Source organism: Coptis chinensis, chromosome 1, assembly GCF_015680905.1.
Source record: "Coptis chinensis isolate HL-2020 chromosome 1, ASM1568090v1, whole genome shotgun sequence".
Taxonomy (NCBI): domain Eukaryota; kingdom Viridiplantae; phylum Streptophyta; class Magnoliopsida; order Ranunculales; family Ranunculaceae; genus Coptis; species Coptis chinensis.
The window spans coordinates 47104844-47176932 of NC_141456.1; the positions used below are offsets into that span (position 1 = coordinate 47104844).

Sequence of the window (72089 nt, forward strand, 5' to 3'; positions counted from 1 at the left end):
TTTTGGGTGCTTATCAATAGTCAAGACTTAAAGAAGCCTCATTTCATAAGTGAGGAGCAAATGGAGGATAATTCCTGATTACCTCACCTATATATGGTAATATTTATAATTTCCTGTTAGAGTCCGCTTACGTCCTAAGCAATATTTATTTTTTGTTATCTCCATAATGGATGGAACTCATATAGGAGTTGCATCTGCATTTTATTTCTTTATATTTGTATTGTTTAACTTTCTTTTATCGGTGCTCCCATTTCCAAGCACGTTTCTATAGTACCTTCTATTCTTTATTTTCATTCCATACTTTGGGGGTGGTATAGAAACATGCTGTAAATGTTTAAACACATATTAGGTTGTATATTATGTATTATTTGTTGTATAAAAATAGAAAAAAAAAACATAAAAGTAGTTTATATTATGCACTTAGGATAAGTATTATTTTCTTTTCCATGATGACATTGGTCTAGAAATCTCAAGTAACAATAAAATTAAGCGTAGTTCTTAGAAACTTAGGTTAATACGTAGGTAATAGTATTTGCATCTTTTCATTTACATCTTGCATGAGCATGCATGAGTGTACTTGGCAATATTTTTTTGAAACCTAGATTAGACTACTTAATTTTACATATCCTGTGAGATTCTAGCCTAAAAGCCTCATATGAGTGAGTATCTGAGTGATGACACAAAGGAGACATATAATCAGAGTATAGAAATCACACATCCACTTGCTTGATCACCATATCATATCCTAAGCGAGAATTTAGGCCCTCTTTGGAACGATATAGCTAAAAATTCATACCTCTAAGTAATTATCCGCTAGTCGCCCCTCTGAGCCTTTCATTTAGCTTTTTCGCAACCACAAATCCTTTACCCATCTTTTAAACCAATAAAAATAAAAATTAGCATACCCATCTTTGAATGAGTCTGAGAATAGGATAAGTAAAGAGAATAAAGAGAAAGACCTGTGGAAAACCAAAAAATTAGTTAGTTGCTTCAGAAAAGAAAAAGAAAAGAAGTTTCCATCCAAAGAAAATAAAAAAATAATAATAATAAATAAAAAAAACTCCAAAAATATAATAAAATGAGTCAAAAAGCCAAAATAAAAAGGCTAAGGATGGAAACTAAGTGTAGAAGCAAAGTAAGAACAAAGTTTTCTCTAGTTACATGTAATTGAAGACCCTATTATATTAGACTTGTTTATTTGAATATACATTCTATTTCTTCTTAAACCATCACCTCAGCCCCGTATCACCTAATAAAGACCTCTAGCTCAATTAAGATTAATTTTGTGTGATAGTAAGTGGTAGATGTGATTGATCGACCTCAGATCCGTTGGATGTCATTAAGATTGTGAGGAAACGTGTGCCCACTGCACACTGGAGTGAGCTAACTTAAATAGAAAAATCAGAATATTTTTGTCTTGACAAATTGTGAGGGCCTACTTAAGGACATTATTCTAAAAGTTTCAGAAGCGGACATGCCATTGCATTTCATAACATAGTTGATAGCATGCATGTGGATCTTTAGATGATTTGATTATTATGTGTGTATTAGCTTGGGTTTCAAAAGCATGTTCTTATTATATTGTTATTGAGATGTATAGATATATGAGATTAATTAGGAAATTTTATTTTTATCTCTTAGTCGTTGTAGTATAAATGAAGTTTATGAGTACATTCTCTGGAAAACTCTCACAAGCTTATAACTCGCCCACTAGGGAATTCCTAGTGGTTTAAGGTCTTATTGCATATGGTCAATGCAATCGCACTCTGCAAAACGAGATTAGTTAGGACCAAATTTTTGGCCACTTATATGTTTTTATTTCTCATCTTTGCTTGAGGGCAAGCAAAATGCTGTTTGGGGGTGGTGTGATAAGCACCCAAAAATGTATTTTAAACCCCTTAATAGTATTCTACTAAGGCCAATTATGTTTATAATAAATGAGAGTTAGTACTGTTTACGTGTTTTTGTGCATTTCAGGACTTGAAGTTGATTAGGTGACTAAAAGCACCACATTTGCATGGAAAATGAGTCAAGATAATTGTTGAGGAAGTTCTACATTAAAAGCCCAAGAATCATGGAGAAAAGTGTTTTTCAAGCCCAGTCAAAGCTGGGAAGTCAAATTCAATCTGGGTAGAAAAAGAACATAAAAATCAACATAATTTCAACAGGTCGTATCTTTGGACTCAAGCCTTGGAATTGGGCCGACTTTATGTCAAAACGACCGGATCAGAATCAGCTTTCTAATGGATCTAGCATTATCTCAATCAGAGTTTTAGAAGTGGATGAAAAGGGCATGGAAGTAATTTCTAGCAGCTGTGGCCTCCTTAGACTTAACCTAATGGACTTTGGGCTCACTTTAGAAACCCAAAGTCCCCCTTTTTGGCCCATGCACGAAAATGTAATCCTAACCCTCTCCTACATATAGAGGGATAAGGCAAAACTTATTCTCTTTTCTTCTGGCTTCTTCCCTTTAGTCTCTAATTAGTTTAGTTTAAATTAGGTTTACTTTCTTCAAGTTTATAATTAGGTTTAGCATTGTAGCCACCATTAAAACCAATTCAAATAAAAGCTTGTTTCATTCTCAATTCGATTTCTATAGTATTATGTCTTTATTTTACTGTTTTGATATTGTTCATCTGATGAATCACGGCTAAAACCTCCATTAGAGTGGGTTTATGAAGTGAGGATGGTTAGCATTTAGTTTCTTATTGTTTTGCAAAAAACTTCAAGTTCTTTGTTGTGAGTGTTTAGATATAGAGCTCACAACGTAGAACTAGAATTTTGAACCACCAGCAAAAAGATTTGTGGTGGAGCTAAACTCTCGTACTAGTGAAGTTTTGATCCGAGAGGACTTGGTATTCACTAGGGATCAAATAAGCGAATCGATGACTAACTAATAGCCAATCGAATCGCGTGGTGGAATTTCCCCTCTCTAATCCCTTTTATCATCATTACATCTACTGTTTTCACCCTTAAATCTATTATTTTGACTCCCACTAGTAAAGCATAATTCTAATTAATCTAAACTTGCATTCAAGTAGTGTACGACTAGAGTTTGGTGAACATGTACTCCTCATTATTTCTACGATATTGAGAGTATTATATTTACTATTTTTCCATCATATATCTACTATTCACGCATCTCTAATCTACTATTTTTTCTAATCTATTGTAACGTTTTCTTATCAGGAAGGATGTAGATCAGTTTTAGGCTTAGATGGTTGTTTTTTGAAAGGTTATGTTAATGGCATGTTGTTGATAGTAGTGAGGAGGGATGGGAACAACCAGATGTTTCCAGTTGCATGGGCTCAGGTAGAAAGTGAAAACAAAGATTCATGGATGTGGTTTCTGAATCTTTTGATTGATGATGTTGGTATCATAGATGGGCAGGGTTGGACAATAATATCTGACCAAAAAAATGGTCTTGTGGAAGCTATTAGTTTGATGTTGCCATTGGTTGAGCATAGATGTTGTAGTAGGAATGCTTATGCAAATTTCAGGAAAAGGCATAGTGGGGATGAGCTTAAAACATTGTTTTGGATGGCATGCAAGTGTGGAATACCTCAAGAGTTTTTCCTTGTCATGGATCAAATTAAGAAGATATATGATGAAGCATATGATTATCTACATAATGAACAGAATCCCAAGAATGGGCAAGGGCTTTTTACTCTACTAGTTCTTATTGTGAAGCTGTAGAGAATAATATGTGTGAATGTTTCAATTGACAGATAATTAATGGTAGAAAGATGCCTATTATAGGTATGTTTGAGTGTATAAGACATTACATGATCAAAACTATGAACAAGAGGAGAACATCAATGAGTAAGTGGACTGGGAAATTGTGTCCAAGGCCAAAAAAGAAATTAGAAGAGAATAAGAAAAGGTATAGGTATTGGGCTACACAATATATGGGTGCTGGGGAGTATGAGGTAAGAATTAGGAAATCAAGTGATGCTGATGCCTTCTCTGTAGACACAAACAAAAGGACTTGCTCATGTAGAATGTGGGATCTCAGTGGCATACCTTGCTGCCATGCAATAGCAGCCATTTATCATATGAAAGCTAACCCTGATGATTTTGTATCTACTTACTATCTAGTTTAAAACAACAAGAAAGCATACCAGTACTTCTTGAAACCTATGAATGGGCAGAAATTATGGAAAACAACCTGGTGAAATTTTCTTACCCCCAATAGCTAGAAGGATGGCTGGCAGGCCAAAAAAAATAGGAGAAAAGCTGCAACTGAGTCACCAAATAAAAGTCATCAAATAATTAGAAAAGGAAGATAAATGACATGTACAAGGTGCAAGGCAGTGGGTGATAAGAAGACTTGTACAGATGTTGAAGAATAAGGCAATGGTGGTATTGATACTTTAAAGAAAACTGTAAGTATTGATTTATATTTTCATAACAATTATATTTTTATATCAATGTAATTTATATTAATCTAAAGTCAATTTGAAAGGGTAAGAGGAAGTCCAAGGACAAGGAACCAGCAACTACGGTCAATGTTAATGTGCATGACAATAGTGCCAATGACACTACTATGAATGACATTGTTGTGAGAATTTATTCATTTATTTTCAAATTTATATAGTGTGATATTATGTGATATTAATTCTATTAGTTCATTTTTGTAACAGAGGAAACCACCATCAGGGGTGAGAGATAAACCATATGAGAAAGCACCAACTGGATTTCGGGTGTTCACATTTCCTAGTGGGAACACATGGACAAAGGTAAATGTTTATGCATATATTAGTTTATTAGATTTATTTGTTTATGTGTAATTGTTTATGCATTTCTAAATTGTTAATGGTTATGAATTTGAAGCTTCTCGGTTAAAAGAGAGGGAGATGGGCCAGGCCAAACAAGAGGCCAGTCACAGACCCATTTACAAACAATGAAGCTGTTGCAATAACTAGTGTACCACTTAATGATAGGCCAAGTGAAACTCCTCTTCCAAGAAATGAAGCTACTACAACAACTACTACACCACTTGATGCCAGACCACCTACAAGAAGTGCACCTCTCTTGAAAAATGCTTTCGTACCTCCAAGAAGTGCACCTACTAGGAAAAACTTTAGAACAACTCAACTATCCACATAGACATCCACACAAATATCTACTCAGACATCCACTCATTCAACAGCTACAACAAATGAAGCTCCATCCCAAGCTAGAAGATCAACTCATTCACCAATTACAAGGTCACAAGCTCAAGGTAACAGTCAGTCACTAGTTACAAGATCACAAGCTAGAAGCAACAACACTTCAGGTGGGAGAGCTAGAGGACTAGCTTTTTTGTTGGGAATGTAGGTCCCATGCAACTTTATTGTTGTTGGTGTTTTGTCTATGCCAGTACTTTGTTTGTTACTGGATCCTTTTCTTTTGTCTATGCAAGTACTTGGATTCTTTGTTATTTTTTGTCTATGTCAGGTTGTGTTTGTAAGACTATTGTTTTGCTGGTATTTCTAAAGGATATCCATTTAAGACATCTAAACATTTAAGACTATTGTGGTTTGTACAGGTTGAGTGCTACGACTCATACGAGTTGAGTATATGAGTGCTATGAGTTTATTGCTATGATCAGAGCATTATGTGCGTCTACAAAATGTAACAGAGTGCATTATAACAGAAGAAAAAATGCAGTCATATCGTTTAAATTCATCCAAGCTACCATTAATTCATTATGATAGAAAATTACATCATTTGTTCATCTAAATTCATCCAAGCTACAAAATTACATTATAGTTCAATTCAACAGAGTTTACATCGAGTTTGCAGTGCCCAACCACAACATCCATATCACAAATAATAGAAAGAGGATTGCCCAATTCTTCATTAAGTTTTTCTTCTGCAACCCCATGGTCTTTTTCTTCAGCGCCTCAATGCTCTTCTCCAGCCGTCCATTCCTCTGTTGCAGCTTCACATAATTGTCATTCAAGTCATCGACTTCAATCTTCAAATCCTCATGCGCGTAATACAATGTCGTTTATTAATTTCTTGCTTGGTGTGCTTGGTGGATCTATCCACTCAAAGAACATGCATTTTCCGTTTGGGTTTCTATAGTTGGTGCACCCATTAAACCTCTTTCCCGAGTTGTTGTTAGAAAATGACATTTGAATTGGTGAAAGAGAACCACAAAAACAAGATTTCGAACTATTTTCAGACCTAAGAGACATTATTAAATTGACGTGTTCTAGTCAAAAATGAAGATAGGAAGTTCAAGTATGTAGCTCTATGAAGAGATTCCAAACCTTGAGAGAGAGAATTTGAGAAATTGTAGAAAACCATAAAAGGGTGACTTTTAGTGAGGAAGATGACCATACTTGGCTTCTTATAGTTTGGGGATTTATCACTAAGAGAAGTTGTTAGGCATGTGATGTTGAGATGCCAATTATAATATCCTAGTCATCGGTTATGACCACGTGTGATTTTATGTGGCAACACGTCATGCACACGTGTGCTTCGAACTGCCTGAATTGGGCCGGAGTCAATGAGAAGGGTGAGACTGTTATGGACTTGAAAGTAGAATGTGTTTTAAGCTATTAATTTTGTACAAGGGGGAGAACGTTAGTTGACCAAGAGTACAAGGGTTAAAATAGTAGTTAATCCAACTTTTATTGCCTTGATTCCTAAAGTCTTTAATCCTGATCATGTGGCAAATTTTAGACTTATTAGTTTGTGCAATTTTAGCTATAAGATCATTTTCAAGATCCTAGCTAACAAATTGAAGAAGTATATCAATAAGATTGTTTCCCCTTTTCAAGGGACTTTTATTCAAGGTAGAAGTATAGGTGATAACATAGGGTTGGCATGTGAGGTGTTTCATAATATGAAAAATATGAGAGATAAGAAAGGAGGATGGATTGCCTTGAAACTGGATATGGCCAAAGCATATGATAGGGTAGAATGGTCCTTTTTGGATGAGTTATTTGGAAAGCTTAGGTTCAGTACAAAGTGGAGAGAGCCAATCTTTCAATGCCTCTCTACTGTGTCCTTCCAAATTCTTTTAAATTACTCCCCATTAGAGAAATTCTGCCCTAAGAGGGGACTGAGACAAGGGGATCCCCTCTCCCCTTACTTGTTCATTCTGGTCACTAAAGCCTTGTCTAGAATGATCACCTATGTTGAACATGATAATGAGTTACATGGTATCAAGATTAGAAGGAACTCCCCAGCTATTACTCACCTTTTATATGCTGATGATCTTATTTTGTTTACCCAAGCTAATTTGGAAGAGGGCAACAAGCTTAAGGGTATCTTGAATGACTTTTGTGAGGCCTCTTGCCAAAGTATTAGTTATAATAAATCAAGTATTTTCTTTAGTAGGAATGTTATTTTTAGGAATAAGCTGAAACTAAAACGGTTTTGGAAACTCAAACTTTTTTATCCTAAGGAGAAGTATTTGGGTGTGCCTATCATGCTCTCCAAAAAGAATTATGAGGATTTTGAGTTTTTAGTTGATAGAGTGAACAACAAGATTAAGGGGTGGAGGGCTAAGGTGTTGTCCCAAGCAGATAGGACCACCTTGATTCAATCAGTGGTACAAGCTACTCCTCTCTATGCTATCCCAACTTACCTCCTTCCTGTGGGCACTTGTGACAAAATTGATAGAGCTTGCAGGAAGTTTTGGTGGCATGGTTGTGATTCATCAAAAAGTGTCCACACCACTGGGTGGGACAAAATTTGTAAACCAAAAAGTATGGGTGGCCTGGGGTTCAGGAAGGCCAGAGATATGAACTAGGCTATGCTAGCCAAGTTGGCTTGGAAAGCTACTATTGACATTGAATCCTTGTTGACTAAATCTTTGTTTAGTATATATAGGAAACAATGGATAAGGATATTGATATCCCACCTGATAAATCCTCATACTTCTGGAAGGGGATTCATAAACCTTTCAATCTTATAAGTGCCCGCCTTATATGGAGTATAGGCAATGGAATCTTAACATCCATTCTGAAAGACCCTTGGATTTTGTGCAATGGAACACCAAGGACACTCACTAAGTTGGGGGTTGAGAGCCCTCAACTGGAACATTTGAATGTTGCTCATCTCTTCATGCCTGATGGCAATGGGTGGAATAGTAGCCTCCTGGATGAATACTTTCACCCGTTCATAAGCAAGGAGATTCAAAGGGGTATTGTACGGCCTCAAGGGGCTGGGAAGGATTCCATGAAGTGGTGTGAGGACAAGTTTGGTGTCATGACAGTGAAATATGCCTACAAATTCTTGCAAAACAAGAAGGGATTAGGCCAGAGCTCCTGTGTGAATTAAATCACCCTCAAACATATATGGAAAGCAAAGTTACCTACCAACCTACAACTTTTCATTTGGAAGGTTTATATGGGCTTACTCCCTATGGAAAATGTCCTCTCAGCTCGAAAAATGGTTGGGGATTTTGCTTGCCCCTTCTGTTACAAATGCCTGGAAACTGATATACAATTCATGACATGTGAATGGGTAATAATGCTCTAGTTCTCCTCACTAGATGGCATAAGATGGCCTGAGCAGGGGGACTCCATGAATTTTTTTTTGAGAGAGTGATGGACTGGTGTGCCAGCAAAGAGGAGGCTAAGGCCTACTCTGGGATTAAGGTTTGTGTTTATCATGCAAACCATTTGGGAGACTCGAAATAAAGTCAAATTTGAAAATGAGAAGGCCAACAGGGTGGGCATGTTGAGGAGAAGCATGGCTGCAGCCAAAAAATGCTTTGATGCATATAGAGAAGTTTCCTTATATCCTCTTACCCTGAATAATTCTGCACATGCTCATTTATCTCATTTGGATGTTCTATTCTCTGTAATACCGAATTATTGCATTATAATTAGATTTGATGCTGCCTTCTATAGTGACATTGGGTGGGTAGGAGCAGCCAGCATAGCTTCCAATAGTGATGGAGACATTGTAGGAGCTGGAGTCGGGAGGTTCAAAGCTACTAAACCTATGGAGGCAGAGATGCAGGTAGCTAAGGTGGCGACCAGACTGGCAGAAGTCATAGTAGGAGAACATTTTGTTTTTGAGGGGACTATTAGGAGGTGATTAATGCAATCAATGAACCTAGTTGCTGTTGGTCACTCCTTAGTCTGAAAAACTCTATTAATACTAGATGTAGCAGGTTTGCTTCTAGTTCTTTCAGCTGGATAAGTAGGAATCTCAATGGGGACGCTCACTTGCTGGCTAGGTGGATGTACCACCAACAAGCTAGGTAGAGGTGAACTTCGAATTGTATGTCTGTACTTGAACCAATGCTGCTTTGATTTTCAATATAAGTAGGGTGGTTATCAGGAAAAAAAAAATACCATGTCATTGGCAAAACTGGATGGAGTCGTTCCATGAGCTTAAGCTCCTTGAATTCGATCTTTAATTGCAATTAATTATATGTAGCTAGTAATTGGTTCAGTGAACAGATTAGGAAGAGTTTGAGATAATAGAAGTTAATGAGTAGCGGGAGCTTTGGCTTTGAAATCATACTTTGCAAATTGGAATTAAGAGGGAAAGAAAATGTTATACGGTAGTTAGGTGACTACCTTAGGTATTATATAAGAAAATATCAAAGGGAGATTAAAATTCATACCGGGCATGTCACTCTCTAACTCTCAACTGTCTCATGGCCGGCCGACAGAGGAAAATAATGTTTATTAACTTATATAGTAGGGGATTGGGTAGGAAAATATGAAACATCACAGGCAGAGGAAAAGTCTTAACCAGATATTGCTAAAAAATAAAAAAAAAAAATAAATAAATAAATAATAATAATTATAGTTTTTAAAGTAGTTTAGCGGAAGTGCCTTTGGTTGCGAAACCATAGAGATCGAAACTTCGCTACATGTTTATGGTTAAGTTCTGAGTGACAGATTGCTTACAAAGGAATGTGCATGGATGAGGGAGAGGAATTATCATATTTGTCATGTCACTCTCAAGGTCGGCCTGGCCCTGGGGTATATGAGAAAATGCAGGGCCAACTCACCCTTAAAGGCTGGTAAGGCTTCTGGTGAGGGCCTAACCAATGGGGGTTATTGCTTACAAAGGAATGTGCAATGAAGACCCCATCTTTGTTGTCTTTATGTTTGGTACCAATTTTTCTTTGTTGTCCTCTTAAAGCCTCTTAATTTGTTCATTAAATGGTCATTTAATACCATTAAAACACCTCATTTTTTTTTTTCACTACAGATGAATCATTTGGCATGGAATTAAAGTATTATTTAGGAAACATCATAGGGAGAGGTAGCCCAGGAGGCCAGGAAACATCCATGCCAAATGATTTTTCACTTCTTAATTGATAAGGTAGCCTAGCAATTAAGTGTTATTTAGGAAACTACATAGTGAGAGGAAAAACAAAATTCGGCATGCCACTGTGTTCATTTGTTGATGTTAGTATATGAGCTGAGCTTATACAAAGTTTATAAGGCGTGTTTCGAAAATTAGCCAAGTGAAGGCTTTAATACATCTTGTTGTAGCTGTGAAGTGTGAACTGACTAAGTTGGCTCAAGCAAGCTTGAATAGATTAGGGAGCTTGTTTAAAACCAAAATGTTGAATTAGTAATAGGAAGCTCCTATGATCTTTTCGTTAAGAATAAAATTGAAAAGGACTCATCGTACCTTCCTCCTAATGTTCTTCAGAAGATGCTTCTGACCTCTAAGAAATCCCTCATTTGCAAACGCCCACCGATCTGGATCCACCTTTCTAAATCTCTCCAGAAGATCAAATCCCACAATTGAGCCCCAAATCCAATCACACCACTAAGTCCTAACTCGGAGAACTGAACCTATATCGAATCCACGAACTTAAACAGCTTTAACAAAAATATTAAATAAATAAAACTCAACCAGCACCGCCACAGTTGCTAAAATCAATTTAAAAAATATAAGGGGGTGTTTGGATCCTATTTATTTATTGTCAAAAAGTGTTTATTAGTGAAAAAACATATTTTGAAAAAATAAATGTGTTTGGTTTCTATTTAAAAAAAAAAATAGTTTTTCATTCAAAAAACACTTTTTGGTCCCAAAAACTTGTTTTATGATAATTAGGTAAAATTTGTTTTTCAAGTTAAAAAACTATTTTTATTTGAAGGGAATACTTTGGGTGGTAAACGCAAATGAACTCCCCGATTGTTTTAGATTTTAGTGATTTATGCCACAATATGCCAAAATATATCGAGAAACATAATGCGAAATTTGATTTGATAAAATAGTTTTTAAGAAAAATCACAACCAAACATGTTTATTGAAAAACTGTTTTTAGAATAAATACTTTTTCATAAAAATGTTTTTTTAAGAAAAAATGATTTTTTGCAAAAATGAGAACCAAACACCCACTAATCCTCAAGTGATCGCGTAGAAACACGAACACCATAAAGAAAGTGACGCACTAAATCAGCACTATTGCAATTTATGTATCAGCATGAAAAATGACTTTCTAATCTAAAAATCATAGCAAGCTCCAGAGAAATATCTACAACTGAACTTTTATTCCATCAACTAATTTCCTACTAATAAAAGTCCAATAAGCGAACCTATCCACAGAGAAAAATTTCCATCCAAGCAATCCTATTATAAATGAACATAAACGTAAGTCACAGGCTCACAAGTCACAACTAACGAAGTAACAAACCATGTTAATAAGAAATATGTATAAATTGGTCTTCATTACGTGTAAATTATACCGACACAATAAAAATATCGTATAAATTGGTCAGATTTCGGTGGTACTTTTGCACTATAAATATAAGACGCCCTATTGGCGGCAATTTGAGGATTACACACGCAATGGAGAGCATAGCAGAGAGACTATCGGGAATGGACAATCTTTATTTCCCGAGATCAATTGGTCACGTCATCGATTCCCCGCAACGTAAATCCATCCTTCTCGACCTTCTCTCCAAAGACGCCGCCGTCTTTTTAGGTAATTACACTCTATTCTTAAACCCTAAACCATAATTGAATTCTTGTTTTAATATTCATTATAGTTTTATTATTGTTTTATTTCGTACAGAGAGATATGGGGAGTTACTAACGGGGGAAGAATTAAATGAATTTGATGTAAAGAAAAGTGATTATGAAGTGAATTGGCATTTGAATAAGTTAAGAAGTTTAATGAATCCTACGGTAGAGGATGTGAGATTAAGGTCGGTAAAGGTTAAGAATAGAAGGAGAGCTTATATGAGTAAATTGGTTATAGAGGGGAATTACTTTTCCGAAGATTCGATGAGGGAGAGAGAGCCTTATTTGCATCATGAGTTTGTTGGGAAGTTTCAAGATCCTAGTGGTAGGAGTATGGCTAGACCAGGGGAAAAGTGGTCGGAGACGTTAATGAGAAGGTGTGAGGAGGCGGTTTTGGTTGATAAAATAAGGGGTGAGCAACAGAGGTTGGGTGTTGATCAGAGGGATTGGGTAGGTAATGCAAGAGAAGAAGGGGGGGGAAGAAGAAGAAGAAGAAGAGGAGGAGGAGGATGAGCTAATGGAGGATGATGGGCATCATGTTGAGGTAATGTTTTGTTAATTCGTTTCTTTTAGTATTGGCCAGGTATTTTTACTTGATTGTATCTGTGTGGATTCTGTAATGTAATGCATAATAATTTTGATTTAGAAAAAAGAATGCAAGAATTTCAAACCAAACTTGTATTAGGAAAAACTTAGTTGTTTACACAAACTGACAAAAGTTGTAGCTAATTTTGACTGCGAGTTTTAGGTTCTGAAATGACGTGGCATTGTCTGGTTACAAATTCTCAAAGTTTAGGATTAAATAGCAGCATCTGCTTTCAAATTTAAATTCACAGTTCAGCCTAGTGTCGAGCACGAGGGCCGCAACAAAATTGTGATATGGTGATATACTTACCCAATCAGATAGGAAAGTAAAAGTATGATCTCAATAGATTTCTTCTTCGTATAGTGCTATGCCACTCTACTTTGTTCGGGATTTGTTAATGCAGCTCAATACTGGCAGTTGCAAAGTAAAACTTATAGGCTCAATGACTTTTACGCTTGTTTTAGTTATTTCATTCATAAGACGTGAGGTCTATATGAGCCTTTTTTTATTTAATTTTATTGTTTTAGAAATTTTCGAAATGAAATTGGGGCTTAAGCTTCGTATACAGCTCGGAGCCTTGCTAGGCCTTAAGTAGTCCCTCCTCCTTTAGTCTTAGACATGTTTTATTTGAAAAACATTGTCTGCTCTGCCACTCTAAGTAGTCCCTCCTCCTTTAGGCTTAGACATGTTTTATTTGAAAAACATTGTCTGCTCTGCCACTCTAAGTTTATCTTCAACCCCTCCCGATGGTAGTATCTTGAGAGTGGTACTGCTTGCTCAAATGCTCAAATACGTTTCTCGTAAGGCTGCTGCTCTAGGATATTGTCAACACCCCATAGATGGAGGATGTTAGTTTATTGTAATTAGGGCTGCTTTCTCGAAAGATAAAAGGCCGTATAGACTTGGTTATGCACGGATTGGTTGCAGAATAAGGGATTACCGGATTGGGTACTGACTTATCATAGAGATTTATATGATCTTTGTGTCCCTCCTATAAAGAGAACATACCACCCACTGTAGCATCCCACAGGGCCATAGATTTAAGCAACGGACTGGAGCTACTGCCTTTACTAATTGCTTATTGTCGGCATTAGAAATCAGGTCTGACTCGAAATTTACTTTCGATACTTTCCCATATGCCTTTAGAGAAAGGGTATTGATGCTCAATGTCTTCACAATCACCTTTACTTACACAACACCTAGAACCTAGATGTGCTATTTTCTTGTTCAAATCTTCTTGGGTAGCTGACACTTGTGGTACAAGCTCCAACTTCCAACTTCCAACTTCCATTTTGTATCACCATTTCTTAAATAGCACCTAGATGTACTTCATTTTCCCTTGCTTCTTCATGGGTAGCTGGCACTTACAGGACAACTTGCAACTTCCTCCTTCCATGATGTACCAGCTACCTGTGGATATATATGCCTTCTCCACATCCTTTTGGACACCCTTAGCCCCCTTTTTTCTTTTGCCTGAATGCAGACTCCTTTTAATCTGGATCTCTTAGAGTACCACAATTCTACTTCATCTCATCAGGACAAGAATGTGAAGAATGTGCTTTCCAACCTCACTGACTTTAATGGATTACTAAGATACTGGATGGAGTTCCAGGTAAAGGGAAAATAGGAATAAAGTGATTTTATTTGATGATTGTCCACATTTATCGATTCATCGTAGTCAGCTCTATCCTGACATAGTCTTTATACATGTTCCTTACATTTCGTAAAATATATATATCGCAAAGAATATGTGAATGATTGAACTAACAATACTTGCTAACAATATTTGATGTAAGGTGACTAAGGTCACATACTTTTTTTTTTGGGGAGGGGTTGGGTGGGTTGGGCTTCAAAATTCCTGAAAGAACACAAATTTTGTGAGATCTGATATTGTCTATTGTAGAGAGTGAGCTCTCTCTATGACCCAAAGGCTTATCAGTTTCTGTTTGTTTATAGCCTTATTAGAAGGCTTACAATTTATAAACTCGAAATACTAATAGGAATTATTGTTCATGGTTAAAAAGGAGGTGCATCAATAATCTTAGACTAAAATATAATAAAGGGTCAACTAATATGAAAAAAATACACAGTAAAAAAATACCCAATTTGATTTTTTTTTTGTGTGTATTTGGGGGGGAGACCCGAATTTCTCATCTAGTGGGGGTGGGGTGGTAACAATCATTTGGAATCGAAATTAAGGGTTAGGAACCCTAGATTGCATCATAGACGTTTTGGATCTCTGTTTGATGGAGCCGCCTTTGATTTGTGGCAACATTTGGCATTTGTGAATGATAAATTAGGAACTTCGGTGTGATTACTGTGATCTCATAATTTTCATATGATTCTCTAATTAGCCGAGGATGCTATAGTCAAGCAAATCTTTTTCGTTCGCTCTTAAATAAGCTGGTTTGGTGACACGACTGTATTTAACGTGTCTTTGCCTTGTTTTGACTATTTTACTTTTCCAGGAGCCAGACAACAACGATCCAAGCAATGGCGTCCGGAGCAATGGTACTGAGTCTAATGAGAAAGCAAGTTTATCTGCTGTTGAGATGCAAGATCAGATGGAACAATTCACTCACGTCATGCAACAAAAGTTTTTGTCAGGAAAAGATTCTCATTACTTAGATTACTCCATAATTGACAATGATGAGACGCTGGATGATCACTGGCTTAGGGAAGCCAATCATGATGCTGAAGAGAAGTACTTTGCAGATGATTAAGAAAAGGAGTAGCAATTGACCCTTCAGATTTTAGTTATTGTTTGGGATCTTCCACCATCAATATTGGATGTGATGCGCTTTGTACACGCAAAATATACTTGGAAATCTCATAACTCTGTTCATACTGTATATGGTAATAACCTAACATTGCAATAAATTATTTTTTTGCAAGTGTAATGTATATTTTTTCCTTTCTATTCCTGAAAGCGTCATGTTTTATTCTTTGGATGTGGTACTTTTGGTTGATTTCCTCCCTTCCTCTCTCGGCCAAGGGAAATAAAGGGAAGAGAACAAATTAGATATGCTCATATAGTAAATAAAACATCAAGATGTGTCTAGTGTCCTATGGAAAGTGTAGTACCTCCCACCAGCTCTCTCTCTCTTAGGTGGATATAATAACAGACAACCGTAAGGACCATTTAGCTGTGTCATAAAAATAAAAATTAAAGAACCTTAAACTGATGTACCTCCTCTGTGCAGTATCAGGGCTCGACATTTGCTGAATTGTTCTCTCTGATTTTCGACTCAAATGGCTGGGCTTTGTACAAAGGGTAAGATTGCTTCACATTTTTACTGATCCTGCTATGTGTAGGCTATGCTTTTCGTTGGTTTGTGGGTGTGTGTGTGGGTGGGTGGGAGCTAGTATCTGCCTCGGGTTCATAACTGGGCATTCCCATGGGATTTTGTCCTAATTGTGCCACTGTAGTCAAGTCCAACCTCAATTCGTTCAGTCTAGTTGGGATGTTGTTATTCGGATTCAGATTGTTCCTCTGTTCAAGAAGTTTTGGCTTCCCATCGCCCGCCAAAAGATAGCATCACAAGGCTCCCCAACGTTTGTCCTACTTCAGCGTGTCCGTCTAACTTTCATTAACGCAGCTGGTCATCTCTGTTCTTCTTATGCCCCATAAACTTTCACAATACCACATGCCATATATATGCTGCCTATGTGCCTGATATGATATCGTAACTGGATATAGCATCTAGAAGTTGCATACTCCTTAATGATCTTACTCTTAGGGAGCTATGTAACTCTTTGAAGTTTAATGCTACAGGTAGGGGTCTGCATTAACCCCGTCAACTTATTCAAAAAAAAACAAACAAACAAAACAAAACTTGATCACTAGTTTTTATATTAACAATAACTAATGATCCCCGTAAACCAGTAATTTCAACAAGAAGCTGAAAGATAATGCATACACAGTTTTGTAGTAAAGGGAAGGACAGTAACTCTGTTCATAATATATTTAGTGAAAAAAAATATTATACAACATCTTGCGACCTAACAAAATGAATCTCGACCGAAACTTTTGCTGCTTTGGATGATAGTCAATACCATTCGAGGCCAAACAAAGAGGTAAAGTAATTTCTCTAGCATAGACACTGTATTTACTGCAAAATCAGTCTAGTGCATATCTGACAAAGAACGGTTTAATTAGCATAATCCAGCCTTCCATGTGTAACGGTTATGTCCGAACAATGTATGCAACTCAGCTCAAAGACAACTCACTTGATCACTCAAAGTTGCTTTCTTGGTCTGCCAAATACCATGTTCGTGATGAATGTATTCCTTTTGCCCTCATCTCGCTGTCATCTTTAGAATCAGCTCGAGTTGGTTCCTTCAATCAGTAAAATAAGAACAGCTCTACTCTACTATATATGTTGCTTAAGAAGCATTGTTTGGCAGATATTTGAGACTATTTACAAAGCTTCTTTGGAAAATAAGAGAAGTTGTAGGACTTCTGAAAGAGCGGGAAGAGAGTGGAAGCTTAGGACAGGAGAGTCTGCTCTTTCTAGACCTCGGCTATCTGAAAATAACGAATATACAAATTAATTGGCTCCAGTTGATATGTTGTCGTGAGTAAGAGGCCCAGAACAATATAAACCAGAATAATCTTTGATGAGAAAGAATGGTATTCGGTAAGAAGTACAACGTTTCCATTGAAAGCCAGTTCCTTACTACAATGATACTAGGCTACCAGCCATACAAATACGAAATGGAATAAACCACTTGACTACATGCATCAACGATAATGACAACCGCCTAAACTTTTGTCATTTGCAGTCAAAGAGAAGTTGATTCCTTAAAATTCGATGGTCCTTCTTCAGCTGTCTGTCTCTCTGCTTTCTCAAAATCATAGAAAAAGCAGCCAGTGGTAAAGTTCATTTGTCTAAACTCTAAAGTACGAAAATTACATAAGAAAATATACCTAATGTGCCTAGTCATACTCCACATCTGGTATGATCTCGGTGCCAAGTAGATCAACATACTGAAAAATCAGCACGTTTAAAAATGGTGTTTGTTACTGCCGGACCCCATATTGTGTTGGGCAGACCCCAAAAGAAAACAATTATTACAAATGTGTCATTGGCTCCAAAAGTTGTTTTGTGTTGGGCACCTCCCAAACCAAAGTGAATTTGACTTGTTACAATCTATTCAACCCTTCTCTTCTATTCTCTTATATTCTCTTCTCTTCCACCATCAAAAACTTTAAACCCTTAAACCCTAAAGAAAATTAACACTAACACTATACACTAATGGAAGAGCCCAACCCCATTTTAGAACATGAAGATGAAGAAGAAAATGTAATGCATCATGACCTCATTCAAGAAGAAAATGTAGAACAAGTTCCAAGTGACCCCATTCAAGAAGAAACTATAGAACAAGTTCAAAGTGAAGAAAATAGAGGAATGGATGATGATGCATTTAATAAGAATAAAGTAAATCTAAATTAAACGTAATTATGCATGTAGTAATTATGCATGTAGTAATTATACATGTTGTAATTATACATGTTGTAATTATGCATGTAGTAATTATTCATGTAGTAATTATTCATGTGTACAGTGATGGATAGAGAAAATTCGAAGGCTTAAACGACCCGGCTAGGTCGTTTGTATTGCACACCAAACGGTCTGGCTACACCGTTTGGACTGAGTCCCAAACGATGTGGCCATGTCGTTTGGAATTTGGACTTTGAAAAAAAAAACTTACCGGTGTGGCCACACCGTTTGGACTAAGTCCCAAACGACATGGCCACACCGTTTGGGACTCAGTCCAAATGGTGTGGCCATGTCGTTTGGGATTTGAACTTTGAAAAATATGAAGTTCTGTTTTTTGGCCTCTTGACCGGTGTGGCCACACCGTTTGGACTAAGTCCCAAACGACATGGCCACACTGTTTAGAACTCAGTCCAAACGGTGTTGTCATCTCGTTTGGGATTTGAACTTTGAAAAAATATAAAGTTCTGTTTTTTGGCCCCTTGACCGGTGTGGCCACACCGTTTGGGGACTCAGTCCAAACGGTGTATCCATATCGTTTAGGATCTTTCGGTGTGTTTCGAGAACTCTGGAAACTCGAATGACGTGGATGATGTTCAACCGCTTTCAATGGATACAACAAAAATATTTACTATGGAAGGGGTACATAGTAGGCATTGTTTTCATTTGTTTCTATTTTCTAAATGAAATTATATTAGTTTATTGATTGTTGTTTTCTTTCATATCTTTAGGTATTTCCTACACGTAATGATGTAATTGGTTGGGCAACTGCTCGGGGAAAACAATGTAATGTGGTTGTGGTAATTGGGAAGTCGTTTTTAAAGAATGCTAATCTGAACCGAAAAGTACCAAAATTTGGATTTAGCTTTGAGTAGAAATTAGAGTTCGGGGTGTATCGTTCACACAAAAAAGCAGAGAAAGCTAATAAGAGAAATACGGGAACCAAGAAACATTGATGTCCATTTAAGTTAAGATGTATTTTCCAACGCGACACTGTTGATAGTTGGAAAATTGTCGTTCTTAATGGTGTTCACAACCATCCATTGGCGAAGACCCTTGAAGGACATGCATTTGCTACTCGACTGACTATTCTACAATTCAAGTTCTTGTCAGAGATGACTCAAAATGGAGTTAAGCCTAAAGAAGTTTTGAAGTCCATTAGACATAGGTTTCCTGATAACCTATCTAGCATATATCAAGTCTACAATGTCAGGCACAAGGTGAGGACATTGGATATGAACGATTGCTCGCAAATGCAGAGATTGCGTGAGTTGTTAGCAGAAAAATATTATTTCGAGGAGGTAAGAGAGGATACGAATACGGATGAGATAACGGGATTGTTATGGGCCCATCCGGACGGTGTTAAAATGGCTCGGACTTTTCCAAAAGTTTTCATCATAGATGCAACCTACAAAACCAATAAGTATCGGTGACCTTTTGTATAGTTTGTCGGGGTGACTTCAACCTGGAAGTCTTTCACGGTATGTCAAGTGTTGCTCTAGTCCGAAACATCGATAGACTATGAGTGGGCTTTGCGTCAGTCTAACGGCTTGCTGGGTGAAGAAAGGCCATCTATGATCATGTCTGACAGGGACCTGGCCTTGATGAGTGTCACTGATATTGTGTTTCCTGACGCACACAAGCATCTCTGTAAATGGCATATCTCTATGTGCGTCCTTCATAAATGCAATGATTTTTTTCCCACCACAGAACTTGTAGATAAAGGCTAGTTCTCGTGGAACACTATAGTGAAATCGAGGACTGAGGATATTTTCAACTGTAGAATATATTGCTGCTTTGGAAAAATAGTATAGGGTTGAGTACTCCAATTTTGTTAGTTATCTGCGAGAGACTTGGTTGCCTTACAAGGATCGATTCGTATGTTGTTAGACGGATCAACACATTCACTTTGGGAGTACAACGACCAATAGAGTCGGCGTCTCATGCTTTCGGGTGAAGCGTGTTCTAGGAAACACAAAACGGACATGATTTTCTAAGTATGTTTTACTTGATCCACCCGATTTTAGAGATCCAAACTTTTATCCGAGATTAGAGGTAATGCGTTTGAGAAGAGTCGATTGTAACCCAAAGACCACCCACGGGATTCCTTTATTTCGTGAACTTCGAAACCCGGTCTCAAGAAAATGTTTGGACTTGCTTTATGAAGAACTAGATACCGTGTAAGCCGTCTTTGCTAAGGACTCTGAGTTCATTTGTGGGTGTTATTTGCGCACCAGTCATGGATTGCCATGTGCTCACAAAATCATTGAACTTCAAAAGCAAGAACGTTACATATCTTTGAGTGCTATCGATCCCTTTTGGAAAACTTTATCTGTTTTTCCAAGTGTCAGTGGGTGTTGGCCCCGATTGTAGACCTTTGATGGATATGTTTATGAAAAGGTATGAAATGGCTTCTGAAGAAGAGCAGAGGGTTATGGTTAGGAAACTTATGGAGATTGTTGTGCCAGAAAGTACATGGCTAGAACCACCTCATGAAGAGGTGAAAACCAAAGGCCGACCTAAGGGTAGCTGCAAGAGAAAGCTTCCAACTGAGGATGAGAACTCTTCAAAGTGAGATTCATCTGGTTTTGAACATTCTCAACGTGAGCATGAAAAGTGGGTCTCGTCGCAACAATCGAAATGTACGCCAAATTCCAACCCTTCTCATAAAACACCCACACCATCAAAATACGCTACTCCAAACCCACCTGCAGAGAAGTCTTCTCTGAAACCACCTTTGCCACAAAAAAAAACCACACCATGGAAGAACTCTTCTAAAAAATCACCTTTACCACCTAAAACAACCACACCATGGAATAACTCTTCTCAAAAATCACTTTTACCACCTAAAACAACCACACTACGGAATAACTCTTCTAAAAAATCACCTCAAAAGTTAGACATTGGCATCCTGAGGGGGCCGAAACATTACGGTTTGGATATTCTAAAAGAACTGCACAAATATATTGTTAAAGTGGATGACCCCCGTGGGTGATGGCAATTCTTGGTATAGAGCAATGTGCATTTGCTTGGGAAGAAGTCGGGGAAGAGTGGTTGTGGATGAGAAATGAGTTGTTATAAGAACTTAATGACAACCTCCCCTATCTTTGTACATTGTATACTCCGCGGTGGAGGTTAGTTTTGTGAAACCTACAATTTCTCATGCATGTGGTTGGGCACCCTATAATAAGTGGATGACCATGCCCTTTGTTGGATATCTATTTGCTTCAAGATTTAATGTCATCCTCATACATTTAGGAAGTATGTACTGCTATCTTATCTTGCCACTGAGAACCCAAGCAAATCCTGAGAGAGTAAAGAAAGTGTTAGGTACAGCTTACGTATAGGGATATCATTTTGTCCATGTTGAACTTGTTGATGATTGTCCGATTCCAAAACCGATGCGAAGATGGCGTAGAGCTCGACACTTAATTGCAGATAGTTGGGATACTGCATTACAAGCAAGACAAGCGCAATTTAAGACATTAAACATTCCAAATTTAGTATTGGAAGACGAGCACACTAATGATGGGTCCAAAATACCAATAATAGATGTTGACTAGGAATAAGTCTATGTAATTAATGTTCATGTGGTTGGAATTGTAATTTGGTTTTTGATACAATTTTCTTAAATTTGATGGTATTTTTTGGTCGAATTAATTGTATGGATGTATGTTTGTTTGATTTGGATGATTTGGATGGTTTGGATGTTCAATGGTGTGGCTTGGAAAAAATGACTTTTCACGGATATCTTTATTCCATGTCATTAGTCTCGTGTTCTTTGGATGCAAATATGTTTTGGGACTTGAGCTTGGATAAAAATAACTTGTTTGTTTTTTTGCCTCTTGACCGGTGTGGCCACACCGTTTGGACTTAGTCCCAAACGACATGATCACACCGTTTGGGACCTAGTCCCAAACGGTGTGGTCATGTCGTTTGGGATTTGAACTTGGATAAAAATGACTTGTCTGTTTTTTTGCCTCTTGGCCGGTGTGGCCACACCAGTCAAGAGGCAAAAAAACAGATGTTTCATGACCAGTAAATACACATTCAGTATTTCGAAGCTTCGAATCTCTCAAAAGAAGCTGCTGCAGTGAAAGAGGATATTCTAAACCATCATAGTACAAACTTCCAATGAAGGTATAAAGATTATCATTTGGATCCTCACATTTAATAACTACCTTAAAATTTCTGAAAAACTTTTCGTCATGTAAAGAGGAGGTCACTTCCAAAGATTGCTTAACTTTTAGATTTGTCTCACCATCAAGATTGATGGACACTACCTGAATATGTCTGCCAATAATCAAAAAAGAAAAAATGGAGTAACAAACAATCAAGAACAAGTAATCCCAGGAGCCAAAAACATAATTTCACATCAGATAAAATACTTTTATAGAAACGGCAAGAAAGCAAGTAGCACAATGTCTACACAGTAATCATAAACAAGCATAAGCAACTGTAATTTGTAGTTCATCCACCATTTCACAACATTCGGACTAATCTACAGGAACAAACAAAGAGTCCTAATATAAAATCAATCCATCAATATCCCAAAAGGTTCTACATAAATACTAGTACAAGACAGACCAAGGATCTAAATAAACATGCAACAAAGCTCCAGCAAAACAAAGCCTCTATAAACTGAAGATTGCCTCTATCTTCCAACAAAGCTCCAACAAGACTGCCAACAAAACTTCCCTTCCAACAAGACTTCCAACAAGACTACCTCTATAAACTGAAGATTGCCTCTATCTTCCAACAAAGCTCCAGCAAAACAAAAGTTTGTCAAGTGAACTAACCAAACTCAACATTGCTAAATCCAATGCTCCTTAACAATATCGTCCACCAATGAACTTGCACCGGGTCAAATTGTATGCCTCCATGAACTCGTTCCGTGCATCGTCTGGAATCGCAGTCCCACCCAATTGCAGGCCTTGATTAAGCAAGCGAGAAATTTCATCGACGACGGGGTGCTATCAAAATTAAAACGAAAAACTACATTAGTATATACATTTACATTTATAAAATGCCAAAACTAAACAAAAAAAAAAAAAAACCTAACGTTGTAAGGTATGAACTCACCAGATTATGATATGGAAGACTCTGTAGGGAGTATTGATTAAGATGATCAGGGTTTATCATTCGAATATGACTATTATTTTCATACCAACTCATGTATCTACTAACACACTCCCATGGATAAGACGGAATGGGTCCTCGATGTTCAAGTTGTATCAAGTGATTCTGCCATTTACTCCAGTAGGAAGACACAATATTAAATTTCACATCGTACCCGCGTCCGAAAGTAGTTCGCGTCGAGGTCTTTGGTCTTGGGGGACCTGAGGGTACAAACTGCATATGACCCAACTGATGCACAACCCTCGAAACATTGTACTGCTCGACATTATCAAGAAAGCATATAAATCCCTCGAAAAATGCTATTTCATCCACCCGCCGTGTAGCTCGGACTTCAGTATAGGGATACCATTCAACCTGTCAAATAGCATATGATCGAGGAAATTAATCATTAACCACATACTAATAATATCAATTAATAAATAAAACTATTTACATACAAAAATGTTTACATCGGTACAAGTCATATTATCAATCATCACTCGGGTATGCTTCAATGCAGCTGTTGTGCTAGCATAAAAATACTGAGTAACCGAGTACCTATGAGTACACGACATGCTCAACTGATAGTTTTCGTTTGGGAATGGCCTGAACACCGGGAAGTACTCATAAATCCATGCCTAGATTAATATAGACACCCAGTTAATATTGTAATAGATAGATAAAATTGACATTGAAAAGAAAAACAAAAAAACTAATACCTATAGGAGAGTGAAATAGCCTGAAACACCCTTCACCTTGGCACTTGTGGCGGTCCCAAGAACCGCACAAGTAAGCCAGTAAGGCTGCACCCCACGCGTAGTCTCTGATCTCGGCAAATTTCATAAGCAGTCTCAGATAACAAACAGGAGCTACAGTTCCAGACATGTCGGTGAAGGCGGTACATCCAAAGAAAAATAACAGATAAGCTCTCGCAGAAAACTGCAACTCTTTTTGGGTTGACGCCTTCTTCACAACAACCCCATTTTCATCCCGTAAATCTTTATCCGTTACCTTCCCAGCAAACTGCTTCATCAAGAAATCCATCATAACTTTGGAAGTGAACTTATTGGATTTCATCTCCGCATTTATCTTGTCCATGGTATGTCAAGACCTTTGTGGAGGAGTCTTTTTGTCTGTTCCAGGGTCAAATCAGTGTCCCCAGTCACTGCTTTGCCTCTGATCGGAACTCCTAAGAGTTGGGAAACATCGTCCAACGTGATTGTCATCTCGCCCCACGACATATGAAATGTGTTAGTCTCTGGATGTCACCTCTCCACAAACGCAGAGACCAACACAGGATCCTGATGCCTATATACACCTAAGACCAGAGCACATAAGCCGGTCCTTTGAAGCTCCACATGAAAATTAGAACAGTCTGAACACTCTTCGACAATATCCCATTGTACCAACTTGTTTAGGTTCCCATGACACTTCAACACCCCTAGCTCCGCCTAAAACAACAAAAACTCAGTATTAATGTATGCACAAGGTTTCGTAATACAAAATTTAAATAATAATAGACAATATATGATAATATTACCTGCCCCTCCCAAATATCATGAGACGTGCATCGCATAGTCATACAACATATGTGACACACGAGGGCCACCTCCATAAACACCTCTCTAGAACTCCAAGTCATTGTTGGACTTTCTCACAATATTCACTGGAGGTACAGGTACAGGGACTTTAGGGACTTCCTCGTCATCCTCCGCGTCCTCCTCCTCGACATTCTCCTCTTCTGCATCATCAACACCCTCTTCGTCATCTTCTTCACTATCATCTTCTTCACTATTAGTATGACTTACAACTACACTCTTCCCACGATCCATATTTACGTCATCGTCATCTACATCACTCAGAACTGTCCCCTTTCTTCTCTTTTGATTTCCTAACTCTACACCATTTACAACATTACTGGGATCATCTGCTTTCCGATCCCCTCTACGAACTGATGCCGAGGTGGTTGTTCCCCTTCCTCTCTTTTTCTCAGGCTCCTCATCGCGACTCGAACTACTACTCCCCCCACCTAACAACTTCTTAGCACCCGTGAAAACACTTTTTGCTACATTCTTCACATTCACATTCTTTGTTCGAGGCATTGCTACAAAATAAATAGGAGTTAAAAATAAGACATTCAACTAATTCAAATTGTTGCAATACCAACGTGAAAAAACAAAGAACGAAAAAAGGCGGTGTGCATGCCAATCTATATCTAAGGTGTGTAGTTCCCATACGATCAATATTTGTGTAGTAAATCAAGCAATCTTAAACAGGTGATGTGCCTAGCTATCTGTTAAACTTATAAGTAATATGCTTAAAATGGCTACAAGACTATAAGTTGATTTCTCACTTCTCTAATGATCTAAACCAATATTTTCCACAACACATGTTTGTTTAACCAATAACCTACTAGAACTACTTCTCAAGTAATGAACTAGACCATTTTGAACTAATATTGATCAAACGCCCAGATATGTACCAAAAACCAATTTCTAAATCAATAAACCCTAAATACGAGAAGAGTAGTATTGGTATGAACAATTTCAACTATCTAGGCAAACTATACTCCTCTATTAAATCCCCCCTCCACACACTAACAAAAAAAACCAAATCTAATTCAACCAATAGAAATGCAAAGAATGACAAATAAAACACATAAAATTGAACATTAAAGACAACCATTAACAATAATAACTAAAGGGATTACTTAAAACCATATTAAATTCTAAATAGTCAAATAATTACCATTCTTCCAATAGCATAACTACCCATAACTGTAAACAAAGTAGATTAATAAGGTAATCAGAAACATACAATAAGGATAACAACAGTAAAGACACCATTTCGGGGCTTGTTAAAATCATCTTGGGGTTCTTTTGCACTAATCATAGTTGCCCAAGAAACCACAGTTTTCTCAACCATTTTATCAAAAAACGTACTAGCCGAAACCAAACTCCCACAATTAGAATACATATACATTAATGTATTATGTATATAAGAATCCAAAGACAAGCCAAATTTCACACAATGAGAATGCAACTGTTTCCCTACACTCAAATTCCCATAAGATGATTTAAACAATGATGGGAATGTGAAGTTATCAGGAAACAGACCGTTTTGGATCATTTCTTTATAAAAAGCAATGGTTTCTTGATGTAAGGTTTTATTGATGTAAGGTTTTATTGTGTTTTGCCAAGATGATTCTTTGAGCAAAACTAAATATTCCAGACACTGAATATGCACAAAACAACTACATAATTATAATCATATAAAGTAGAAACAAGTAGCTCAAAACATATAACAAAATGGGTGTCTAGAATTCAAAAGAATTGAATCAAACATAACATTATAAAAAAAAAAAAAAAAAAAAAAAAGATAGAAAGATAGAACAGTTACCTGAAACAGAGCTATATAAGTAGTATAGTTTCAAAGACGCCAACAACTTAGAACATTTTCTTTCCTTTCTCTGTGCTAAGGAAAGCAACAGAGTCTCAACTGAACCCTTGCACAAAATATGCTCTTAATCCAAATGTCAGTCGCGGTTATGTCCAAACTACATTATTAACAAAAGCAAAATAAATAAATAAATAGACAAATAGACAAATCAATAAAAATGAGTAAATTAAATAATCAAATTGCTATGATCTAAAAAGTTATCTCTGACATCCAAAATAACATAACAAAACAAATGCTTACGAAATACTTTACTGCAACAACTTTCACTACAATCAAAATGCTATTGTTTCAACCATACAGAAACTTCTTGTAAAAACAAGTGCAAGTGAGAAAACAAAAAAAATTCCAGCATTCTCAACAAAAGAAAACTACTTGTAGGCACTGGAAAGTCTAGTCATAAGTATTTATGAGACATAAGAGATGAATTGCTTCATGGATTTACGGGTGCTATCAATAATTGAGATAATTAGTGTAAGAAAATGTAGGAAATTTGATGAGTGATAAGTTCAGATGTATAATCAAAACAAAAGCAAGCAGTACTCTAGTCGATATGGCCTCAAATAAAAATCTAGTGATATCAACAGGAGAGACAATAAGTTCATAACTTCATTGCTTGATTTAATGATTTATTTATTTTGAATCATTCATCTCTTATAAATCTAATCAAGTAAACAAACAAAATATCTTCAATTAATAATTCAATCCCACTTAAATGTTTATAAAGCAAATAAATATCAAACAAACCCATAGCAACGCCAATTAGATTAAAAATGCAAAAAATCTTTTTCCATTAACATGATGGAAGAAACTAAAAATGCAAAAGATTAAAGATATTATTTCTACACTTACTCTAAGAGAGTGTTTGAAGAGAAGGGATGATTCCGTACTTTGTAATTGAATCGAGATCGAGAGTTTGTGTTTGTGGGTTTTTGGTCGAGTGCGAAATCGAGGGTTTGAAGGTCGAGTAGAAATCGCGAAATCAAAATCGAGTGTTTGTGTTTGTGGGTTTTTGGTCGAGCGCGAAATTGAGGGTTTGAAGCAGAAATCGTGAAATCAAAATCGAGTGTTTGTGTTTGTGGGGTTACCGGTTTGCCGGTTTCTCGGGTATTTGGTTGGGGGGTGTATGATTTATGAGTTGCGCCCAACACAATGGGCAGACCCTGGCCCAACTCGGCCCAATTCGGGGTCTGCCCAACACAATATGGGGTCCGGCAGTAACAGGACTCTTAAAAAGTTCCAACCCTGCCAAACCACAAGGGTACTTATTTCATATTTTCATTTAAAATAGTAGTAAATGTACTCAAGGTTGTCTTTATTTAATTTTCAAGGATCATTTATACTAAAAATGCACTAGAACTACATTATCCCATACAATAGCACTGTTAGTACTTAATACTATAAAAGACATGATTGCACATTTGAATCACCCACTGATTGTTATTTATTTACTTGTCCCTGATTGCTAGTACCAACATATCCGTCTCTAATCAAGTGCAATTCCCCAATGACATCTGTGATGTCTAAGAACACTTTTCTTAAGTATTCTAAGATCACACAATCTTACTAATGAATCAGAATGAATGAGAAGAGTGAATGAAGAAGATGAATTGAATCAAAGTTTTATTGATTTGCAATAAATGTTTACAATCTCTCTTTCTCTCTGTTTCTCTCTCCTATTTTTATAGTTTTTTAGAATCTGGATTGAATGAAAACATGAATCCCTTTCTGATGCTCTTCTAGTCTTTATATAGTGTCCTCATTTGGCCTGGACCCAGTCAATCTTTGACACGTGTCCCTTGCATTTCTTTCTTATTTCCCCCTTTCTACCTACAACATAATTTGAACACCCACGAGATTTACCGAGATATTGTCCTTTATGCCAATATCTCGAGTTTTAAAATATCAAAACGAACATGTTTATAGGTATGATATTTGCCTACTACATCGTCCCCTCTCGAAATTTTGAAATTTCCTTTGAAATTTCAACTTTTCGAGAAGCAATTATACCAAATAACGGATATGAAAACTATCGGGCCCAAACAAACACCCGATCCAATATTTCAAAAAATATAAATTTAAACCTCTTTAGCTTCTTCAGTACACTTCCCAAACACATAATCTCTTTAGCTTCTTCAGTACGCCTCCAAACACCTAAAAAAAACTCTGGTTTTCTTCTTCTTCAACTTTCCAGAACTCATCTCTCTTGCAATCCATAAGGTATGCTCTTTCATCCTGCACTTTATTAATCTTTCTAAGACATGCATTGATATACTTGTTTTAGTAATAATAAATACGATATTTTATCTTAGCTTTATTTGTTTCCATCTGAATCACTTAATTTTGCATGTCTGCGTGTACTAATGCTTATATAATGACATATATTACTACCTTGAACTTCTAAATATATAAAAGTTTGAAGCTTTTTATTCCTACCTTAGTGTTTATCTTTTTGTTTGTTATGGCTTTACTATCAGCATGTATCACAATATTTCCGATATTACTTTATTCCGATATAACTCTATTCATCTGTATCTCCAATGACTTATATCGACCTTGCCGATACTACAATATCATGCAGCTAATAACATTATAAATATTGAAGTACCGATATTAAAAATACCTTTGTCCTTCCTTCTTTGTGTATAGTCATTTCAATGGCAGTGAAGATATCATCTCTTATGCTAGTCTCCCTTCTAAGGATACCATCTCGGATAGCATTCTTTCTGACGATATAATTCCTGACGATAGACCTTTCAGTCACAACTTCGCTTCGACTTCGAACAATAACTCTCAGCCCCATCATGGGACCTATCTTATGTTGTAGAAGGTATTCCATGCCATCCTTTTGCAACCACTGATTCTGAATCTGAACGTGATACCATAGAAGATACCAGCTGATGGAGAACTGACCTTTGCAATTTCTTTATTAAACGATCCAATCTATCGTTAGTTCAAACTGCCTATCAAATTCCCTCTTCACTTTATCTACAACATTATGCTGGTAGTCGGGCTTTTACTCAATGCCAGAGTGGTACCAAGAATGGAATCATTATTACTGTCAGCCAACTCACTGCTGGTCTGAGATTTCCTCTATCCACCCTTGATCGTGAAGTACTGAACCATTTAGATATTTCTCCTGGTCAAGGCACTGGTAACTTTTGGCGGCTGATGTTTGTATGTAATTATTATAACAGCCACCTTTCTCCCGATAAATATGCTGCTGACTATATTAGGTTATCCGATATTCTTATGCACTATAGATTCTGTGAAAAGATTATCGGATACTTTTATCCCAAAAAACATACCCATCGAAACATTAAGGGTATTCTTAGAAAAAACCGCAATAGCGACAAACAGTGGATCCAGTATCCTATTATTGTTTTAGGTAACTGGGAAAGTTCCGATAGCCCAGCAAATCCCCCTTTGAAATATCAAGTCTTCAACCCCACAGGTATGTCCTCCCCTTTCCTTTGTTTTCCTTCTTTAGCCCTCCGAACCCCTTATCTAATTTCACTCTCATTTGCGTCTTTTCAGTACTTTTACCTAATTTTGCCAAAGCTCGTGGTAATTCCGACAGAGTATTGAGGCTTTTAGAAGGAACTGAAGCCGATGTTGATATAAAAATGGGTGCCGATAAAAGAAGGGAATCCCAAAGTTACTGTTCATATGCCCGATATCTCCCACTATCGGGTACCTCTTTACGTTCTCAAACATCGAGCTCTTCAAAAAATGGGTCAGTCGCCAACTCCCCCTCAATCTCCTTTAAACGATTCCTCAGACGATCTACCCTTTATTATATCCTCCTTTGCTTTGCACGAATTTCCTCCTACACTTCCCAAAAGCTTCTACGATTATCTAGACAACACTTGTACCATGACTCCCAATCTTTTCCCTGATATTAAAAAAGAAGTTCCTGATTTTTATGAATATCCGATATTGCAAAATATATTTAATCAACATCTTTTATTGTACACAGATATGGCTCCTCGAATGCCGATGAATGCCAACGCTGGTTGTTATTTATCTAAGAAAGGGGAAAAGAAAACACCGAATCCCTCCTCCAAACCCCCTGCTGCTGATAAACAACCTGCTCCCCCTTCCATCCCTACCAATCCTCCTAATGTTCCTAAAAATCATCCTTCCTTTGCATCCCAACCCAATACCACCATTCCCCCTCCAACTACTAATGTTTCTTCTAAAAAAAGAAAAACTCACTCATGGGGTGAAAGTAGTCTTCCCGATGGTCAAAACCTTAACTCCTTTTCGTCAACCGATGCTCATGAAATTTTCAGACCTGAATTTTAACTTGCTGATGGCAGCCCTATCCCTTTAAATGCCTCTATTTTCGAAGATACTCATAAGACTGAACTAGGTGTTGCTTTAGCTAGCAGCTCTATTCTTCCGAAAGACAAAATTGTTGCTCTCAACATTGACTCCTCTGACTACTCAGCGATTAGAATGCGAAATCAGGCGCATTAGAAAAACTCTGACTACTCAGCGATTAGAATTCGACCGATTATCCCAAGAAAACAATGGGTTCCAGAAGGAAATTCGTCAACTAAAAGCTGCTATGAAGCAACAATCTGAGAAAGCCGAGAAAACGTTATCAGCTAAAGAGGCTGATGATGCCGAACTTGTGAAGAAAATAATTGATGATTTTCTTTGCCAAAAGACGTAGAAGAAGCGAGAAGCCTCGAAGCTGGCGATCTTTGAATTCAATAACATCATGGCAGCTGTTAATTCCCTTGGTGATAAGTTGGATATATGCAAGCTTTTTGTTCCCCGTAATATCCTTATGCATGACAATATGCTTTCGGATGATGAAGATGAAGATACAGCTACTGTGGCTGATACCACCTCACAACTTCCACCTGATGCTACTCAACCCACTAAGGCCACCTTATCTGATGTTGATGCACTTATGAACAATCCTCTTTAAACTATCCTCTTTTTGCTCTAAAGTTGTAATTTGCTAACACTATATAGTTCTTGACTGTTTTAAATTCTTAGTTCCATTGATCTTTTGTTTTTGATACTTCACCATTATTTGTAAGTTTCCCATATTTGCATTATATCGGCAACACTTAGAATTAAACCAGAAAGAAAATACAATTTTCGATATCCTCAACTAAAATAATAGTATCGGCGATACTTAGAATTAAATCAGAAAGAAAATACAATTGTCGATATCCTCAACTAAAATAATAGTATCGGCGATACTTTAATTAAACCGAAAAGAAAATACAATTTTCGATATCCTCAACTAAAATAATAGTATCGGCGATACTTAGAATTAAACCAGAAAGAAAATACAATTTTCGATATCCTCAACTAAAATAATAGTATCGGCGATACTTAGAATTAAACCAGAAAGAAAATACAATTTTCGATATCCTCAACTAAAATAATAGTATCGGCGATACTTAGAATTAAACCAGAAAGAAAATACAATTTTTGATATCCTCAACTAAAATAATAGTATCGGCGATACTTAGAATTAAATCAGAAAGAAAATACAATTTTTGATATCCTCAACTAAAATAATAGTATCGGTGATACTTAGAATTAAACCAGTCTGCCAATTTACTTTTATCAAAGCACTACCACATACCTTTATTATCAAATGATCTTCCATGATTCTTTCTCTACGGATATCTTGTTTGATAGCTATGATCTTTTTATACCTGATATATGCCCCTATTTTTTATATTAGGACTTTTTGACAATACGCTTGAAATCAACATTTCTGCCAATCCCAGGACTTTCTTATGCCTGATATCTGCCACTGTTTTTGATATCAGGTCTTTTTGACAATATGCCCGATATCAACACGTCTGCTGATACTAGGACTTCTTATGCCTAATATCAACATTTCTGTCAATATTAAGACTTTTGACAATATGCCTGATACCAACACGTTTGTTGATATTAGGACTTCTTACGCCTAATGTCAACATTTCTATCGACATCAGGACTTCTTATGCCTAATATATGCCTCTGTTTCTTATATCAGGACTTTTTGACAATATGCCTTATATTAACATATCTGTCAATATCCGGACTTTTTATGCCTGACATCTGCCTCTGTTTCTGATATCAGGACTTTTTGACAATATGCCTGATATCAATATTGCTACCAATATCAGGACTTTTTATGCCTGATATCTGCCTCTGTTTCTGATATCAGGACTTTTTGACAATATGCCTGATATCAATATTGCTACCAATATCAGGACTTTTTGACAATATGTCTGATATCAATATTTCTATCGATACCCAGATTTTTACCACATGCTAACACCATATATATATAAATGAAATTTGAAACTTGAATCCCTTTATATTGAATTGAAAATTCATGCTACACATCTTAATTGCTCATGAAATTTGATAGAAATACCTTTACATTATTGATAGAATACCTTCAGATTACTGACATTCTGAGGTTTTGCTAACACTTCCCCATCAGCTTTCTTTAGATAATATGCTCCATTTACTCCCACTTTGTGGACAATGTATGGATCTTCCCAATTCGCCGATAACTTCCCAGCTCCTTTTCCTTTTGTCGCCTGTGTAACCTTTTTCAGCACTAGGTCACCTTCCTGGAAGCTTCTTTCTTTTACTTTCTTATTAAATGCTTTTATGAGCTGCCTATGATAAGAATTAAGCCTCATTCTTGCTTGCTCCCTTCTGTCTTCTAAATTTAAGATCTCTGCCTGCATCCCCTGATTATTCAATCCTTTTTCTACAAGCATTGTCCTTGATGTCGACACTACCATCTCAACTGGAGTTACAGCTTCCATCCCATAAGCTAACATAAATGGTGATTCTCCTGTTGCTACTCTAGGGGTTGTTCTGTATGCCCACAACACACTATTTAACTCATCAACCCACAAGCTTTTCTTATCTTCCAGCTTCTTTTTGATGTTGTCCATAATGGTCTTATTCGTTGCTTCTGCCTGCCCATTCCCTTGAGCATAATAAGGTGTCGATGTAAAGTTCTTGATCTGATAGGATTCCAAAAAATCTTTCACTTTTCCCCCAATTAATTGAGGTCCATTATCCAATATAATAGCATGCGGCAACCCATATCGGCAAACCACCGTTTCAAACAAAAACCCAATAATGTCCTGCTCCTTAACATGCTGCAAAGCTATCGCTTCTACCCACTTAGTAAAATAGTCAGTTACTGCTAAGATGAATCTCTTCTTTCCTCTTCCAGGTACGAGAGGCCCTACAATGTCCATCCCCCATAACGCGAACGACCATGGGTTCGAAACACAATGTAACTGCTCTGCTGGCACATGAATGGCATGTCCATGTTTCTGACACTGACTACACTTTTTTGCATATCGCAAACAATCTCGCCTCATTTGTGGCCAAAAATACCCCTGCCTTGCAATCTTAGAAGCCAACGATCTTCCTGCCGAATGATTACCACATTCTCCTTCATGCATTTCTGCAATAATTTTATGAGAATCTTCTGCCGATACACATTTTAAATGTGGTCCCCCTGGATTTTTCTGATATAACTGATCATCTATTAGTAGATATCTTTCAGCTCCTCCTTTTATCCTTCTAGCCTCATTCTTATCTGCTGGCAACATTCCCTGTGATAGAAATAGCACATAATTGCTCATCCATGACGCCCCCAGTGCATCTATTTCCATTATCTCTGTGTGTCTTATATTAATACTCAGAATTTGTGGAATCCCTATATGCAACAATCGCCCTTCCTCATTTTCGAGCATCGCAGCCACATATGCCAATGCATTAGTATGTCGGTTCTCACCCCTATCGAGATGCTGAAAAACAATATTCCTGAAATCCTTGAACTTCATCCTTACCAAATTTAGATAATCTATCATGTTATCACATTTTACTGCATCTCCTCCATTGATCTGGCTTACCACCAACTGTGAATCACTGAAAACCGATAAGTCTTTGACATTTAACGATTTAGCCATCTCCAAACCTGTTATTAGAGCTCGTGACTTTCGGCTTCATTATTATCGTGAAAACCTAACGTAACTGCTGTCTTGATTCTTTGGTTTTCTGGAGTTACCAGCACAGCGCCGATCCCACATCCCTTTTGCCTTGATGACCCATCTACAAAAGTCTCCATCCCTTTTTTCCTACCCAAGGATCATCCTCATCCATTGCATTATCACTCTCTTGTACCAATAAAAGATTCTCTTCTTCAGCTTTCCATTCTTCATCTTCAGCAGGAAAATCTGCTAAGAAGTCAGCCAAAACTTGGCTTTTCTCCGATATTCTATTTTTATATTCAATCCCAAACTCATCAATAAGAACTGACCACTTCGCCATTCTCCCCGACTTAGCTGTCTTAGCTAAAGTTTGCTTCAAAGGAAGATTTGTCATTACTACTACTGAATGGGACTGAAAATAAGGCTTTAACCTTTGAGTAGAATATAAGAGAGCTAATGCATACTTTTCTAACATTGAGTATCGAGTTTCAGCTTCAAGCATTGTTTTAGATTGAAAATACACATGCATCTCAACTCCGTCTTCCACTTTGACTAGTACTGAGCTTATAGCAAAATCCGAGATTGCGAGGCATAAGAACAGCGTATCGCCTTCTTCTGGTTTTATCAAAGTTGGTACTTCTTGCAGATACTTTTTTAACTCGGTGAATGCGAGTTCGCATTTGTCATCCCATACAAATTTTATATTCTTCTTCAACAATTTGAATAAAGGTTTACATCTATCAGAAGTTTGAGATATAAACCTATTCAACGCTGCAATTCTTCCTATAAGCTTTTGAATCTGCTTCCTTGTGCTGGGTGAAGGCATCTGTTGGATAGCTCGAATCTGATCTAGGTTAACATCAATTTCTCGTTTTGTGACAATATATCCGAGGAATTTTCCTGAACTTACCCCGAAAGTACATTTCTCAGGGTTAAGCTTCATATTAAACTGTCGGAATATCTGGAACACCGTATTTAAATCTTGAACATGGTTAGACGCCTTCTTTGATTTGATGACCATATCATCTATATATACTTCCACAATATGTTTAATCAGATGTTTGAACATCTTTTCGACCAACCGCTGATATGTCGCCCCAGCATTCTTCAATCAGAATGACATTCTAATGAAACAATAAAGACCCCCTTCAACCACGAATGCTGTTTTCAATTGATCTAATATTGACATAACAATCTAAAAATACCCAGAATGACCATCGTAAAAACTCAACAATTCGAATCTAGCTGTCCTATCCACCAATTCATCAATTCTAGGCATCGGATAGTAATCTTTCAGGCATTGCTTATTAACATCTGTAAAATCCACACATATACGAACCTTGCCATTCTTTTTCGGAACAACCACAATGTTTGCAACCCATTCTGAATTATCAATCTCTTTAATGATTCCACATTCCAGCATTTTCTGAATTTCATTTTGTATTGCTAGCGCGTACATTGGCCTAACCCTTCTATGACGCTGATGAACTGGGATTGCTCCTTCTCGCATATTCAATTTATGGGAACATATCTGAGGGTTAATACCAGGAAGATCAGCCATTGACCAAGCAAATACATCTTTATTCTCCTTTAGAAACTCAATTAAATCACTCTTGATTTCTGAACTCAACTCTGTTCCAATGAAAGTGAAACAACTTTCATTGTTTTGTCCAATATTGATCTTCTGCACTTCTTCCATTGTCTTACTTAGGATTATATCAGACTCTATTTTCGCTTCTGATGTAAACTGAACTTCCTCCTGACGACTTTTACTATCGGACTTTGGAACTGAATTTTCCATTAATTGCTATCTGGCGACTTCCGAGACGCCCCCAGTTTCTACTTGCTTTTCTTTCATCATACCCTTCACAATAACAAAATTGCACTTCTCGGATTCCGACTGGTCTCCTCTTATCTCATGTGGCCCATATGCTGTCGGAAATTTGATAACTTGATAAAAAGTGCTCGGAACTGCTCTCATAGCATGTATCCATTTCCTTCCCACAATAGCATTGTGATCTAAATGATGCTTTATGACTATGAATTTAGTCATAATGGTCTATGGACCTGCCCTTACTGGCAATTTGACTTCGCCTGCTGGTCTTGTTGAGGTTCCATTAAAACCATACAAATTGAACTGTGGTTCTTTCAAATGGGATTCATCAAATCCGATATCGGTATATGCTTTCCAAAATAAAATATTTACTGAATTGCCACAATCGACCAATATCTTTTGGACATCATACCCTGATATCCTTAAAGTGATTAGCAAAGCATTGTCATGAGGTAACATTACCTTCGATAGATTGTCAGGTACAAACATAATAGCTCCAGGTATACTTGCCAATATGAGAGCAGGGTCTACTGGGATTGGTTCCACATTGACTTCCAGCACCTCTTTGACCGTCGATATCTTTCGAATTTTGTCCCTTATGATCTTCTTCTGTGGAATAACTCCCTTATATATCATGTTAATTACCCCTAAAGGCTTATCATTCATCACCGCCGCCACCTCTGGTCTGGCATCAGCTCTAAACTCCTTGAGCTTTCTCTCTCTCATTAATCGATCCACTTCCCTGAGCAATTGAAGACATTTGTTTGTCTCATGATTCTTCACCTTATGAAAATTACAGAAAGATTTATCTTCTATCTCCCGAGGTTTATGAGTCGGATGTTGGAAGTAAGGCTCTTTCCCTACCCTTTTCAAAATGTCTTTTAATGTAGTATTAATAGCGATATAATTGGATGGGTCCAACTCTTCTCTTAATGACCTTTCGAACTTCTTCTTTTGTGAAGATTGACCGTCAGCTTTTAAGTAAGAATCATTCGCCTTTTGCTTTTCGGATTTATGATGGGTCTCTTCTTTCGCTGAATTGCTTGCCTCAGATACTTGCAACACAGGTTGAATTAAAGCTGATAAAATACCTTCTTCAACTTGCACGTCTTTCTCGGCTTTATCATATAGCTCTCTAAGAGTTTTAATCTCTTTTCGAAGCATATACTTGTGCATATCGGACGCAGGAATGAGCCCTGTCTGAAAGGCCATTACTACCGTCATTTCAGATTCATCCAAATGTTCTACTAGCTGCGCCTCTGCCTTGAATCGTGACAAGAATCCTTTTAGAGATTCCTTCTTTCCCTGCTTTAATTGGAACAAAGCCGATACCTGCTTCGGTTTTACTCGCTGATAGCCATAGTTGGTCAGAAATTTTTCTTCAATCTCCCTATAACTTGATATTGAACCATCTTGTAAAGAACAGAACCACTTTAACGCCTTTCCCTTTAAACTTGAAGAAAGAGATTTGCATAACAATGAATCCAAAAATGCAGTTCCCTTATATATCAAAAACTGATGACGATATACGAAAAGATGGTCCATCGGATCCAACGATCCATCATATTGTGTGAACTTAGGTAACTTAAACTTCGGCAAAACAGGCATCAACTTAATACTTTGATGTATTAGATTTCTACTCACATCATCCGCTAACTTTCTTATTGATGCTGAAGTCTTCTCGAGCCCTTGATTTCCCAGTTGCTTTATCATCATATCTTGTATCATCTCCTTTGTGATAGGTTGTGGTATCGGAATTTCCGATATTAGAGATACTTCGGCAACTCTTTCCTTTCTTGTTTATTCCTTTCCAGTATAATGACTACCCGACTTCGAACTACATTCCTCCTCGTCTTTCTCATGAAGATCTCTTACTGCATTACTTAGACCTCCCTTCTTCATCTCTTGGTTCTCTTTAAGTAAAACAACATTCAATCTTTCCACCTCTTTCAATCTTTTCAATACTTCCTGAAGTGAAACTTCACCCTCAATATTTTCTTCCTGTAACCTCCAACTTACAGAAGTTCTTGTATTCCTTGTATGTGATTGATCATCGTTATCTATTTGCTTTCTTCTTGGGAGCCATTATAATCCACTTCTCACTCCTTTTTCACACTTCTTTCACTCAAATTCAAAGAAACACTTCGGATTCTTGATCGAAGAAAAAGAAAAGCAAAGTTTTTCTTGTCTTCGATGCACAGATGGCGCCAATGTGATGTCTAAGAACACTTTTCTTAAGTATTCTAAGATCACACAATCTTACTAATGAATAAGAATGAATGAGAAGAGTGAATAAAGAAGATGAATTGAATCAAACTTTTATTGATTGGCAATAAATGTTTACAATCTCTCTTTCTCTCTCCTATTTTTACAGTTTTTTAGAATCTGGATTGAATGAAAACATGAATCCCTTTCTGATGCTCTTCTAGTCTTTATATAGTGTCCTCATTTGGCCTGGACCCAGTCAATCTTTGATAGGTGTCCCTTGCCTTTCTTTCTTGTTTCCCGCTTTCTACCTGCAACATAATTTGAACACCCACGAGATTTACCGAGATATTGGCGAGATTTATGCCAATATCTCGAGTTTTAAAATATCAAAACGAACATGTTTATAGGTACGATATTTGCCTACTACAATATCTTCCATTCGTTCCGCTGGCGATTCTACTGAACATACAACTCCTATTCTAATTATAGCACCCACACACTCTAGAAGTTTAGTTCTTCTCTCACTTTGATTTCTGTTGTTATTAGTATGTCCTACCGTTTCATCTTCTTCAGACAGAAGTACTGGATCCAAAATCTGTATGTAGAACACGATCGGGCAAAGCATTGCTAGCATAGTTATGAAGGTTCAAACCATCTTTAAACATTTCATCGGTGGGCGTCTTTCCTATGAACATTTCCAATACCATAATTCCATAACTATAAATATCACCATGTGTAGATGCCTCACCACCCATACCATATTCTGCAGTTTATAAATCCACCAAATGAAGAAACATATTCGTCAGTAAAATTATTTACGGCTAGAACAGATAAAATAGGATGTGGTACAACAGAACTGTAGGAGCGTAAACAGCTTCTAAATTGAACAGTCAATCACTAAATAACTTTGCCAAAGACCAAAGTCACTAAACTTATATGATTTAAGCTAACAACTAATAAAATGTTACTTGTATTCACCAGCACAAGTATAATGACTGATGAACACAATACACTAAAGGACTATTGAGTAAGTTTTAGAGTTGTGTACGTGTTAGCATCTTTACGTGCAGCAGCATAACCAATAGTTCCCTTTACGCAAATTGAAGCACTCTGATTATCAAATGGATGCTCCATTAGCCCTGAAAGAAGCTTTGCCAAACCAAAATCACTCACATGAGCCACCATATCGTTGTCAAGAAGAACTTTGCTTGGCTTTAGATCACGATGAATGACTGAAACATGGCACTCGTGATGAAGATATTTAAGAGCAGAAGCAACATCAACAGCGATGTTTAGTCTTTGATGTAGGTTCAGCTTTCTTGAGTGATCATCTTGTCCATCAATGTCTTGACGCAACCACTTTTCTAAACTTCTATTGGGCATGAACTGAAAAACTAGTGCTTTGAAATCATTACCTTCGAAATCCGTACAAGAACAAGAAGTTAGGATCTTAACAAGATTTCTGTGGCAGATGTTTCGCAATGATTCACACTTGACCATGAAACTTTTTGAAGCACCTTTGTGGCGGAGGTTGAAAACCTTAACTGCAACAATCATTTCATCTTGCTGGAGAATTCCTTTAAAGACACGCCCAAAACTACCTGAGCCAATAATGTTAGTTGGAGAAAAACCGCTAGTAGCGTGAAACAGATCTCTATAAGAAACCTTCAAATGTTGATTTTGCATTGATGACGGCGAAGAAACTCTTTGTTTCGGCATTCTTTTCAAATAAAGAATGAGGAAACATGACACCAAAACCAAAAAGAAGGCAATACTGAGTGCAATTGCTAGTTTGAAAGCAAGAGACCTTCCTTGTTTTTTGGTATCTTGAATTTGACATTTCGGAAGTTTCAGTTCTTGAACACCCCCACAAAGCCTGAAATTTCCAGCTACTGAAGTCGAAGTTGTGTTTTTAAATATTCCTTCCATTGGTACCTCGCCATCAAATTTGTTAAAGGACACATTCAATCTTTGGAGATATGGAAAGCTCTCCAAATATGTTGGAATACGACCAGACAAGTTGTTCCTTGATACGTCAAGGTATAAGAGATTCTTTAAGGAACTAAAGGACTGCGGAATTGTTCCTACGAACAAGTTGTTGTCCAGGTGAAGGTTTTCCATACTTAAACAGTTACCAAGAGGACTAGGTAATTCCCCAACTAACTTATTTCCAGAGACGTCGAGTTCTACTAGAGTTTCTAGGTTACCTACTTCTAGAGGTAGGGAACCTGAGAAATAATTTTGAGATAAGTCAAGCATAATTAACAAGGAAGAAATACCAAAGATTTGTGGAGGTATGGTACCGGTTAGGTTGTTTTCGCGGAGGTATAGTGCTTGTAGATATTGAAAACCACCAAAAGTTGAAGGAATGCTTCCTTCCAATCTGTTATATTCTAGACCCATATATGATAACCGAGTGAGGTTCGCAACAGAAGGTGGGATGAATCCAGACAAGTTGTTTGAATTCAAAATCAATCTTTGTAATGCCTGATCTTTCCAATAGAATATGGAATACTGCCACTAAAATGATTTACTTCAAGTCCTAATCCGATCATGTTGACAAGGTTCCCAATCCCTTCAGGGATGAAACCTGATATTTGATTTCCTCCTAACCACAACAAGGTAATTTGGGAGGAGAGGTTGGATGTAGAATTGGGTAAAACACCTCCAAAGTTATTAGTGTCCAGACCCAGAATGTTCAGGTTACTTGAGTTGGTCAAAGAAGTGATAAAACTCAAATCATGAGCTTCTCCTCTTCCAAGATTATTACCACCCAGATTTAAATAATAGAGATTTTGCAAAGCTCCCAAATTGGTCGGAACATTTCCAGTGAAATTGTTTTCAACTAAATCTAATTGTCCGAGCTTAGAAGCATTAGCAAATGACATTGGAATAGACCCTGAAAGTTGATTTCCGCCCGCAGTAAGACGAAGGAGATTAGGAAAAGTGTTGTCAATATCTAGTGGAAGAGTACCAGTGAATAAGTTGCGGGAGATTCCGAAGAGAACTATAGATGAGATATTGTAAATTGATTGTGGAACTTCACCAGACAATCGATTAATAGGAAGAACGAAAAATGTTAATTTTGACAATTTACCAATAGTATCTGGAATACTTCCCTCCAAACTATTTTCTCCTATTGAAAATGATTGGAGAGAAGAAAGATTACCCAAGGAAGGTGGGATCTGTCCAATTAGATTGTTGCTTCGAAGAGACAAAACAACAAGATTAGATAATGTACCAAGTTGTGTAGGAATAATGCCAGAGAGATTGTTCAGACTCAAGTCCAAGATCTCGAGGTCACTACATCGCGTTAGACTAACCGGGATATCACCTCCAAAAATATTGTTGGTGATATTAAGATGTCGAAGACGAAACAAGTGACCAATTTCTTGTGGGATTTCTCCATAGAGTTTGTTGTTTCGGAGGTCAATGAAGCGAAGAAAACTAAGGTTGCCAATATGCGGTGAAATGTTGCCCACTAAACTCTGATTAAAAAGGTCAAGTGGAATGACCCTTTGATCAAGACGCTTGATGCATGTAATACCCTGCCATTGGCAGAAATGGACAGATTGATTCCATGAGCTTAAGCCTCCATGTATTCGATCTTTAATGGCTATTAAAGAGACAAGGTCAGTCTCGTTGCTTGAGCCTTCTATGTGTAGCAATAATTGGTTCAGTAAACAGAATAGGAAGATCCTTAGATTAAGGTTATTGAGTAAGGGGGATTTTGGCGTTGAAGTCATAACTGCCAAAGCCGAATGAAGAAGGAGAGGTACGATATTAAAAGGTAGTTAACCAACTAAGGAAGATATAGGTAACATCATAGGGAGAGGAGAAATGTTCGAGAAAAAAAAATGTATCTCTTTGATTCGAATGAAGCTTAACAATTTTTAAAAATCTACATATGATAAAGAATTTGTGCTTGGGTGTCACTAGCAACATCGACATTAATTACATTTTTATTATGTATTACCTTATAACCGGTTGTTTCCTCTGCCCATGATTATGTAAGTTTGAACTGATCAAAGTCTTTTCTTGACTGAATATAAGAATTAGACAATTTTTTAATACATAAGAAATTATGTGCAAAGGAGAACTTAGGAATGTAAACACAAATATACTTGTTACGGATTCCACACAAATATTTTATGGTCAGTCTCCCATCAAGTGATTACCTGTTTTTTTTTCTCCAGCATAAATTAAAGGGTACGAAATGACAATAATAATGCTCATGATTTGATCGTATAAGAAGGGATTTGTACAAAAATAATAAATTATTGGTCAACAATGCGTGAATTTGATAGGAAAAAAGCGCCTTATTACCGATTATGAGTCCTCATTGTTTAACAATGTTTATAGCTAAGAAAGTAACATATATAGGACAGATCATAGGGAGAGGAAAAATAATATTTGGCATGTCACTCTCAAGGCCGGCCATGTAAAGGTTTTTAAGTTAACCGTCCTTCTCTTAATGGTCTTGGGAAGCTTATATCTTCTATAAAAAAATATTTGATGATCTATAGTGAATCGTCAACCCTGTGGACTTTTGATTTTCCAATTTTACCCTCATCTTTTGATATCTACTATCACCTCTCTCTATATCACATCACATCACATCACATCTCTCTATATTAAAGCAGAGTCCACCTGAGGTGGCAATCACAATCCTAGGTGGGAATTTCTTATAACAGAGCTCTCCCACGTAGACTCATCTCTCCACTAAAACTCTGTAGACTCCCACGTAGATTCATCTCTCCACTAAAACTCTGTAGATAGATAACATCACAATCTATTAAATATTATTAGAACAAATTCTATTAGCAATCGAATCCGTACGACAAATAGATAACAAATTCTATTAGCAATCGAATTGTGCTTCTCATCTTCTATATATTAACAATAATTTTTCATCTGCCTAAGTTATCTCACGATCTATCCAAGCACCGAGAGTCCACCGAAAGTATTTGCCTTAATCTCAATTCTTTTGTTAAACTTGAAAATAAATAATGGAACACCCACCGTGTTTAATATATGCCACCGTGTTTAATAGATAAAAATAGTTGCTAACACCCACCATGTAGATCAACATGGGTAGCTTGGACTGGCAGTAACTTCACCATCAGTCGGTAAGAGGTTCACCTTAACCTATACACACAACATTGGTTGATAAGTCATTAAGTCAGACACACATATATAATGAACAACCATGGTGTACAATTAAGAATCAAAGAACCAAAGTTTTGATAAGGGTCCTTTGTAGTCTTTCCAAGGAAAGTTGTTCCCAACATGATGGAATGCAACAAGACAACGAAACTAGCATAAGCACGAAAAGCACATAAAACTTAGATCTACAGGCAGACAACAAAATCACTACACATAGAACGTAAAACATCTAACATTTTTTAAAGTGATTCAAATGTATATACTTGGAATCTCCAAGTTTCTGATTGTAATCTAACTTTGGCAACTTCAACGAAATAGCAAGATTCAAATTCTGATTAGGAGCAATAACACGCGATCCTACATATTTTTCAAGTTCAATATTCTCTTTACAATTCAAGCCACATGACACGCTTGGGCAAGACATGATGATGGAAATAATACTCTTGGTATAATCGAAGTTAAGGTTATCTGATATGTGAATCTGTTATTCATCAAGATAGTACATTGTAACACCACCTATAACGAATCCCAATATTAGCAAACCAAACAACAAAAAACACACATAAGCTGACCAGAAAAATCCCCAACAAAACCTTACCACCAACTTCAAAAGAAAACTTTAGTCCAGAAAACTTTAGTCTGAAACCATACCTCGCAATGTGTCAACATATGCAATTAGATTGGGCACATTCAACATTGAAAGAATCCAGTAGCACTAATCATAGCATCCTTGATTTGTTTCATTAGATTTCTTTTGGTACTTTCGAGAGCCATTGAAGTGAATATGAACAGTAAATAAAATGGAGAGACTCGGGAAAAAGGCAAGAGTAAAAATAACCGGGTACTGCTGCTGCAAAATATTGTCTTTTGGGAGAAAGGGAAGTGAAAAGTTTGTTGAAGTCATCTGAGACTTGATCACTAAAGAATACTTGAAACTCAGGGGTTTGAGGGCCAAGGCCTTGCGATTGAAATATGCATTATATGGCTTATGCTATGGTCTGTATTGCAAGGAATGTATTCTGTCCTACTGAACATCCCAAGTTTGCAATATAAATAATTGTGCCTGATGGAGAGGAAGAAGAAACATGAAGCTTCTCTCCAATCGCTTCTCTTATCATTCCCTTGGCACCATCCATTGCCCCCTATATTCCACTGAATACCCATGTAGGCCTTTACATATGCAGACGAACATCTTGCTCCAACTGACTGCACATTAGTACAGTCACATTAGTGCACAACGGGTATTCCACTTTGAAATGCTTAGGCTCTTCTAGCCTTCCTTCAAGGCTGCCTGCCTCGAGGTAGGCTTCAAGTCGATGGAGGCTCGATGACCTTACGACATAGTTGATACCAAGCCCTGAAAGGGGGGTTTACTCTTTCTCCTCTTTCATCTCAATTCTTACTTTGAGCCTGAAAATAAAGAATGGAACTGACTTACCTGTGAAAAAATTAAAAATGGAACAATATTAATCTAAATTTCATTTCTATCTTATTGAACTTTAACCGTTTATTTCCGGTTCTTCTACGTCCATCCTGTATAATAGACATCATGGATTAGATCAAGGAAGCTAATAAGTGTTTTTATTGTAGTCTTGTAACGTCCCGTATTTTTAAATACGTATTTTTCTATTTATTAATTAAATTATTTAATTATTTATTTTCAAAATTCGTCGGATTGGACTCGGGATACGTGGGCCTGGTTTTGGGATCGAGTCTGTGTTGGGCTTGGGTTTCGGACCCAAGTATATAAACACTTTTCCTAGAAAATAGGGTTCAGAATATAATAATATATTAAAAATGGAGGCAGAGATGAAAGCTGGATTTCTGGAGGGTGGAGCGTGACGGCTCGGACTCGGAAAAATTCGTTGGAGCTGTTCATACAGGTGAGTAGAATTTATCTCTCACCACTACTAAAATTATGATTTTTCGTCGGTTTAGTATTTACGAATTTACTGTCGAGTGTCTCCGACCAGTTTTATAATTTATTTTGGTTAAACTATCTAGGAAAATTGACATTGAGCTGTCCAAGTTTTATGGGCATTAAGGGCAGTTACAGCCCAGGATATAGAAATCGTTTTTTCTTTGTTTTCTCTGTTTGAACTGTTGAACCTCGACAGACGTTAATGGCTGCGTGAACCAAAGCCAGAGAATAGTTAGGACGGTTAAATGTATATTACAGGTGGTCTTAATATAGATTGGTGGGATGGGAAGCTGTGAACAGCGGCAATGGCGGTCGGGGTCGAGTTTTGGAGGTGAGGGAAATCGGTTTTTGTGGGTTTTTTTGTGGTTTGAATTGTTTTGATATTGTTGTGGGTGGTTTGATGGGTTGTTGGGGGTTGGAGTACGGTGGTTGGGCTGTTGGGAGCCTTGAACAGGCGTCAATGGCGCCGAACGTCCATTACTGTAAAACTGAGGACTTTGATTTTTGTGTATTTATTTTCTGTGTTTGAACTGTTTTGTGGTATTGTGGGTTGGTGTTTGATGTATGGTGGTAGTGGGGAGTTTGTGGGGGTTGGAAAAGCTCCAAGAACACTAATGGCGGTCGGATCTAAGAATTTGTAAGTGATTTGTTTTATCGGAAATCGGGGGTTGGCAAAGTGAGTTAAAGTCGTGGGGTTTTTCACCCACATAAAAATCGCTAGGTTGGATTGGGTGGTTGTGTGGAGGAGTGGTGGCCGGATTTTGGTGGCTGTTGGTGGAGGGGAAGATGAAAAGTAACTGAATTTCGGTTTGGGCCTTGGGCCAAAACCTTAAGTTTTGTTTTGGGCCGGTTTTTGTTTTAGTTGGGCCGACCTTGTTTTGTTTTAGTGGCTAGGCCGAAATTTCAGTTAAATTTTCGGACCACATTAGTTATGTTGGGCCAGTTCTCTTTGTTTTATTTTTAGGCCGAACCCATTTGTATTTTTGGACCGAACTCAATTGTGTTTTGGGCCATTGCTCAAGATAAGTTTTGGGCCCGTTTCTAATATTGCTTGGGACCAGTCCATTGGACTTAAAATAGATCTCTTTGGGTCTTTCACTGTTTAGACTTTCGGGTTCTAAGGTTTGGGCTTGGCCAGTTGGGTCCGAACCATGACCTTGGTCATGAGCCCATGAGCCATGCACCCTTGACCTTAGCCATGAACCATGGCTACGACTCTAAACCTGTCGAACACGGAAACGACAGTTTGACTTTGACAATGATGAATTGACTTTGACCAGGACCTGTTGACTTTGACCAGGACAGTTTGACTTTAACCAGGACAGTTTGACTTTGACTATGACATGTTGAGTTTGACCTTGACCATGATGTGTTGACCTTTGACCGTTGACTTTTGACTGTTGACCGTTGACTGGGAATGTTGACTTTTCCAATTTTTCACATATTTGATTATATGGATAAATATAGAAATAAAATATTGTTGAGATTGTATAACTTGGTTTGTCATTATCTAATTTAGATTTGACGTGAGTAGTGTGTAAAGCTTATATATATTGGGCTTTGATTGTGGATTGGGATGGATGATTTATTTGTGCTATGTTTTATGTGTATATTATATGGACACATATAGTAATAAAATGCTGTGGAAGCTAGTATATATTTGGTTGTCATTATCTAAGAAATATTTGACATTGATGTTGTGTATTTTTGACACGTGACGATATTGAGGTGTTAGGAGACATTATATTCCTAATACGTTATAATAAAGATGTATGCGATACGTTGAAGCATTGTGACATGATATAATATGCTGGGATAGTTATATTAATGCAATATCTTGGAGAAATGTATATACACTCCATTATTTTATATGTGAGATGCTAATATAGTATCGGTGAATATTTGCCCACGGGATTGTGGCGTAGTGCAATAATATATTGGCACGTGAAAGAATGAAAGTGACTATGAGATATAATTGAGATATTTCTATATATTGTGGCATAGTGCAATAAGGCAATTGACCTGCACGTGATATAGTAGATATGATTATGAGTCATTAATGTATGACACTGAATAAATTACGAACGAAAATCCTAGAACCCGACTACCACAACTCATGTGATTGGCCCTTCCGGCGTTTCAGTTAATCTGAATGGCCTTCGGACCCCCCCGGGCGAAATTTAATAGTGGCTTGATTATTCCGTTCGCAAAATAGAACGATGATGCGCAATATTTTATGCCGAATAGTGGTGGCGGTGCTTACATAGATTTGGCTTCCGTGTGAGGATTTACGGTGTGCGGCATCTCATTTCGTGGTGGTTACGCACGGAGTGGCTCATTATGTAAGGGAGGCATGTGGATGTACATGTTCGGCGTTGGGTTGCGATTGTGGTAGCCAGGGAAACTAGGTAAGACATAGATACGACGTGATTTTAGGGACACACAAAGAAAGTCTAAACTAATATAATTATGGTAATATGTTGGTAAATAATATATCTCTAGATAGATGATTGTATATGTTTGGCTGGTTAGTAGTTTAGTTATAACCTAAGGCGCCTCGTGGAGGAACTAAATGCCTTATTTATGATGCGTATAGTTTGTTGTGTGGTTAGTGGGAAGTTAAGGCGCCTCAGTGGAGGAACTACCTGCCTAGATTATTGTACTTAAAGATGTTGTATTAGTCGTTGAAAGTTAAGGCGCCTCGGTAGAGGAACTAACTGCCGTATGGATTATGGATATATTTGTATAAGTATATGTTGTTTTAGAGCTACTCACACTAGCATTTTTATAATGCTGACCCGATTTGCATGTTTGCTTATCGGGTGTGTTCATTCAATGAACATAGTTGATAAGTTTTGACAGGTTTAGTGTTGAAGAAGGTGGGTTGCTGCTTGTGGTTTGCGTTAGCGTCGCATTTCCAGATAGGCCTTGTTTTCCTTTGAGGTGATATAGATTTTCAGTTGAGATAAGGTTATTTGCATTTTCATTTGTAAATTGTTTTTGGTAATGAAGATGACTGTTGTTTAAGTTAAAATTTTTATTGCTTTTTAATTATCTGCATATTTTAAAACTGTTTATGGGCTTTTGGGAGTGGAGAGTGCGTCACACCTCGGAGATCGAAGGGTCGGGGACAAATAATGTTTTTCCGACTCGGTCGAAATTAGGGGGTGTGATGATTTGGTATCAGAGCATTTGGTTAGCTTAGACTTAGGTGAGTCTAGGTGATTCTCGGATCGTTGTTTATGGGTAGTGTTTAAGAAGTAATATTTTCAAAACTATTTCCGCTAGTTGTTTTATTTTTACAAAGAAAATGAAAGAGATATAGAAATAAAGAGAGTCAATATTTTTCTTGATTTGTTTGTACGTGTGATGTGTATATTTATATTAGTTACTCTGGTAGAGTGCATATAAAATGCTTTTATTTTTCCTTATCATGTGAGGAGTAGTTATATGTGTAATATTTTAATTATTAATGGATTTGATCAAAATGATTGGTGCTGCCGTAATATTGTTTTATTGTTGGTGATCATTATCACATGGATTATGGATTAAGTGCAATAACATGTTTGTGAACTTTGTATTTGAGTGTTATATTATTATTCAAGAAATAATAAGATATTTTAATCTATATTAAATGAGCTGCATTAACTGATGAATGAGCTGCATTAACTGATGGTTTTGTGACGTACCGAGTAAGGAACTAATTGCCTCGGTATTGGAGGAACTATCTCGCCTCACTCGTACACGTTAATAGATGAATAGTATTTTAAAGTATAAGAGATTAATATGTTAGAGGTGATTAGTTAGAAATAGATTGAATATAATAATAATAATAATAAAATATACGTGTATTCTTTTTGAAATGTGTATACCTGCGTATACACGTGTATTCTTTTTGAGATGTGTATACTTGCGTATACACATTTTTATATTATTGTATATAGAGGAACTATTACCGTGTGTATGTGATGATTAATATTGTTAAATTAGTTTCACATTGATTTTTGCATATTCGAGTATTCTTAATTGTTTGGTTTCAGTCTATATGATTTTGATAGATGAATATGAATTTTTTTGAATACGTGCTATATTTGATCCAGTTGCAAGCATGAATTAGGATTCAAGGGTTGTTTTAAATTTAATATTTTTGAGAGCATGACTAAAGTAAATATAGAGTTTTATTATAGTATCAATGACATGAGTGACTTTTGTTTCAAGTGTGCTAGGACACTAATTTTTCTTTTATGCATGATAATGAAAACTCCATAATGTTTTATACAGGGATGAACTTACCCTGTATTATTGATTAGTTAAGTAGAATCTTAAATTTTTCGTAGAGTTTGCTACGTGTGAAGAAACTGCATGCTTATGAGCAATGATATATTTATCCTGCGTTTAAGTGACAGTAATAATTGTTTTAATATAGACAGCTAAACTGTAATAGGTTTTGTAATGGCATGAGGACATATATTCTGAAATTATTCAAAATAATTAATATCCATGTTATCTTGTTTAAGTTTAATCAACATGCATTCTTGTATAGGTTCTAAGTTAATAACCAACGTTTTTGTTCGTATAGCTTTACTTCTGAATCTCGGGACGAGATTCTTTTGAGATGTGTATAGCTGTAACGCCCGTATTTTTAAATACGTATTTTTCTATTTATTAATTAAATTATTTAATTATTTATTTTCAAAATTCGTCGGATTGGACTCGGGATATGTGGGCCTGGTTTTGGGCCCGAGTCTGTGTTGGGCTTGGGTTTCGGACCCAAGTATATAAACACTTTTCCTAGAAAATAGGGTTCAGAATATAATAATATATTAAAAATGGAGGCAGAGATGAAAGCTGGATTTCTGGAGGGTAGAGCGTGACGGCTCGGACTCGAAAAATTCGTTGGAGTCGCTCATACAAAGTGAGTAGAATTTATCTCTCACCACTACTAAAATTATGATTTTTCGTTGGTTTAGTATTTACTTAATTTATTGTCGAAAGTGTCTCCGACCGTTTTATAATTTATTTTGGTTAAACCGTCTAGGAAAATTGACATTCGAGCCGCCCAAGTTTTATGGGCATTAAGCGGCGATTCTGACCGTGATATAGAAATCGCTTTTTCTTTGTTTTTCTCTTTGAACCATTGAACCTCGACAGACGTTAATGGCTGCGTGAACCAAAGCCGAGAATAGTTAGGACGGTTAAATGTATATTACATGTGGTCTTAATATAGATTGGTGGGATGGGAAGCCGTGTGAAGCCGCAATGGCGGTCGGGGTCGAAGTTTTGGAGGTGAGGGAAATCGGTTTTGTGGGTTTTTGTGGTTTGAATTGTTTTGATATTGTTGTGGGTGGTTTGATGGGTTGTTGGGGGTTGGAGTCGAGGTGGGTTGGTCAATTGGGAGCCTTGAACAAAGGCCAATGTCTAACGCCCATTACCGTCCATTCTTGTAAACCGGAGGACTTTGATTTTTGTGTATTTATTTTCGTGGTTTGAACCGCTTTGTGGTATTGTGGGTTGGTGTTTGATGTATGGTGGTAGTGGGGAGTTTGTGGGGCGGGTTGGAAAAGCTCCAAGAACACTAATGGCGGTCGGATCTAAGAATTTGGAAGTGATTTGTTTACTGAAAATCGGGGGTTGCTTGGTGAGTTAAAGTCGTGGGGTTTTTCACCCACATAAAAATCGCTAGGTTGGATTGGGTGGTTGTGTGGAGGAGTGGTGGCCGGATTTTGGTGGCTGTTGGTGGAGGGAAGATGAACAAGAATCGAATTTCGGTTTGGGCCTTGGGCCAAAACCTTAAGTTTTGTTTTGGGCGGTTTTGTTTTAGTTGGGCCGACCTTGTTTTGTTTTAGTGGCTAGGCGAAATTTCAGTAGTAGTTGGGCGGAAAATTTCGGTTAAATTTTCGGACCACATTAGTTATGTTGGGCCAGTTCTCTTTGTTTTATTTTTGGGCCGAACCCATTTGTATTTTTGGACAGAACTCAATTGTGTTTTGGGCCTGTTCAGTATAAGTTTTTGGGCCCGTTTCTAATATTGCTTGGGACCAGTCCATTGGACTTAAAATAGATCTCTTTGGGTCTTTCACTGTTTAGACTTTCGGGTTCTAAGGTTTGGGCTTGGCTAGTTGGGTCCGAACCATGACCTTGGTCATGAGCCCATGAGCCATGCACCCTTGACCTTAGCCATGAACCATGGCTATGACTCTAAACCTGTCGAACACAGAAATGACAGTTTGACTTTGACAATGATGAATTGACTTTGACTAGGACCTGTTGACTTTGACCAGGACAGTTTGACTTTGACCAGGACAGTTTGACTTTGACTATGACATGTTGAGTTTGACCTTGACCATGATGTGTTGACCTTTGACCGTTGACTTTGACTGTTGACCGTTGACTGGGAATGTTGACTTTTCCAATTTTTCACATATTTGATTATATGGATAAATATAGTAATAAAATATTGTTGAGATTGTATAACTTGGTTTGTCATTATCTAATTTAGATTTTACGTGAGTAGTGTGTAAAGCATATATATATATTGGGCTTTGATTGTGGATCGTGGATCGTTTATTTGTGCTACGCTTTATGTGTATATTATATGGACACATATAGTAATAAAATGCTGTGGAAGCTAGTATATATTTGGTTGTCATTATCGTAGAAATATTTGACATTGATGTTGTGTATTTTTGACACGTGACGATATTGAGGTGTTAGGAGACATTATATTCCAAATACGTTATAATAAAGATGTATGCGATACGTTGAAGCATTGTGACATGATATAATATGCTGGGATAGTTATATTAATGCAATATCTTGGAGAAATGTATATACACTCCATTATTTTATATGTGAGATGCTAATATAGTATCGGTGAATATTTGCCCACGGGATTGTGGTGTAGTGCAATAATATATTGCACACGGAAAGAATGAAAGTGACTATGAGATATAATTGAGATATTTCTATATATTGTGGCATAGTGCAATAAGGCAATTGACCGCAGATTGATATAGTAGATATGATTATGAGTCATTAATGTATGACACCCGAATAAATTACGAACGAAAATCCTAGAACCCGACTACCACAACTCATGTGATTGGCCCCTTCCGGCGTTTGGTTAATCCGAATGGCCTTCGGGCCCCCTTCCGGTGTTTCGCTTAATCTGAATGGCCTTCGGCTGCCCCTCGGGCGAGCGAATAATAGTGGGTTTGATTATTCCGTTCGCAAAATAGAACGATGATGCGCAATATTTTATGCCGAATAGTGGCGCGTGGTTACATAGATTTGGCTTCCGCGGTGAGGATTTACGGTGTCGCGGCATCGCATCCCGCCAGTGGTGGTTACGCACGGAGTGGCTCATTATGTAAGGAAGGCATGGGATGTACATGTTCGGCGTTGGGTTCGCGATTGTGGTAGCCGGGAAACTAGGTAAGACATAGATACGACGCGGATTTTAGGGACACACAAAGAAAGTCTAAACTAATATAATTATGGTAATATGTTGGTAAATAATATATCTCTAGATAGATGATTGTATATGTTTGGTGGTTAGTAGTTTAGTTATAACCTAAAGGCCTCGTGGAGAAACTAAATGCCTTATTTATGATGCGATAGTTTGTTGTGGTGGTTAGTGGGAAGTTAAAGGCCTCGATTGGAGGAACTACCTGCCTAGATTATTGTAATTTAAAGATGTTGTATTAGTCATTGAAAGTTAAGGCTTCGGTGGAGGAACTAACTCACCATTATGGATTATGGATATATTTGTATAAGTATATGTTGTTTTAGAGCTACTCACACCAAAGATTTTTATAATCAATTGACCCGATTTGCATGTTTGTTTATCGGGTGTGTTCATTTAATGAACATAGTTGATAAGTTTTGACAGTTTAGTGTTGAAGAAGGTGGGTTCTTTGCTTGTGGTTTTGCGTTAAGCCGTCGATTTCCAGATAGGCCTTGTTTTCCTTTGAGGTGATATAGATTTTCAGTTGAGATAAGGTTATTTGCATTTTCATTTGTAAATTGTTTTTGGTAATGAAGATGACTGTTGTTTAAGTTAAAATTTTATTGCTTTTTAATTATCTGCATATTTTAAAACTGTTTATGGGCTTTTGGGAGTGGAGAGTGCGTCACACCTCGGAGATCGAAGGGTCGGGGACAAATAATATTTTTCCGAATTCTGTCGAAATTCGGGGTGTGACAAGTCTGACCAATTACCATACCCTTATTAATGGAAATAATAGTCTTAGAACTGAGTTAACTCCTAGAACTACGAGTCCTCGAACTAGAAATAAATAGATAGACCTATATCCTCAATTACACTTGAATAAAAATTCCATTCTGAACCCCAACTCACATTGATTTTTGTTCAAACAATTAGAGAATCCAAATTTGATTGTCACGCCATAAGAAAAAAATTAAAGTAACTTCGTAGATAAAGTTCCGGAGAAGAAAAAAATCAACATGCACAAATTTTACAAACGAGACAAGGTAGGAAATGTAACAACCTCGATTGGTTTGACACATAGCCCGAGCTTCATAACATTTGGAAAGATTGGCGATTGAAACCTACGCCACGATTCATAACAAATCCACAAAGTTTCCTCCATCTCTCGAATGTTTCATCGATGAGTTTTCGTTTTTATTTATTCCTTATATATTACATTGTGAGGCCTTCATAAGGTAATCTCCATTATTCATAGCACAATAACATTCATAGTAGCACGAGGAGTCACCATCCCGCAGAGAGAGCATGCCATATTAGTTTGTATATATTTATTTTATTGACTAATTTATTTTCTGATCTGCGTAACTAAATGGATATCTCCAAAAGCTGAAGGCAAAACAAGCACGATCGAAAGAATGTTTAAGTTGAGAGCAAAGGGAAACCATACACACGTAAGAAGAATGCATAACACACCGCGGACAAAACTCACCCCCGGGTCAAGCATTTGGTAATTCTTATCATATTCATTTATCTCAAGAGCACAAGCACGCACAAGCACATGAACTAACATATCTTTATCTCAACAACACAAGCACATGGATACTTTTCTTCATATCCATTATTTTTCCAGATAATAGCAACGTGCAATCATCCCCCGTGATTTCACATTCACAATACCAATACTTTCCTTATGTTCAACATTCAACAAAGACAAGCACATGGATTCTTTCCTTCAGATCCATTATCTTTTCAAGTTCAATAGGAACGCGTGCAATCATCACCTATGATTTCACATTCACAATACCAAGACTTTCCTTATGTTCAACATTCACCGTAAAAAATTCATATTTATATTATATTTATATACATTTATGAGAAGTTAATTACATCATTATGTGTGCAAAGAATTGGATATAACAATGTGCAGCCATCACATCCAATCTCACAATCATTATTCCAAACAGACTCAATATGCAAATCTTCGTCAATATCAATCAGGTACAATATTGAAAATATGATAATATATTTATGAAATAAAACTTTTAGGATTCTTACTTTTCTCATCTATACGTCCAGATATTGGCTCTTGCAATACACAAAGGTCACAAGAGGTTTCGATCAGATACACAAATGCCACAACCTTGGCAAGCGATGATCATATGGAAATTGATTACGATACAATTGGTAATACCTTATTAATGCATTTCTAGTGTATATCACAAAATCATTTGTTAACACCTTATTAATGCTACAGACGATGACAATTTAGCAGACGAGATGTTTACGGATCAACAGAACAATCAAGACAAAGTTGTCACCAATAGTAAGTTCTAATTGTATTATTGTTTTGCTAAATTAATTTATATTATTAACATGTGTGCATTTTCATTTTCAGGAAAATTCTCTACGCCGTGTAATTTCGGAGGACCTTCAAGTGTCTACTCTCACTGTGGTGCTATACTTTGGCATGAGAAGAGGAACACAAAATATAAGAGACCCAAGAATCCAAAGTTCACCATTTGTTGCCAACAAGGGAAGGTAAAATTGCCATTACTAAAAGAACCTCCGAGTTTTCTAAAGCAGCTCATGGACTATAATGGGAGACCTAGATCAAGAAAATTCAGAGAAAACATACGGTCATACAATACGATATATGTTTGCTATGACGTCTATGGGTGGAAAAATAGACAAAGATATAAACAAAAAAGGTTGTGGACCCTATGTTTTCAAATTGACTGGGCAAAAGCATCATAAGATAGGTTCTTTTATGCCAATGTCGGGCCGAAGCCAAGATTTGCTCGATTATATATACATGACACGTAAAACGGTTCAAAACCGAGTGAATTTTTTGAAAAGAAAAGAAAAGGAAGATCCGAAAAACATAGATAAAGAAATTGTTGATGGATTGATAAAAATGTTCAATGTTGAGAATAATCTAATAAAATCTTTCAGAACAACAAGAGAAAGATTCCGAGAGTCTGATTTGATCCATGTGCGCTTGAGAATCATCGGAACACGAAACAAGGATGCAAGGCAGTACAACATACCAGAGGCAGCAAAAGTTGCTAGATTAATTGTTGGAGACGGACATGAAAATAATAACGGTAGAGACGTAATTGTCGAGAAAAGATCAGAAGGCTTAAAAAGGATGAATGAGTTACAACCAAGCTTTATGGCTATGCAGTATCCTATTCTTTTTCCATTGGGAGAAGACGGTTTCCATTTGCAGATTTTTAAAAATAATGTACGTGGAGGTAAGCTGACAAAACACAATACATTAAGCATTAGAGAATTCTATGCTTACAGGCTTCAACATAGAAAAATGAAGGACGCATTAATCGATGAGAGGTGGACGTCTTTTTGAGCCAGCTTAGTTGTTGATGCAGAAACAAGCGTGGTGGAACTCTGCCTACGTTGGATACGTGATAACCATAAAAAGATCATATCAGAATTGTACCAAGGTCTCCAAGATGCAGTTTTTGTCGGAGACACAACACCAACTTCAGTTGGAAAAAGATTAGTTCTACCTTTTGGAGTAGACTGTAAGATAAAAAAAATAAAATAAATGTGGATAACTAGAAAAAGAATTTACAATTCTTCAATGTTTCCTTTCCAAATTTTGAGTATATTTATCATACTCAAAGTCGTAGCATTGCTTGATGAAATTATCAATAATGATCAACCAAACCAGAAATAGCAGTACTGCCAGAGTGCCAATGGCGAGTGTTTTTGAATTGTTGAATAGTAAATAAATATCGCTGTGGAACTCACAATATTTATTTAATATCGTGTACGTGTTTCTAATTAGTTGGAATTTGGATTACACGTACATGGAATTCACATACTAATTATTATCATTGTTGAATATTAAAGAAATATCGCTATGTGGAACTCACAATATTTCTTGGCATATTACTTTAGCAAATATAATTAACAAATGTATTGGTAAATGCCATATCCGGAATATTGCATCGGCACGATAGTAGATATTATGCCAACATGTATATAAACTTATTCACAATTTAACGTACTAATTATGTTTAATTTTTTGTGCAGCAAAATGGATGATGATAAAGATTTCCTATTTCAAGGAAAGCAATATTGAATCAGATACTAATGCATAACGAAATTTATACACCACCAGTTTACAAAACGTAAATTATAGGCGATAGATTTGGATCTAATGTGACTATAGACGTTCATATTTTACAAGGAATATTTAAAGAATATTGTGACGACTATGATAATTTTTCAACATTGCAAACATGTTATGGAACTCTAGAAGAAACACAAAATATAGCTGAAAATCAAGCTGCACAGGCTGCTCTCACATTACTTCGTGAATTGTACCAATTCGACGTCAGAGATTTCAACTTCAAAGAACTTAGCCATATACGACAACAACTTAAAGAAGCAAGGAGCGAAATCAATCATCTGCGTCAGATTCATGAAGAAGCTACAAACGAAATCATACAACTTCAAGAAGCCAATGAACAGTTTCATGAAATAAATCAAGAACTGCATGTTGATATTATGCACGTTGGGCAAGAAAATAGAGAATTATGAACATCATTTGCTAATGTTGACATGACAAGTGATGAAGTTGTTAAGATAATCAACATTAGTGATGATGATGATCAGTAGAATAAATTTTAATGGAACTATTACTTATTTTAGGAGTAATAATTAGGTTATAGATTGTGCCAAGTTTTAAGCTTATCAAGCACGCAAATATATGCTTAAATTTATTACATGTTTGTGATTTATTACGCAATAATTTCTCAATTAGTTAAATTACATGATAATACACTTACTCCTATTACACAATGTTGGAAATGAAATTTCTCAATTAGTTAAATTACATGATAATACCCTTACTCCTATTACACAATGCTGGAAATGAAAATTTCATAAAAGAACCCGGGCATATGCCCGGGTATAATACCTAGTTAAATATTAAAACAGAGTCCAGCTGAGGTGGCAATCACAATCCTAGGTGGCACATTCTTAAGAGAGAGGTATGCCACGTACACTCATCTCTCCACTAAAACTCTGTAGACAAATTCTATTAAATATATTAGAACAAATTCTATTAGCAATCGAATCCGTATGACAAATAGATAACAAATTCTATTAGCAATCGAATTGTGCCGGTCATCTTCTATATATTAACAATAATTTTTCCTACTCATCATCTTGCTCATCTTCTGTTCATCTTCATCTTCAACGTTCTTCCTGCTGATTCATTGAAAGGTTCACTTCTTTTTCTCATTTTCTCTTTTTTCTATATAGTAACACTGAGCATCTTAGCAAAAACTTTTTCAATACTTATGGTCATTAGGATTTTCTTCAAATGGTCGTACAAAATAAATGGGATACAATAGCAATAGATAGAATAACTTACATAGACTCTGTAAGAAGTCAAGAGAATACAACAACAATAGATAGAATAACTTCAACCCACACCAAGGTAAACACCTATTTTTGTTTTATTCTGGACTACTTATCAACTTTATCGAACTATCGGCTCGGACCAACACTACAATAAAAGCTACAATATCTGAGGACACCCGGAGAAGGAAGAAATACACGGTCCAAAGCAGATAAAGCAAAGCGTCATACTTTATTGAACTACAAATAAATCCGTTTCGAGTTGGTCACCCATTAACCATCGCCTGTCTCCGATTTCTCTATCACCCATGAACCATCTGCATATAGATGCATAACATGAATCAGAATCTATAAGAGGATAGTTAAGTTCTTTAAAGAGAATCTATAAGAGGATAGTTAGGAAACAGAACAAACAAATCATAGCTGAGAACTGAGATGAATGCGAAATAGATCAAAATCTTGGCAGCACCTAGCTAGCTTCGAATTTTCGTTTCTTCTTTTCGAAAATTTATCTCTCCTTGATGTTTTTGTTCTTTATAGTCTTTTTAGACTTTCCTCTAGTACACCCAACTACCCAAGACCTACTGCAAAAAGCTTTTCTGACAAGAATGCTGATGAAACCCCAAAATTCATAATCGTAATAAAAATTGCATACAATTAACAAGATCATATGAACCGAAAAGAAGTCGATTAGACTTAATTGGTTACACTTAATTCCACTAAAGGAAGATGAGCTGGCTCTGCTAAAAACAATCGGATATTATCATTTTTAGAGGGGAAATAAGACAAGCAGTTTGTTATGCTGATGGTCTAGAGTCCAGACCATTTTTTCTTTTTCTTTTTCTGGTGCCTACCATGGATTCTTTGAAGCATTCCAGCGTATCCAAAAACAAAAGGATACATAAGATAAACCATGTAGTAGTGGACAATTTCTTCATCCTTGCGTTTCTCGGCCCTAAGACCTTCAGCTTCAGTTTGTTATTTCTTAGTTTGTCTAGATAAAGCCCCAACTCTTTCCATTAATTCCATCGTTATGGCCTTTGCCTACAAGAACAAGTATCGGAATTTGGCAAGTATGTTATCTCGATCAAATAGAGCAGTGTGTAATGCAGCAGCCTCCTAATGTTTTTTTATTACTCTACTTATGTTTCTGTTTTGCTGCAAGGTTATGTTGCAGACCTTACCACATTCATAGTAGCACAAGGAGCTAGCCATCCTGCAGAAAGCATGCTATATTAGTTTGTATATATTTATTTTATTGACTAATATATTTTCCGGTGCAGAACTAAATGGATGTCTCTAAAAAACTGAAGGCAAAACAAGCACGCATAGAAAGAATGTTTAAGTTGAGAGCAAAGGAAACCATACACACGTAAGAAGAATGCATAACACACCAAGACAAAACTCACTGCCGGGTCTAGCATTTGGTAATTCTTATCACATTCATTTATCTCAACAGCACAAGCACAAGCACAAGCACATGAACTAATATATCTTTATCTCAACAGACAAGCACATGGATACTTTGCTTCATATCCATTATCATTTCAATACAATAGCAACGTGCAATCATCCCCTGTGATTTCACATTCACAATACCAAGATTACTTTCCTTATGTTCAACATTCAACAAAGACAAGCACATGGATTCTTTCCTTCGTATCCATTATCTTTTCAGTACAATAGCAACGTGCAATCATCACCTATGATTTCACATTCACAATACCAGTACTTTCCTTATGTTCAACATTCACCAAGTAAAAAAAATTCATATTTATATATATTTACATACATTTATGAGAAGTTACTTACATCATTATGTGTGCAGCAATTGGATATAATGTCCACCCGTCACATCCAATCTCACGATCACTATTCCAGCAGACTCAATATGCAAATCTTCCTCAATATCAATCAGGTACAATATTGAAAATATGATAATATATTTATGAAATAAAACTTTTAGGATTCTTACTTTTCTCTTCTATATGTTCAGATATTGGCTCTTGCAATACACAAAGGTCACAAGAGGTTTCGACTGTATACACAAATGCCACAACCTTGGCAAGCGATGATCATATGGAAATTGATTATGATACAATTGGTAATACCTTATTAATGCATTTCTAAGTGTATATCACAAAATCATTTGTTAACACCTTATTAATGCTACAGACGATGACATTTTAGCAGACGAGATGTTTACGGATCAACAGAACAATCAAGACAAAGTTGTCACCAATAGTAAGTTCTAATTGTATTACTGTTTTGCTAAATTAATTTATATTATTAACATGTATGTATTTTCATTTTCAGGAAAATTCGCTACACCGTGGAATTTCGGAGGACTTTCAAGTGTCTGCTCTCACTGTGGTGCTATACTTTGGTATGAGGAGAGGAACACAAAATATAAGAGACCCAAGAATCCAAAGTTTACCATCTGTTGCCAACAAGGGAAGGTAAAATTGCCATTACTAAGAGAACCTCCGAGTTTTCTAAAGCAGCTCATGGACTACAATGGGGGACCTAGATCAAGAAAATTCAGAGAAAAGATATACGGTCATACAATACGATGTTTGCTATGACGTCTATGGGCGGAAAAATAGACAAGGATATAAACAAAAAAGGTCGTGGACCCTATGTTTTCAAATTGACCGGATAGAATCATCATAAAATATCATTGGAACATGAAACAAGGATGCAAGGCAGTACAACATATCAGAGGCAGCAGAAGTTGCTGGATTAATTATTGGAGACGGACATGAAAATAGTAACAGTAGAGACGTAATTGTCGAGAAAAGATCAGAAGGCTTAAAAAGGATGAATGAGTTACAACCAAGCTTTATGGCTATGCAATATCCTATTCTTTTTCCATTTAGAGAAGACGGTTTCCATTTGCAGATTTTAAAAAATAATGTACGTGGAAGTAAGCTGACAAAACACAATACAGTAAGCATTAGAGAATTCTATGCTTACAGGCTTCAACATAGAAAAAATGAAGGACATACACTGATGAGAGGTGGGCGTCTTTTGAGCCAGTTAGTAGTTGATGCAGAAACAAGCGTGGTGGAGCTCCGTCTACGTTGGATACGTGATAACCAGAAAAAGATCATATCAGAATTATACCTAGGTCTCCAAGATGCAGTTGTTGTCGGGGACACAACACCAGCTTCAGTTGGAAAAAGATTAGTTCTACCTTCTTCATTTACAGGAGGTCCAAGATATATGGTTCAAAGCTATCAAGACGCAATTGCTATTTCTAGATATGCAGGATCACCAGATCTTTTCATCACATTTACCTGTAATTCTAAATGGCCAGAGATAGAAGAATTCACCACCTTAGTGGGGGTAAAACCACAAGATGACCCATTAATTGTAGCTCGAGCATTTAAGATCAAGCTAGATCAACTCATGGACAATTTATGTCGAGGTCAACACTTCGGAAAGGTTATGGCAGGTATTTTCTAGATGTCTCTTCTTCTGTCTCACTGACGAATCTAATTTATTCAATTTTAGTTGAACTTCCTAATTAACTATATATTAATTAATATTAACATCAGCCAAAGTGGCTAATTATTTATTTTCATTTGGACTTTGAACTTCGAACTTTAGCCTCTAAGTCAATAGAGACTTTTGTTTCTCTGTCCTTATTACCTTTTTGTGTATTTAATCTAACTAATTTCCTCTTTTGCAATTTGTTTACACAATTGAATTTCAAAAAAGGGACTACCACATGCTCATATATTGTTGTTCCTCCACGACAAACTAAAAACTCCATCAGACATCCAAAAAATCATCTCTGCCGAGCTGCCCGATGAAGTCGATGATCCATTGGGATTTCAAGCCGTAGTCCAATACATGATACACGGTCCATGTGGCACAGAAAATGAAAAATCTCCTTGCATGGATGAAAATTAATGCACTAGAAAATTCCCAAAGAGATTTTGCAACGAAACAACCATAGATGAAAAAGGATTTGCTGCTTACATGAGAAGAAATGATTCCAAATTCGCTATTACAAAGAAAGGGAAAAAAGTTGATAACAGTTGGGTTGTTCAGTACAACAGAGATTTGATTGTCAAATACCAAGCACACATAAATGTCAAATTCTGCAACCAAGGAAGGTCTGTTAAGTATTTGTTCAAATATGTGCACAAAGGTGGTGACAGAGCAACATTTGTTATTGAGGAGAACATCCAAGATGGCGAATCAAATGGAGAACAGGTCATACGTGAAGTTGACGAGGTCAAACAATATCAAGACTATCGTTATCTATCAGCACATGAGGCAGCTTGGAGAATTCTCGGTTTTCACATTCAATATCGAAACCCGGCAGTCAAACGTCTTTCATTCCACTTGGAAAACCAACAGCCTATCATAGACCAGGACAGTGATTATATACCTGATGTGGCAAATAGGAGTGGAGTGCACGACACTCAATTCACCGAGTGGATGAAGACGAATGCGGAGAACGAAGATACAAGGCAATTGACATATGCTGAATTTCCTACAAAATGGGTCTGGGATGCAAACAATGACAAGAAATGGACAAGAAGGAAATCAGGAAGAACTATAAGCAGGATATACTATACCCCACCGACAATAGGTGAACGGCTTTATCTTCGTCTACTTCTTAACACGGTGAAGGGTCCAAGGAACTTTAAAGAGATAAGAACAGTAAATGGAAAAGTGCATCCGACCTACAAGTCAGCGTGCCTTGCACTAGGACTGTTGGAAGACGATGGTGAATGGCATGAAGCAATCAAAGAAGCAGCAATTTCAGCATTACCAAAAACATTGAGGAAAATGTTCGTCACTCTTTTGATGTACTACGAGATAACCGATCCTTTGGAACTATGGAACAGAAATTGGAAATTACTTTCTGAGGACATTCTCTTCGACGAAAGAAACAGACTCAAAAACGATGAACTGACACTCACTGATGAGGAAATTCAAAATCGTGCACTCTGCAAGATTGAGAGATTATTAAACAAGTACAATAAAAAACTCAAAGACTTTTCAGAAAAACTAATTCCCGACATGTCGAAAGAGTCTGATGTTGGTAAAGGTAACAGATTGCTTCAAGAAGAGTTGTGTTACTATAGGGTAGCCCTCGACAAAGAGTTCTCCGAGCTTCACAAACAGCTAAATAGTGATCAAATGAGAGTTTTTGATGCAGTTATCAATGCGGTGGAGGAAAAAATAGGAGGCCTATTTTTTGTGTATGGCAGCGGAGGAACTGGGAAAACATTCCTTTAGAACACGATCCTAGCGAGATTGAGATCACAGGGGAAAATTGTGTTAGCAGTAGCTTTTTCAGGTATAACATCTCTATTAATGCCTGGAGGAAGAACTGCACATTCTAGATTGAAAATTCCTATAGACATTGATGAATACTCATGTTATAACATTGGCCAAGGCAGCCATTTGGCTGAACTCATATGCAAAGCGGATCTTATTGTGTGGGATGAGGCACCAATGAATCATAAAGATGCTTTTGAAGCAGTGGACAAAACCTTGAGAGATCTGATGCGATTTAAAGATCCACAATCCAATATAAAAGTCTTTGGAGGAAAAGCAGTACTCTTGGGAGGAGATTTCAGACAAACTCTACCCGTTATCGCAAAAGGAAAAAGAGAACAAGTGGTCTGCGCTTCACTAACTAGATCTCATTTGTGGGACCAATGCAAGGTTTATCTACTGACAAAAAATATGCGACTTAGAGACAAAAACCTTGATACAGAAATGGTTGAGTCCATATCCAAATTCAGCAAGTGGGTCCTCGATTTAGGTGAAGGAAAGTTGCCTACAATTGCTCTTAATAGTAACAAAGAGCCAACTTGGATAAAAATCCCAGACGATCTTCTCATTCCGCCTGGAGAGAACAACATTAAAGAAATTGTGTCTAGCATCTACCCTGACATTGAGAACAACTATACAAAGCTGGAATACTTGAGAGACAGATGCATTTTGACACCAAGAAATGATTGTGTCGACGAAGTTAACTCATTCGTCCTTTCGACATTGGAAGGAGACTCTAAAAAATACCTGAGTGCTGACTCAATAAGCCCAATGTGTGGAAATATTCAAAATCAAGATATTTTGTATCCGACAGAGTTCCTAAATACGATAGAGTTGTCTGGGATTCCAAATCATGAATTCGAGCTGAAGCATGGCGTACCCATTATGCTCCTCAGAAACACAAACCCGAGTATGGGCATGTGCAATGGCACAAGGCTGATCATCAGAAAACTAGGAGAAAGGGTTATTGAGGCACAAATTATAACAGGAAGGAATATCAGAAAAAGAGTTCCAATCCATCGCATCGTCATGTCTTCAAACGAATCAAAATGACCTTTCATTCTAAGACGACGACAGTTTCCTATAAAAATTTGCTTTGCGATGACAATCAACAAGAGCCAGGGTCAAACTCTAAAACATGTTGGAATCTACCTTCCTACACCCATTTTCAGCCATGGACAACTGTATGTTGCTGTTTCCCGTACCACGTCACGAGAAGGATTAAAGATATTGATAGACAACAAAGAAAATAAACCATACGGTCATATAGAGAACATTGTTTACCATGAGGTTTTCAACAATCTACCAACAGGTGTGTCAACTAGACATGATCCGAACACATCATCTCTTAATCTATGAATATATATTTAATACCACTGACCAAATGTTATTATCAAACTTTTCAGAATAAATTTCACAGTGGCTACAAATGCAAATTGAAGAACAGCAAGCAACACAACTCAATCACATGGTAAGATTATCAAACACAAATGTATTACAACCAATTGCACTCGCATGCATATTTTTGTTTTATTTTTATATCTAACTAAATTCTAATACATTCTTTCTATTGTGCACACAGGAGATAATAATGTTAAAGTTGAAGGCATTGGAAGACATATATTCTCATGATTATTTTTTTAATCAATTTTAAACATTATGTATTTTTTATTTCTATTACTGACTTATACATAATAAATTAAGTTGATTACCTTAGTAAACATGATACTAACAAGGTAACCCCACCCAACGATGATAGATATCCTAATGGCATTTATTATTCCTTTTGGTCTATTCCGATATGCATTTTTTATTTCCTCTATCTTTTGGGTAGATCCCTGAAACTCTCTTAACCCAATATCCTGGTTGTTTCCATTTCAGAAGCCTTCTTTCTTTGGAGACGTACTGTGACGAAGTAGATAACACAATAAATTTATTGTAGAGGAAAGGATAATTCGAGTTAGCAACAACTACAAAAAACAAAGGGGAAGGACAATTTTATTTAATTTAACCATGTATAATATGTATCAAATTACCCTTGGGAACACAATACACTGAGATCGACTTTTGGCTATGTCGAAACAATGAGTAGTAGCAACAGCTACTGAACCGGATACTCCAGTTGCAACACTAGCAACCCAAGGTGACAGCATACCAGTTTCTTCAACAGACCTAACCATCAAACACAACAGAAGATTATAATTGAAAACAATGTCTTTTTCAAAGCAGCATAGAAAGCATTTAACTGATGTTTTATATGTGGGATGTGTGAGAATTAGTGCGTAATGTAAGTGTCAGCAATAAAAAAAAAAATGGGACAAATGATGATAGTGATGATGATGGTGGTAAGATGGAAGACATGGACCCACTTCCACATATATGGAACATTTATGGGCTAAGCAAAACAGAATCCCGCACTACTCTTGATCTGAGACCTCTCCATAAGGTATGCCATCCTTCCAATGATATAATATCTGCAGTCTTTTTAACCTCATGAACAAAGGGTGGCTTTCCAGACCCAGTCATCATCCAGGGATACTCTTTCAGAGAACCAACCATATTCGGATGCTATGCTATATATTTGTGTGTAGTTGCATATACACTTGCCCCCCAAACTCATTCCTGCTTCCGTCAATTAAAATCACCACACATGGCTGAATTTTTTGACTAAAAAAAATAACTTTCTATTACATATAGTAAAAGTTAATTATTGACGGTGACCGTTTGCCAGACCAAAAAGAATTATAACCATAAGAAGCAATTGAAAACAACTCACCTCAATCAGTCGGCCATACCAATACAAAAATATTCCACTATTCATCCTTTCCCATTCTAATTGAGAACGACCAAGAATGAGTTGAACAGGTTTTCCTAGGATATGACCTTTTCTAATAGCCGTCTTATTCAAAGATTTTGCCAATGGGCAACTTTTGACCTAAAAAGAAGTCATCCATCAATCAATGAAACAAGTTATACGAAATGCAACCAGAAAGTGAACAATAACATTAACAGTATGGACTATGAAGTTACCAGTGACCCTTGAACCTTGATCTTCAAAAAGATAACTTCTAAGTAGGATCGGAGGGAATAGTCCAAAGGGACCTATAAGAAAAAAAGGAAAGACTGAAATAACAAATACTAATTGCAAAAGTAATAACTAAAAAAAAAATCAACCCATATAAACTAAAACCAGTAGAGTAAGATAATAAACTATCTGCGGTATAATAAGTTGATTTGCAACTTAAAGAAAACTACAAAACCTTCTTCCTATAGAAATGTTTCGGACTTCAAATAGAATGTGATAATTACCAACCTTTCCGGCTGATCCGAGGGACGATCATCGATCCTTCTAGACCGAATAAAAATGTCACCTTCAGGCAAAGTATCCTTTCCATACTGCCAGTCCAAACAGTAATCCGACCCCCATTCATCCAAATTCCATATGTATATTTGTGTCCCAACCCCTCTAAGAGTAATAGTGTCGCAATGAATTACTCATCAAAAGGTGAAAATTCCTTTATATTTAGCTGAGGCTGGTGTATGAACGCTTAAGTCAAATTCCATCGTAAAGGCCCTGCCTAGCATAGCTTACAATTGGAATTTCTAGAATCTGCAGTCATATCAAATAAAGCAAAACAAGGAAAACAAACATAAGAAACTGGCGATAACTTACATGCCTTCATTTAATGATTGTGACAGGAAACCTATAGATCTCAATTTGGCAGTCTGGGTAAGAACAATGGCATCCCTTCCGATTTTCATGGATCAAGTCTGATAATCACAATCAGGAATGTGCATATCATGGAGATGAGATTCACTTTCATGAGTCAACGTTAGCTTCAATATTACAAGATTAATCAGAAATTCAGAATATTGATATATCTTAACGATACATTAGATTGTCTATGGTGCGACTATTCAAAGGCCTCTCTTCTCTCTCTGTCTCTCTCTAGCGTCTTGACTTCAAATGTGATATGACAACCATTCCTGATGGCACTTCCATTGTCATGGACTCATGGTACAAAACCATAACATGGTTCATAGTGTCCAATTCCAAGAAGTAGATCTAATTTCCAGCCTCTCTTAGGATTCAAACAACTATTTTCTTGGCATTCTTATGTACTCCTTTTGGCAATCAAACCTGATGTTTGGAACTCTTACATCTGATTCCTCATAACTCTCATCATCCATTGTGAACCCTCAGTCGCAACATAACCAGCCTCTTTCATGAGCTTAGACATCCCATGTAACTGTGGAAAAATAAGGTATTACGCACTACAAACACATATACTGAACCTGTAAAAGCACCATTTGTTGAATACTTACTTGAAGTAATACTCTCACCTCTCAGTTCTAGAGGCTCTGCCTAAGAGTCCTTAGACTGCTGTCAGGAATGAGGAAAGCATATCCAAACTTGAATACAACATGCTGCCCAAGTGGATTTCTCTTTTCCTTGGGCATCAGAGGCAGCTTTCTCCTCTTAGGCATCAAAGAACATAACTTTCAATAAAGGACATAGGCCCCTGGCAACTGATGAATGAGGACTAAAAACATTTCAACGGATCTAAATCACCATAAATCACCACATGAACAAATTCCATCCTTAAAACAATGGAAACGATTAGAGTCCCTGACAGTGATCTCCCTTGCAACAATCTTTGATATAAATTTAATAGCGGTATGACAATCTCTAAAAACCTTGATCGGTGTTCCAGTAGGTGTGGCAATGATCCAAAATGCAATTGCAAGTTTCTCACTGTGATAGGATAGATTTTGCTCCTTCTGCTCCTCCTCCACATCACGCAGCACATAATATGTCTTTGGCACAAATCCCTCTTCCTTCATCCTTTTTGACAGTTCCTCTAAAAAGTCGTAAATTTCTTTGCTTCTTGGGTGGGATTCATCTCCACCCAAAAACACATGGATCTGCCTTTTAACCTTCATCCAACTAGAACCTGGCTTCTTCACCACCCCTTGCTCATCCATAGCCTTTCTAATAGTAGCCTCTTCGTGCCACATCCCAGCAGAAGCTTATACATTGGCTAAGGTCACATATATTCTTTGCATTCTCGGGTTCTATTTCAAATAATGTTTTCACGCTCTTTTTACAAGTTTGATATTCCAAAAATTCTCTGACCATCGAAAGCAAAGAATCCCACAAGAATCTATCAGGCTCATAGGCATGCCATCAATAATGTCTTCAGCTTCTTAGAAACGACTAGACCGACTCAGCAAGTCAATCACACAAACATAGTGATTGGCAGTGTATTTCAACCCATGTTCTATGTGAATATTTTCACATTCAACGAACCTATTTTACAGAGCACTTTACGGAAAGTTTTACCTGTAATTTGTGACCAAAAAATGGAGGACCACATATATTTACAGCTATGTGTACTCTGAGCGAGTGCAAAATCTCATTCCACCACCAAAAGGAATGACCACTTATCCCATTGTAACGTCAAATTTAGTACATGTCCAAAATCTCATAGCCAAAAATGAATTTTGATCGGTGTAATAACATTATTTTGAAGCTATATATAAGCTGGATCACAAGACCGAATATATATAAGCCGGATCACGCAACGAGCAGGGGTGATGCTCAAAGATTATTGAAACAACGCGTTACCAAGGCACAAAAAATACCGACTCAAAAGTAAAGACACTTGAAACGACTACATGATGGCCAAGCACCGACATTTATTTTCAGCAACCTATCTATGTAAGCATATATGTGTTTAACAAATAAACTAGCTAAATCTAAAGTACGCTATATGAAAGATTCAGATAGCTAACCTTGAAGCAAATCCTTGGACTCCATTGTAAAATTTCACAAAGCACCCATGCTTTTCAATTTTTGTAATCCATCCACGTGTTACCAATCCCTCCCCAGCATCAGCATATGAGCTAAGAATTTTCAGCTTATGGCTAAAACTGTAAAGGTCACAATATACAACCAAGAACAAGCATCAGTAGTGTTGATCAAACCAAGCTCCAATACCCATTCAAAGTAATGTATGAAAATCGTCGGCAGAGTTAAAAAGAATTATTTTTCCCCTTTTTTGTGGAGGTAGAGCTGTGACGCACAGGTACATGTAAATGAATCGGAGGATTAGCACAGGCCACTTATCCCATTGTGATATCGAACTGCCCAAATAAGACACAAAAATACTGACTCAGAAGTAAGACACTTGAAACTTGACTACATGATGGCCAAGACCGGGGTTCTTTGAAGTGTTTTGAGCGGAACAAGCGGTGATCCAACAAATACACTTGAAAATGCTACAATAAGCACCCACCTCCTATCACCATGGATTGAAGGCAAGGGGATCTTCGTATTTCTCAGGGTTCGGATGAATGGCAGGAGAGCAGACCATGATTGCCCAACCTGATGGAATTGTGTATCCTGTTGAAATGAATCCAAAATGAATATGACAATGTCTCTATAAACAAGACATTGCTGCTTTGATATACATATGACAATGCATTTGCAATATGAAAAATACACACTCCACTTAATTAAATTATAAAATAGTCCAGCTCAAATAATTAAAGACGGTGTCCATACTTTCCAATTTTCCAATTTTGTGGCATCTGTAAGAATCCTATTTAGATAGGTATTAGAATTCATCCCAAATAATTAAAGACAGTGTCCATATTCCTATTTTGTGGCGTCTGTAGGAGTCCTATTTAGATACGTATTAGAATTGCTGCAGACACAAATCCAAATCAATTTATAAACATATTACAAATCAAAATAGAAAACCATATTCGAACAACAAACAAAATAGTCTATATAAAAGGCATTATGGAGAAGTAGTTTCTTATAACTTTTCTATCCTCCGAGTTAATTCATCTAGATAGTATTGGTCTATTAATTGACTGCTTAAAGGTATGTTTTTCTCTCTCTTGTTCTATAATCATCAAACTATTTACCTTACACAGATATGTATGCATCTAACTTAAACCTAGGAACTAGATACTAATAATTCAATTCTCTTATTTCGTTATTGTCAAGAACAATCTTTACTGCACAAACTTATTACAGACCATCAAACTTAAACCAACATCAATCAATATGACGTGCATGTAATGTAATTGACTCCTGACCAATTTTCAGGAATATGGCTGAAAAAGAATACACCAGAATCAAGGAAATCGAAGAGTCCAATGGAAATTACAAAATCAAGGTCAGAGTAAGCAGAATCTAGGAAGCAATTGACTACACTACCAATACAGTCAAAAGCTTAGACACGTTCTTTGTTAGGCTAACATGTAAGTATAAGCTAATCTTTTTTATTTCACTACGTCAAACTCATACAAATAGAAGTAACACGATTTTATTGTCTAACAGGAGATCGGATACATGCAAAAATTCCAAGTTTCATTATGGGCAAATATAAACCGCAGCTGAAAGAGATGCAAATCTACCACATCGAAGACTTTTCAACACTCAAAATATTTGACAATGTCACATACCGTCCAGTGAATCATCCCTACATCATCAAGTTCAAATGGAATACAATCGTGAAGCCAAACAGAGAATTCGACACTCATTTCCCAAAACAACAATTTGACTTCGTAGATTTCACAAAGGTGTCATCGAGAAAAGACAACAAGCACCTAACAGGTAAAAAAAAATAAACATACGTAATTAATCATAAATATAAGATGTGATGTCTACAAAGTGTGTTTTCTATAACACGATTTTTTTTTCATTGTGTACAGATATCATTGGAATAGTCAGCACATGGAGCCAACTAGTAGAGCAGAAAAAGACAAACAACACAGTATCAACAATGATGGAATTATATTTGAAAGATGAAAGGTGATAATTTCAATTTAAATAGTAAAAGTAATGAAGTTAACGCCTTCTACTAACAACAATTTTTTATATAATTGTACAGGAACAATTCAATACAAGTGACTATTTGGGGCGAAAACACAAAAATAATCAAAGATTGAATACTTAAAAACTCTTCAAGCAAAATTGTGCTAATAATCACTTCAGCATCAATTAGTGAATTTTACGGTAAGTCGAAAAAAATAATCAAATTATTATTGAGTCGATCAGTATATGCAAACTAAACGAAAAATCCAATGTCACAGGTTCAGATTCTCTATCTACAACATCAGCAACGAAACTGTATCAGAATTTAGACATTCAAGAGATTGCAAATCTGAAAAACAGGTACACTCTGCTATAATTATTCACTCGAA

At 36.8% G+C, this 72089-nt stretch overlaps 5 protein-coding genes across 5 annotated transcripts; 2 read left to right on the forward strand and 3 right to left on the reverse strand.

The window, feature by feature from the left end:
* Positions 1–11655: 11655 nt before the first annotated feature.
* On the forward strand, positions 11656–15432 carry LOC147524311 (coiled-coil protein). Its single transcript, XM_086602916.1, is given in 4 exon segments — positions 11656–11908; positions 11999–12417; positions 12419–12490; positions 15001–15432. Coding segments are annotated over 4 exon segments (882 nt in total). The 5' UTR covers positions 11656–11772; the 3' UTR covers positions 15256–15432.
* A 21225-nt stretch (positions 15433–36657) lies between these two features.
* LOC147524312 (uncharacterized) lies at positions 36658–38160 on the reverse strand. Its single transcript, XM_086574229.1, has one exon. The coding sequence runs from the start codon at positions 38158–38160 to the stop codon at positions 36658–36660; it is 1503 nt and encodes a 500-aa protein (XP_086430355.1).
* A 583-nt stretch (positions 38161–38743) lies between these two features.
* Positions 38744–41043, reverse strand: LOC147524313 (putative LRR receptor-like serine/threonine-protein kinase At3g47570). The gene is made up of 2 exons (XM_086563201.1): positions 39705–41043; positions 38744–39403 (listed from the first exon to the last, which is right to left on the reverse strand). Exons 1-2 carry the CDS (start codon positions 41041–41043, stop codon positions 39210–39212), a joined length of 1533 nt encoding a protein of 510 aa, XP_086419327.1. The 3' UTR covers positions 38744–39209.
* A 68-nt stretch (positions 41044–41111) lies between these two features.
* LOC147524314 (uncharacterized) lies at positions 41112–42386 on the reverse strand. The gene has a single exon (XM_086574230.1). The coding sequence runs from the start codon at positions 42384–42386 to the stop codon at positions 41112–41114; it is 1275 nt and encodes a 424-aa protein (XP_086430356.1).
* Positions 42387–62555: 20169 nt separating this feature from the next.
* Positions 62556–63827, forward strand: LOC147524315 (uncharacterized). Its single transcript, XM_086574238.1, has one exon. The coding sequence runs from the start codon at positions 62556–62558 to the stop codon at positions 63825–63827; it is 1272 nt and encodes a 423-aa protein (XP_086430364.1).
* Positions 63828–72089: the final 8262 nt, after the last annotated feature.

Bases quoted from the DNA above. Each gene is read 5' to 3' on its own strand.
- LOC147524313 (XM_086563201.1), bottom strand. From the start codon at position 41,043: ATGGGTCTAGAATATAACAGATTGGAAGGAAGCATTCCTTCAACTTTT. The intron at 39,404-39,704 runs GTAAAGATGCTA...TATAAACTGCAG, and splicing joins TATTGGTTATGCTGCTGCAC to AATATGGTATGGGTGGTGAG.
- LOC147524314 (XM_086574230.1), bottom strand. From the start codon at position 42,386: ATGACTTCAACGCCAAAATCCCCCTTACTCAATAACCTTAATCTAAGG.
- LOC147524312 (XM_086574229.1), bottom strand. From the start codon at position 38,160: ATGATACAAGATATGATGATAAAGCAACTGGGAAATCAAGGGCTCGAG.
- LOC147524315 (XM_086574238.1), top strand. From the start codon at position 62,556: ATGAGAAGAAATGATTCCAAATTCGCTATTACAAAGAAAGGGAAAAAA.